Source organism: Pleurodeles waltl, chromosome 9 (genome assembly GCF_031143425.1).
Source record: "Pleurodeles waltl isolate 20211129_DDA chromosome 9, aPleWal1.hap1.20221129, whole genome shotgun sequence".
NCBI classification, from domain to species: Eukaryota; Metazoa; Chordata; class Amphibia; order Caudata; family Salamandridae; genus Pleurodeles; species Pleurodeles waltl.
In genome coordinates this window covers 219,687,160-219,759,248 of record NC_090448.1, presented here as the reverse complement: position 1 = coordinate 219,759,248, position 72,089 = coordinate 219,687,160, and positions in this window count along the sequence as shown.

Sequence of the window (72,089 nt, the reverse complement as noted above, 5' to 3'; positions counted from 1 at the left end):
CCCCAGGGTTGAACAGTGGGCAAACCACCCACTGTAGAGACTTGAGAGACTGTGGCTTTGCACTCCCCAGGATTGAACAGTGGGCAAACCACCCACTGTAGAGACTTGTGAGACTGTGACTTTGCACTCTCCAAGATTGAACAGTGGGCAAACCACCCACTATAGAGACTTGTGAGACTGTGGCTTTGCACTCCCCAGGATTGAACAGTGGGCAACCCACCCACTGTAGAGACTTGAGAGACTGTGGCTTTGCACTCCCCAGGACCCACTGTAGAGACTTGTGAGACTGTGGCTTTGCACTCCCCAGGATTGAACAGTGGGCAACCCACCCACTGTAGAGACTTGAGAGACTGTTGCTTTCCACTCCCCAGGATGGAACAGTGGGCATGTGGCCCCCTTGTGGATTTGGCGTCGTGCACTCAACCAGCTGAGGTGCCCCCCCTTTCCCTCCCCCTGAAGAGCCTGTTTTATTGGTATCTGATGCCCCTGCAGTGTTCTATCCGTCATGGTCGGGGATCTTGTGTGGGCCTCGCCCATACCGTGTGGGCCCAGTGTTCCACGGACTTCAATGGAGCACTACCTGGACTACTATTCTTTGTGTATATTTTGTTGATAGTGTATATATGTATATTTTTGCGTACTGGATTTTAATATATTACAATGGTTACACTCATTTCCTTTGGTCTTTGCATTCTTCCGGGGGGGGTTGGGGGGTGTAACTGTAATGTATCATGCTGTATTAGTGTGTGTGTTGTGGTGGGTGAGGATGGGGGTGGGGGTGTTGCGTATTGCGTGTGTGTGTCACTGTTTTTTCCCTCTCCCCTCCCATATGTCGTAGGTGCAGTGCTCACTGTGGTCTTCGCCGCCGGCATTCGTGCTCCTGGTAGAGGAGCAAGAAGATAAGGGCTGGCAGGATCTGCAGCTCTGGTTCCATGGCGTCCGGATTCCTTGTGGGGTGTGTAGAGGTGAGCGTTTTCCCTTCAAAATCCTGTTTCCGCCGTGTTTTTGTCCACGGTGAATCCGCCCCGGAAAAGGTGGCGGATTGGTAGGTTGTGATACTGTGGGCGGTACATTGTCCTCCGCCTGTCTGTTGGTGGTGACCGCCATGCTGTTTGATTATACCGCCGTGGCGGTCGGAGTGCTAAAGTGGCTGTCTTTGTTGGCAGTGTCTGCCATGGTCGTAATTCTATTTTTTTTATCGCCGGCCTGTTGGCGGTATTACCGCCGCTTTAACACCGTCCGCCAGGGTTGTAATGACCACCTATGTCTTTTTCCCTGCACAGTCAGTTGTGCCAGAATTCGAGAATGTTTGACATAACGATTTGTGCAAGAACACACTGAAGGGATTGTCAATTTGCCCAAGAGGTCCCCTTTGTTCGTTTTTTCTTGGGCACTTTAGTTTTCCTGTGAATTTTCCAAAGCAATCGCTATCTTTTTCTTTGTCACAGATGTTGGATCAATTTTACCCTTGGTTTTCTTTTGACATTCCTTTACGAAATTACCCTTTTTTCCACAATACAGACACTGTCCATTTCTTCACCGCATGTCTTTCTCCTCTTTGGTCAATGATGGGCGAACATTTCCGATATCCATCGGTTCTATAACAGGATCTGAGGACAACTGAAGGTGTATGGACCTTTCCATTCGCCAGTTGTTTTTTTCCCATTTTTTCCTTACTCCTTTTCTTTCTGAGAGTCTATGATCTAGCCGCAGGGTTAGATTAATTAAATCAGTACAAGTTTCTGGTTGCGGTTCAACTTGGGCCAATACGTCTTTCAGTTTGTCTTTTAGCCCTTGATAAAATACTGCTGACCTTTTTTCCTATGGCCAAGCGGTTTCTACTACTAACCGATTGAAGTGTGACAAATACGCTATCAAGTCTTTGTTTCCTTGGCGTAATTCTAGTAACTCTTTGTCTGCAGACATAGTTATTGCGCGCCTGTCAAATACCTTTTCAAATTCTTCTACAAAACTACGCCAATTATACAAAAGGGGACTGTCTGATCGAACTAAAGGCACTGCCCTAGTAGCTGCATCACCATTCAGCTAGGACACAAGGAATGCAATTCTAGATTGTGCGTCTGGAAAGGCACTGGGACGACACGTAAAATGTAGTTCCACCTATGTGAGAAAAACCTTATTGGGGTCCCCAGAAAACCTTTCTGGTGCAGCTAGTGGAATCTGTGTCGGCATGTTCACAGCTATGTTAGCAGGTGTGGAAAGCATAGCACGAGACTCAGATTCAGAACCATCCACCTTATTCTGTAATTGGGTTGCTTTGTTAACTAAATCGGATGTCACATTTTTTGAGTCTGTCAAATCTCTTTGCATTTGAGTGACTACTTGCATAGGGGTGTCTAAGGTGGCCATTTTGCGCAGCTCGCGTACAGACCAAGAGGAAAGTATAAACTTGTGGGCTCACTATTCTGTCACAGTGCCCTTTCCTTGGGATCTGCACGCTGCTGAACAAAAGGCCCACCTCCTGGCGTCACCGACTCAGAAAGCTATCTGAGCACAGAGTTATGATGAAGCCAGGCGGGGAGAAGGGAATTGGGTAGTGAACTGCAGGGAGAGAGATCTGAAAAGAAACGGTTAGAACAAATATGCGTATACTCATTCATAACAGTATAAACTCACCAGTAGACTCTTGAATAAAAGCATCTTCGTGATATCAGATTGAGACCCTTTGTGAATTGTGCGTAGCCCCTTCTTTAAATCATGGAACAAGAACAAACTGCAACCTCTAAACCTAGAGATGGCAAGAGCTTTGGACTATGGTCATACTCTGAATATCAATCATGTAACAATTATGCATTCATAACATAAACGTTTGATCTCAGCCTAGAAAATTCTCAAAGACTTAAATATGTATCTCACATATTATGCTCCCCAAAAAATAATGAAACTGTAATTTGCTCATCTCCAAAACGTTTTCACATTTACTACCAAGGCCTGAAAGTTTAACTCATTGAACTTGTAGCGCTTTGTTCGTTGGGCAGAAGCACCTTGTTTGTTGTTCATGAAGCGCTTTGATCATCATACATGAAGCGCTTTGTTCATTATGCCAGAGAGCGATTTTGCTTGCTTTGTCTGAAGCACTGCGCTTATTGTGCTAAGAGGCGCTTTACTCATGTGGCCTGAAGCGTTTTGATCCTCGTGCCAAGACTGCTTTACTTCTGTGGCCTGAAACGCTTTGATTGTTGTGCCAAGGGCGCTTTACTCTTGTGACCTAAAGCGCTTTGCTCGTTGTGTTAAGGGGGCGCTTTACTCATGTGGCATGAAGCGCTTTGATCGTCGTGCCAAGGTCGCTTTACTCGTGTGACCTGAAACGCTTTTGATTGTTGTGCCAAGGGTGCTTTACTCATGTGGCCTAAAGTGCCTTTTGATTGTCTTGCCAAGGGTGCTTTACTCGTGTGGACTGAAGCGCTTTGATTATCGTGCCAAGGGCACTTTACAAGTGTGGCCTGAAGCGCTTTGCTTGTTGTGCTAAGGGGTGCTTTACTCACGTGGTCCAAAGCGCTTTGATCGTCGCGCCAAGGCCGCTTTACTCTTTTGGCCTGAAGCGCTTTTATCATCGTGCCAGGAGCGCTTTACTCTTTGAACTGAAAATGCTTTGCACGTTCTGCTAAGGGGCGCTTTACTTTTGGAAGCAACCACTCCCTTCAGGATTGGGCTAATCAAGACCTTACCGCTACGAGTACGACTATTCGTATCTGAATTCACCATGGAAACAAGGATACTCCGATTTGCTGTCAATCTGCCATGCAGGAAATCTGCTGTCAATCTGCCACACCCCACGATGGCCTCTGCCTCTAGAAACCTGGGAATTGTAGTCCTTTCATAGAATAGCACTGATAAGTGCATCTTGTCCACCAATGTCCTGACCCTGCAGCTACATGAGCTTTACCACAGGGCAGGCGACGCGGATAACCACTTCTAGAACAAGAGGGGATAACAAGTGGTGCGCATGAAGCGCCACAAATATGCGCAGCGGAGTTTCGGACGGGACCTGGACCACGCACAGCCTGATTCCTGACAAACAGTCAGAGCGATCCCATCCAGATGCCATCGCTGCTTCGATGTTGACCCAGTCTTTGTGTCCCTACAGAGTCTGAGCTAGAGACCCCATTCCAAGGTAATGAGAGTTGGGGGCTCTTCTCATGGACATGGCTTTGGCAGATTAAGTTTATCACACCTAGCTCTCTTTTAGGTTAGAGGTTATGCTCACTATGCTAGGGTTTTAGGACATATCCATACTTTATGTTATTATATGCTGTTGCAAGATGATGGGGGTCTTTGTATTAGTAACTCTTGTCTTTACCATTCTGTTTCTTGCACTGTTCATTATCCTAATCATTGCAGCCCAGGCAACTTATCGCTGATTGCAGTTCTGCTAACTAAAACCTATTGAAACTTTACTGCATCTTCTTCATTGCCTGTGTTTGATTGAGACATGGTGTTTATGTGAGAAAGGGGCAATCTCCGTTTAACCACAAAACTTCCTGAGATGTGACACTCTTGAGTTCATGCGTAAAGGCTGCCACAAATCAGATTTTACTCTTTGGGTTTTTAGTGAGGTGCTGTTTGTGAGTCAGAAGGGTTAGGACGACAGTTGCAACTTGTTGTAGGACTGGCATAGTCACCTACAAACATAAGTACTGGCATCCTTAAACCAGCAGTCTTGCCTAGAAGAAGAGTCAAACTGCGACATGGTGCAAACAACGAGTGTTTAGACACTAATTTACGGATACCCTGACTATCACTGTCTCACATACAACAGGTACCCTAAGTACCATTATACGGAGATGTCCGTGGTCTTGGGGAAGATCCTCTTCAGCTGAACAGAGAACACCTAATTAGGCTGTAGGTTGTTCGAACTCATGAAAGGACTTTGCTCCCCATTTAGTGTTCCTTCTCCTATACCCCTTACACAACATGGCTAACGCCATAGACATTCCAGACAAGGTTAGACAAGTATTAAGATTACATCTAATAGGGCATGGCTTATCAGATGAGGGTGGGATGTTACATTAATAGTAGAAGCTAGTCAAACTTACCAAACAGAAACATTCTACTCTTGGGTCACCTTTCCTGAGGAAGACCAAAGATCATTTACATTCCATACAGAATTACAAACGTACCTCAACGGTACTAAGCATACCAGTATCTTGAGATTCTGATTACTTGTATACACCCATGAGATTAGGTCCCTTAGGTAATGATGGACCAAAATGGCCTATGTTTGCCACATACACACCTCACCCAGGTATACAAAATATACCGGCAGCTGAACAGCAAAACTTATACCTTGAACTGGTAACACTTCACAGATGACTTGTTCAGTTTGTAATGCGAATGCTGAACACTACACCAGCACGTCCAGCACCACCAGCACCTGCTGGATATCAACTGGCAACTGGGATTAACCCACAAACAGTACATACCATCATGGGTAAGGTACCCAAAGAGCAAGAGAAAATACTGTTCTGGATATCCCAGAAAACAAATCAGCTGGAAGCTGTTTCCCCATACGTGACCACAGGAGAAACAGAATTCTCACAATCTGCTTGCCCTTCGGGATGGTTCCCTCAGTGGATGACTGTGCCACGTGGGGTACAGTCTTCACTGCAATTTATACTACAGCACATGGTAGATTTGGGGATGAAATGAATGTGTAACTTAGACGCAGTCTCCTCAATAATACTCAGAATATCAAAGGGGAACTGGTAGCACTGCCTCCAAAAGATTCCACATTTGGACCGGGAGAAAGAGGTACCGGAAATTATTTCTGACACCTATATCAGTATAGGATGGGATAGTTTGGGAGCCAAGCCGAAGAATCTCGAATTACAGAGTACCACCCCTAAGAAAAGTAATAAACAAACACAGTAGGGTTCAAAGAAGCGCTCAGATAAGCACAAACAATTTAAGAATAGAGGAAATCAGAGAGAAGATTTTCCACACCCGGAGACACTCTCAGAAATATAGAAAATATAAAAGTCCTGACAGATCTACTGATGTAGCGAGAGAAGTGCCCGTCTTGATCGATGTCGTGAATACGTGAAACAGAAGAAAGACTCACCACAGTCTTCAGACAAAAAAGGAGAAAAGTCCCCACAACAAAAGCCACTGTTTAAAAAGAAAAATGTGGCAGCACTGTCAATTAAAAATGCCAGTACACTTAAACATTGCTGAAGAGCAAGACATGGGCAGTGACACTGTTAGACAGCACAGCAGAGGTCACAATATGTCGCCAGAGCTTGAAAGATCATCTGGATGCGACAACAACTAGCGATTTCATTGCAGTTGAGACTGAGGATGGGCGCGTTCTCCCACCCAACAGGTTTTATGATTTAAATATCCCATTTGAGGGAGAAGTAGAGCGCACCATTGGGGTGATATTTTGGGATGAACTTAGTTGTGATATCCTGCTGGCTGAAAGGGACTGGCCACCTGAGCATGTCTGTAAGCTCCCACATGAGGAAGAAGTCATTTTGCCTTCTTTCTCTGATCTTGTTCCAGAAGCGGTAAAAGAAGCCTATGCTGTCAATTGGGCTTTAGCGCAGGAACCTGCGTTGTACCTCAGTCATGTAGGTTGCAACAAGGATTCTCCATGTCATGTAATACCTATCAGGTCTACACCCCAACCTCAGCCACAATATCCTGTTAAACACAAAGCAAAAGCTCCAGTTAGGGAGATCCTCGCTCAGCTCGAATACCAGGGAGTAATTGAGCCCTGCGTCTCTGCAATGAATAACCCATTATTCCGCATTGCAATACCGGACTATTCCTACAGAATAGTCTTAGAATTTAAATACTTAAACAGTCATACACTTATATACGCTATACAAAATTCACATAGCACTGCACTGATTAACAACATAGTGCACAAAATTTACAAAACAACATTGGACATTTCCAATGGGTTCTTCTGCCAAAACTTAAGACAATAAAGTCAGAACCTGAATGCATGCATTTTCGGCTCACAGAAACGCTTTTGCCGTTTGCCCCAAGGCTTCAAGAACAGCCCCGGGCCGTTCTCAGCCTGTGTAACAACAATATTACATGATATTGATCCCGAGGCATTGTCCTACGTGGATGACATCTATCTTACAGATGACGACCTCAGAATTCATCTTTTCAGGGTCGATAGGATCGTTCTAGGATTAGCAGTCCTTGGCTATAAATTTAATTTAAAGAAAACTAAAATAGCTTTTCTCAGCGTATTGTTCCTGGGATACGAGCTTTCAAACGAGGGGAAGAGGCTGGTCCAGAACTTTCTAGAGAAATGTGCACAACTTCACCCACCTAACACTCTCAATAAAGTACAGTCTTTACTTGGTTTCTTTAATTTTGGCAGAACTTACATTCCTGACTATGCACAACATATCAAGCCACTCTATGACTTAATACGCCGTGATTTTTCTAGCAGACACCGGACAATTGAACACACATGCATCATTAGGGAATTGCAACAGGACATGCTAAAAGCAAAACACTTGCACACACGTGACAACAAAACAAATGTCATCAGAATAATTGCTGGTGCCAATAGGTTTACTTATGTCACCTTCAACGAGGGCGAAACAGTGCCCATAGCATACAAATCTCATTTATATTCTAATGTAGAACAACGTTTTGCACCCACAGAAAAGATTCTAACTGCAGTTCAGATGACTGTCATTAAAGAGAGGCCCTTTGCACAAAGGAATCGCATCATTGTTGTTACCCCGGTGCCAGCCTTGGAGGCTGTCACCAAAGCAAGCGTTCCTAAAGCTAAAGCATTACATCCACGCTGGATTCAATGTTCTGCTATAATAACCAAGGACATTTCTACCTGCACCGTGCCACGAGATACAGACAAGTACTTAACTACACACGGTGGGAACACTGTTCAACACCACCTGTGGGGAGCCCAAAACGTTATACAGATAAATTTACTTATTTTTCTGGTCATATCACAAAACATCCAGAATCATATTATTTCAAATTACCTCCTTCAAAATTAGGAACATTTTGCTAACTGATACAAATCTGATTTATTCAAATTCCTTGGTTTTCCGTCTTGCAGTTGAAGGTTACAAATACTGGAGGAACACTGTTGATTTAAAGAGTGTATTGGGAATACAAAATTGGCAAATACAGGGTAAGGAAGCTTTATTTAGAGCATGCCTGAGGTCTGTGCAAATGATCTTTTTATATGACACCATTCAACAGACATCTTGTCTCGGGTTAGCAAAATTAAAAAAATTAACATGCCCAGTATCCCCACACCGGCAAAGTTTAATGATTGGCAAATTCTTCCTGAATGTCACTGAGGAAGAGCTAGATGCAAAGGTTCAGGCTGATACCTATAACTCTTCACTTTCCAGTCCCGGCAGGTGGTTTATTTGGCCAATAGATACAATTGGATGTCAGGCACATTTTGTAAATTCCTCAGTGGGTTTCAAGATTATCCAGCCAGACCCTCACTTTGTCTCGGGTCAACACATGGGTATAGTAACAACAAACAGTGTGGGTAAACTGTGCCAACAATGGGTACACTTTAACATGTTAGCCGCAGTTAAAGAGCATCTTAACACTCTTTCTGAGGATATAGACTTGCAAGACATTTTGCTAGGTCCTAGACAGCCACGCTCTAAAAAATTATCTATGCTCTGTATAATGAGATCTGGAGGCTTTCTCAGATAGAAGCTGCTGCGCGTTTAAGGCAGATAGACAAGGAAAACTTGGAAAAGGCTTTAGCTGTTGTCAATAATGGCATGAACACTCTGTCTAACAGGATTTGTTCCCTAACAAACATAGGTGGTCATTTCGACATTGGCGGTAGAAACCGCTTACCGCCACATTGACGGCCACCAACATACCACCGTGGTGGCGATTATCCATTCGGAATATTTTGACACACACACACCGAACTGACAGAAAACAGCCACATACACAAATCCACCAGCCCAAAGGTCAGTGGTAAACTGTCAGTCCCAAAACCCATACATTTATGCCACAGAACAAAGCCCACCACATCATGACTCACTAATCGCCATGGCGAACATTCAACGGCGGTAAACCATTGGCGGTACACACTGCAGAGCTCAGAATGGACACTCAAATACTAAACTACACAATATTGACCAATTCAAAAACACACACCTGACACCCATACAAACACCACACCCACCCACTCACACCACTATAAAACATACACCCACATTACCCACAACCCCTTACGAATACAAATCATTGCCAACAGGCATTAAGGCCACTGCAACAACTATATGCACACCCATACATCACTCACACACTCCACTACGCACACCCAATCACACCACCCAACACCCACACACTTACACCCACCACACAACACCCATGGCCACACAAAGGCACCCCCATTTCACAGATGAGGAGTTGCGAGTCACGGTGGAGGAAATAGTCAGAGTACAGGCACAGCTGTTTGGAGCACAGGTACAGCAGATATCCATTGCAAGGTAGATGGAGATATGGCAGATGATGGTGGACAGGGTGAACGCTCTGGGACAGCATCCAAGAACAAGGGACGACATCAGAAAGAGGTGGAACGACCTACGGGGGAATGTGCATTCTGTGGCAGCAAGACACCAGCTTGCCATACGCGGGACTGGTAGTGGACCCCCACCTCCTCCCCCACAGCATGGGAGGAGCAAGTCTTGGCGTTACTGCCTCCGAGGAACTCACAGGAGTAGCAGGGGGACTGGACACTGGTAAGTCAACATTTCACACTTATCATGCCATGCCGGCATGCCATGTCACACCCTCACCCTCACTCCCATCACTCCACTCTGTCCCACACACTGCACCTACATATATGACTAACCACAATGCCAAGCCCTGAATGCCATACCAATGCATAGACAGCCCTCCCAGCCCTGCATGGACACCCATCACCAAAGCATGCACAGCATGGAGAACAAACAAGCACACAATACACCACCATACACAAACAAAAGTGGCAGGGCAACAGCAACGATAGAGGGGAAGATAGGGATGTACAACATGTCACAGGCATGAAGCATAAAACATCACTTACATCCCCACAGGTGCCTCAGCCAATCTCAGTGAAGAGGAGGTGCCACGACTATCCAGTCCACCAACAGAATACGCCCCCAGTGATGACAGTAACTCTGGACTTCAGGATCTGGATCAACAACTTGGCCCATCAGGGACCACTGGTCAGTCGGACCCCCCAGTCCACTCACAGTCCACTACAGAGCCTCCCCTGTCAGTTACCAACACCACAGCACCCACTCAGCGTCCCCACACCTCTGTCCCCAGGACACCTCAATCAGCAATGTGCCCACCTGTACAGGGACCCCAGTCCACACCTCATACCCAAGTCAAACAAGGACATGGGTCAGTGGCAGTGGGTATACTGTTCAGGGGACAAAGGCACAGGACAACAGGGACACTGGGAGGACCGCTGTGCGCCAGCGGGGAGGACAGGCCCAGGGAACCGACTCTCCAGGAGGCACTCACCAATGTCCTAGGTGCCTGCCAACAATCCCAGGACACGATGGGCCAGATCCTGAACAACATGCAGAAGAACAAGTGGCTGCAGGAGGAACACCATCAGGAGATCAACAGAGGACTCTCAGGCCCTCAACACCACCATGATCTCCATAGCAGGGGTGCTGGCAGACATGGCCAACATCATGAAGGAATGGACTGCACAGCGGCAGGCCCCTACCACTAGACAGTCCACTCACCAGTCCACCATATCCACTGCAGCTAGTGGACAGGAGGTCCTGCCATAGGACCCACAGACCACCAGCACCCCTCCCCCTGCAGAAGTTGAACCACCCCGCAAACATTCCCTAGAAACCAGACAGAAGTCAGAGACACTTGCCAAGACCAAGACCACCACCAGGAAGTGAGACTCTCCTGATTGTCCCCCTTGTGTCCCACCCTGTCACCTTGTCCACTTTGAACTCCCTTTGCTCCCCTTCCTATGGCCCCTTGGACACTAGACCTGTGCTACAAACAGACTGGAACAATACCCTGGACTTTTCTCCACCATCACCCCATTCCATTGCACTTTACCCTCAATTTTATAGCACTATAATAAACATCCTTGAACACAATTTGAGTAACACTGTTTTTTGTGTCTTAAAAGTGCACTTGTGGGAACAGTCACATCAAGTGCTTATGATCTGAACATTGTGATAGCTAACAAATAATGACCTGGAACTGTCTGTAGTGATCACATCAGGACAATGTTGCCATATCACCAACATCTGGAAAATGAGAAGCCATAGGTGACAGTAAGTTGAGATGCGAAGAAAGTGAATGCCGTCATGCCACAGGCACACAGATAAATCAATAGTCAGAGTAATGGCCAGTTCCACTGTCTCACCTGTGTGTCATTGGAAGTATTGTAGTATAACTGATGTTCTGTTGTCCTCATCCTCATCCTCTGCCTCCTCATACTCACTGTTCTCAGGGTCCACTGCTGCCACATGTCATCTCCAGACCCATCCTGAAGAAAAGGCACATGTCTTCTGAGGGCAAGGCTGTGCAATATGCAGCATGCCACTTCTATCTGGCAGACATTTCCGGGTGAGTAGCAAGGGATCCACCTGTCAGATGGAGGTACCTGAACCTGACCTTTAGGAGGCCGAAGTTACGCTCGATTATTCTTCTGGTTCACCCATGTGCCTCATTATAATGGTCCTCAGCCACTGTCCTGGCATTCCTCACAGAGGTCAGCAGCCACAATAGATTTAGGTAGCCAGAGTCACCTGAAAGATTTTAGGGATAACATTTAGCATTACCCAATCCTATGGGGAGAACACCTGAAGGCATACACTGACATTCAGTGGGTGGGAGATCTGGCTCACCTATTAGCCATACCCTGTGCCGCTGTAGTTGGGCCTTCACATTTGGGATGCTGTTATTCCTCAGGACAAAGGCGTAATGCACCGACCCAGGATACTAGGCAGTGACGTGGGAAATGTACTCATCCACCAGGCACACCATTTGCACATTCAGTAAGTGGAAACTCTTATGATTCCTGAACACCTGTTCATTCTGGAAGGGGGGCTGAAGCAATATGTGTACCGTCAATCACCCTAATTATATTGGAGATATGGCCCATTGCATAGAATCCTGCCTTTACAGTGGCCAAATCTTCCACCTGGGGGAAAGCAATGTAGCTGCACATGTGTTTCACCAGGGCAGTTAATACCCTTGCCAACATGATAGAAAACATTGGCTGTGACATTCCTGCTGCCAGGCCCACTGTCACTTGGAAAGAACCAATTGCCAGGAAATGGAGGACTGATAGCACTTGCACAAGAGGGGGGGGGTCCCAGTGGGGTGACGGATAGCTGATATCAGGTCAGGCTCCAATTGGGCACACAGCTCTGTGATGGTGGCCTTGTCCAGTCTATAAGTCTGTATAATGTGCCTGTCCTCCAATGTAGCCAAGTCCACAAGGGGTTGGTACACAGTAGTTCATCTTCTCCTCCCATTCATCCGCAGCGGTAGGTATCTAAGGGACACAAGAGTGAGTATGCTGTCACAATTTGAACAAATGAACCACAACCTCAGTGTACACGTTGCATTTATGTGATGGGACAGTGGGAATGGCAAAGTATGTGCAAACCTAGGCAGTGACGCATTAAAGGTTAATATGATGGTTGTCCATCACCATGACATGGCGACTGCCTGTCCTGTATGTAGGGAGAGGTGAAAGTGAGGAAACTCCGCCAACGTTGTACGTCGTGGTGGCACTGCTGTGCAATTTCCTCATTGGATAATATGGGGCTCTATGGAGTACAGTGGCCAATGGGGATCTGAGCTGGCAGTGATGGTTAAAACCACTGCAGACCTGACTGTCATTTCCTATCTGATTCCTCACTTGTTTCCTGACCTTCAACAGGAGAACACCTACACTGGGTGTGATGGTGTGACCTGTGTCTGGAACCAACCATGGCCTGTGTGACCGGGGAAAGGGCCCCTGCCTTCACTTCGGAGGAGCTGGAGTGATTGGTGAATGGGGTCCTACCCCAATACGGACTACTGAATGGGCCTCCAGACCAACAGGTGAGTACACCTTGGGCACGATTCATGTGGGAAGGATGCATGGAGATGTGTCTGCAAGCATCTAGTCATGGGGGGGGTAATGTCATGTGGTGGTGTGCATGGTATGCGCCGGCCGATGTGTGTGCCAATGGTGAAGGAAATAGGATTGGTGGGCTGTATCTGTGACAGGCTGGATTGTATGTGTAATGGTGTCCTCCCATCTATATCACCTCTGCAGGTCAGCACCCATCAAAAGAAAGGATTATGGCACGACTTTGCCAAGGGTGTGCGGACCCTGGGGGTCTATGGCAGGCAGAGCACCCACTGTTGGAAACGGTGGGAGGACATGAGACACTGGGCATGGAAGACAGCAGAGGCCCAGCTGGGGATGGCCTCCTATACAAGGAAGGGGTGCCCGTTGGACCCTGACCCCCTCTGATGGACCGCATACAGGCGGTGGCCTATCCAGAGCTGGATGGGCGCTTGAGGGCACACAGCAGCCACATGGGGGTGAGTACAGTGGCCATTCCAACAACATTTTGTGGGTGAGATGGGATCCGGTGGTGTGTGTCAGTTAGGGGGTGCCCCTTAATGCCAGGCCAGACATTGCAGCATGGTCCAGTTACAGGGTAATTTTCAGAGTCACAACATCCTAGGGGGCTGCGCACGTTACCAACACATCCACCACTGAACAGCTCCAAGACTCTGATAGATAAACCAAAGAGGCTAAGAGAGTTCAAGAGGGGAAGAGGGGATTAGGAAGGGAACAGCTGGGAAGGAGACCTGTAGTAAGAAAAAGGTTAAAACACACAATGTGAAAATGACATCTCATGAAATCAATACTAGACTATGACTCTAAGGCTAGTCATTCTGAAAACATGAACAACCTAAGAATTAGGCTTAAAATGACTAAGTTTCAAGATGGCCGGATACCTGTAAGGGAATCAAGATGGATTAAATGAAACTTTCAAATTCAATTACTTTCCTTTACATGTGAATCAGGAAAACATTCTGAATAAGTTCTAAACCAATCATATGAATCCTTTTTTTAGAATGCATACTAGGACCATGCAATATTGCATCTAGAAACTCTGGTCTTCTGTGTTCTCTTGAAATGTTTCAACACGAATTGCGCACATTGCAGATTTTCATATATATAGTAAACACCATAAAAGGATTGTGCATTATGAATAACACAATATGGATTCAGGAAACAAATCACACAACTTGTCAACTCGAATATTACCTAATAAATGTCTTAGAATAAATGGCATACAATGAACAACATGAATTAAGCTCGAAGAGAGAATTGTGCGTCTTGCTGATTCGAGTGCCACCATGTAAAATGTAAAGAAATGGTAGCACGCAATGAATATCAAGATTAAATCACCATTAAATGAATTGCGCGTCTTGCCGATTCGTAAGCCATGATGTAAATGCCAAAAAATAGCAGCACGCAATGAATAACAAGAATAAAGCACCATGAAACGAATTGCGCGTCTTTTGCCGATTCTTAAGCCACCATGTAAATGTCAAGCAATGGTAGCGCGCAATGAATAACAAAGTCAAATCATCATGAAACGAATCGCGCATCTTTTGCCGATTCTTAAGCCACCATGTAAATGTCAAGAAATGGTAGCGCGCAATGAATAACAAAGTCAAATCATCATGAAACGAATCGTGCGTCTTGCCGATTCGCAAGCCACCATACAAATGTCAAGAAATGGTAGCGCGCAATGAATAACAAGATCAAATCAGCATGAAACGAATTGCGCGTCTTGCCGATTCACAAGCCACCATGCAAATGTCAAGAAATGGTAGCGCGCAATGTAATCTGTTAATCATGACAGAATTAGGCCAAGAATATGAAAGTTCTCGATAACGGCATCGGGAGGTCAGCCCAACCACGTCTTACCGCCCAGAACAAGGATCACCAATGAAGAATGAAGGGCAGAGGCCTGGAAGATCAAATAGGCCACCGGGATAGGAGCTCAGGAAGTAGCTGCTGCTCTGTACCGGGACCTCTGAATAGTGAGCACTTGGAGCTGGGCTGGCTCCCTTTTATAGAGTCTTGGCCCAGCCAACAACCACACCCAGGCATGCTGCAGGGAAAGTCTCTGGAAGGCCCTGGAAAGGGAGCACACCCTAACACACTCTGAAAGCCTGCAGCAATACATTGCAAATGAACAGTATTTGTAAACACATTAAAAATAAGTCTTCAGGATTGAACTCTGCAATGGAAAAGGTTAAACAACAACATATCAGCACAATGCATAAATTACATTGTTTTGAAAGTGCTGGGTTTTTGCATTCTAGTCGCCAATAGAGCGCGCACTGCCCTGGTGTTGACAGTACTCCCCTCTCCCAGACGCGCTCTAGGGCCTGGTTTGCCTGGATTAAGATGATGAAAGCGTCTCACAGATACTGGAGCATGAACATCAGATGCGTAAACCCATGAGTTACTTTCAGGACCATAACCTTTCCATGAGATTAAGTACCATAGATTACGCCCTCTCAGTTTAGAATCCAACACTTTCTTAACTTCGTATTCTTCTTCCCCTTGTACTAGAACAGGAGCTGGATGAGGGTGGACCTTTTGGACTACCTTCTTCAAGAGGGAAGTGTGGAACACTGGATGAATCCGTAAGGATCTGGGCAATTGTAGTTTATAGGTCACCTGATTGATTTGCTGGAGGACAGTGTAAGGACCTATGAATTTTGGGTTAAACATGTGCTTCTTCTTGAAATCTATATGTTTTGTGGAAAGCCACACTTTGTCACCTGGTTGATATTGCGGTCCCTCACCATGTTTCTTGTCATAATGCCTTTTGTATTTTTGTTTGGCTTTTTCTAAATGCTGTTGAATCAGTTTCTGGATTTGATGCAAATGCTGAATGGTTTCTGACACAGCTGGAGTAAGAGAACTTTCTTAAGGAATTGTGATGGGCAAGGTGTCAGGATGATAGCCAAATAAACCTAAAAAGGGTGTAACGCCAATAGAAGTGTGGACTGAGTTATTGTAGGCTAACTCAGCTAACCAGAGCATAGATGTCCAAGAAAGAAGTGCCTTTTCAGGGTAGGCACGTAGGTGTTGTTTCAAAGTCTGATTTAGTCTCTCTGTTTGACCATCTGTTTGAGGATGGTGACTAGTAGATATTGTAGATGTCACTTGGAGTGTTTTACACCATGTCTTCCAGAAATTGGAGGCAAATTGCGACCTCTGATCGAGAGAGGATAACTTTTCGCAGTCCATGATAACGAACCACTCTGTTCAGTAAAATAGTTGCCAATTCACTAGAAGTGAGCAATTTCTTACAGGCAATGAAATGTCCATGTTTCGTGAGACTATCTACTACCACCAGAATTACTGAATGCTGTTGAAACACTGGCAGACCGGAAATAAAGTCTAAAGAAATGTGTTCCCATGGACGACTTGGGGTTGGAAGTGGATGTAACAACCCTTTTGGTTTTGAATGACTTCTTTTAGTGCGAGCACAGACTTCGCAGTTGTTTACCATTGCTGTTACATCTTTTGTTAGGGTATGCCACCAAAAATAGCGTTGGATCAGTTCAAGAGTTTTAGGAGTACCTGGGTGACCTGCCGTAGGTATAACATGCAACCAATGAAACACTATCTTGCGAAGTTTGGTAGTGGGTACGAACAAACGAGCACTGTGAAAGGGTAGTCCTTGCTTGATTGACCTTTTGGGGTCTGCTTGGGCCCATGTTTGCCATTTCTCAACAGTGAAAGAGTTGCAAATTTCTTCAAAGAAATCTTCAGTTTTTATGATATAGAACCTTGTCAGGAGCAATGATAGCTCTGGAGGCTTGAAATGCAGGCAACGTGGTAGACTCTTGGCGGGACAAGGCGTCAGCTTTGTGATTATCTTTACCAGGCCAGAAGGTTACTACAAAATCAAATTCGTCAAAAAACAGCATCCAGCGTAATTGCCGAGGACTCAAAAGTCTGGCGGAACTCATGAATTTAAGATTATGATGATCAGTATATACTGTGACAGTGTATTTGGCACCCAACAAATGATGTCTCCATTCTTTAAAGGCGTCACGAATTGCCAGAAGCTCTATTTCAGCAATGACACAATTCTGTATGGCTTCGTTCAACTTCCGAGACATATAAGCTACAGGATGGAGTTGACCAGTGTCTTTATTTCGTTGCGGTAAGACGGCTCCTATTGTTACATCTGAAGCATCAGCTTCCACTATGAAAGGTCGATTCGCATCAGGATGAGTCAAGACTGGGGCAGTGTTGAAAGCTTCCTTCAAAGTAGAGAAGGCTTGGTCAGCTTCTGGGGACCATACAACTTTTCTTTCTTTCTTAATAGCTTAGTGATTGGAGCCACTATCTGGGAGAAATGATTTATGAACCTCCGGTAAAAATTTGCAAACCCCAGGAAACATTGTACATCACGAACAGTCTTTGGGGTGGGTCAATCAGATACGGCTTTTACTTTCTTTTCTGCCATCACCATACCTTGAGGGGTAAGAATAACCCCGAAAAACTCAACTGTGGTAACATGAAACTCACACTTGGTTAGTTTGCAATATAAATGGTGTTTTCGAAGGGCTGCAAGAATTTTCTTGACATGTTGGGCATGTTCGTTTTCATTGTCTGAGTAGATATGTCATCGATGTATACTATGGCAAATATGTTGAGGTACTCTCCAAAAGGCATGACGGTGTTTTCAAAAAGGCCATATCTTGTCTTGAACGCTGTTTTCTATTCGTCACCCTCTCTCAATCTGACCAAATGATAAGCACCTCGAAGGTCAAGCTTCGTGTAGATTTTTGCTCTCTTTACTTGTTCCAATAAGACCGGAATTAGGGGTAAAGGATATTTATTCTTGATGGTGACTTTGTTCACTCCCCTATAGTCGATGCAAGTTCGAAGTTCTCCATTAGCTTTTGAAACAAAAAACAAAGCCGAAGTTGCAGGAGACTTAGCGGGGCTAATGAAACCATTCTCGAAAAATTGATCTAGGTATTTTCATAAATGTTGGTTTTCATGTTCTGACAGGGCATATACAGGACAGTTGGGAAGTATCGCACCTGGGGCTAGATCAATTTGACAGTCATAAGATCTATGAGGAGGTAGGGTCTCTGCTCCTTTCTCATCAAATACATCTTTGTAAGATGAATACTGTTTGGGCAGCTGAATTTCTTTCTCCGCAGCAGTAGCTATGTAAGAGTTGCTGACTTTTGGTGCTTGAATCTTTTGGAGACATTGGGCCTGATTACAACTTTGGAGGAGGTGTTAATCCGTCCCAAATGTGACGGAAATACCACCAGCCGTATTATGAGTTCCATAGGATATAATGGACTCGTAATACGGCTGGTGGTATATCCGTCACTTTACCGTCACTTTTGGGACGGATTAACACCTCCTCCAAAGTTGTAATCAGGCCCTTTGTTCTTTACATAGCACAGATGAGAACATGATTTTTCGTTCTGCCCAATTGATCTCTGAATTGTGATGAGTTAACCATGGCAAGCCAAGGATAATCCCATATTGGGGAGCATGGATCACATCAAGGATGATTTTCTCTTTATGTTTCTTTCTTTGATTCTTATCTTCACAAATCAACGATAATGGAATAGTCTGAAGAGTTATTGGACCTCCACTCAAGAGTTTTCCATTGACTGCCTGGATGATTTCTGGGTCTTCTTTTCAATACATGGGATCCCCCATGCACGAACCAATTGGGCATCAACAAAGTTCCCAGTAGCCCCAGAATCGACTAGAACTTTTTCGAAATAGATCTTTTTCTTCACCTGAACTCTTATTTCCGGTTTAAGATGTCTAGATTGTGAAGGGTCCACGGTGACACCCAAGAGCAACCCTTCTCTGCATCTCAGGTGTTTTAGTTTTCCAACTCGACTGGTGCATTGGCTGTGACCTTCTGAACTGGACCTTGCTTGCTCTTTGGTTTGATTGGGCAATCTTTGGCAAAATGACCCTTCCGCCCACAATAAAGTCCTTGTTCATTTTTTCCACGTAGGTCCTTTTCATCTTTGGTCAAAGGTCTTCTGATGGTTCCAATTTCCATCGGTTCCGGCGTTCTTTCTTTCAGAGTTCTTGAGTCTCTGTTATCATGAACACGGTATGAATATTTTTCAGTCTTTTTGCGCATTCCTTTACGTTCTGATAAACAATGATCAGGCTTCAAGACAAGGTTTATTAATTCTTGACAGTCTGTAGGTTGTGGGTGATTTGCGCTAAGATATCTTTTAGTTCCTCTTTGAGTCCCTGGTAAAACAAGGCCACTTTTTTTCATCAGGCCCGGATGTCTCGGCAACCAGCCGGTTAAAGTTGGCTAGATACGACACTAGGTCCTGATTCCGTTGGCGTAAATCTAATAATTCATGATCTGCTGACTGTGTTACAGTTCTACGATCAAAAACTCTCTCAAACTCACGAACAAAATTTCTCCAGTTGTACAACAAGGGACTATCTTTACGCACAAGAGGAAATGCCCAGGTAGCTGAATCCCCAGACAGATATGATAACAAGAAAGCTACTTTGGACTGGGCATCTGGGAAAGTATGTGGTGTACAGGTGAAGTGTAGTTCCACCTGAACCAGGAAAGATTGAGCTTTCAATGGGTCACCTGAAAAACGTTCTGGGGGAGCTAAAGCAATTGTGGAAGGGACATTGAGGGAAATGCTTGTCGGATTACTTCCAGAAGTCTGAGAAGAAGTACCTGGCCAAGATACACGTGTGGGACTTTGTTCCTTCTTCTCTACCTTATCTTGTAACTGACTCACTCTCTCAGCTAGGCTAGTTGTCAATTCTTTGGATGATACCACCTCTGCCTGGAGCTGGGTGATGGCCTTGACTAACTCGTCCAGCGTGGCCAAGCTGAGAACATCCACAAACCAGGAGGATAATAATTTGTGGGCTCACTATTCTGTCAGAGTCACCAGATCCTCGGGGTCTGTGCACGTTCCCAACACGTCCACCACTGAAAAGCTCCAAGACTCTGATACATAAATCACAGAGGCTAAGAGAGTTCAAGAGGGGAAGAGGGAATTAGGAAGGGAGCAGCTGGGAAGGAGACCTGTAGTAAGAAAAAGGTTAAAACACACAATATGAAAATTACATCTCATGAAATCAATACTAGACTATGACTCTAAGCCTAGTCATTCTGAAAACATGAACAACCTAAGAATTAGGCTTAAAATGACTAAGTTTCAAGATGGCCGGATACCTGTAAGGGAATCAAGATGGATTAAATGAAACTTTCAAATTCAAGTACTTTCCTTTACATGAGAATCAGGAAAACATTCTGAATAAGTTCTAAACCAATCATATGAATCCTTATTTTAGAATGCATACTAGGACCATGCAATATTGCATCTAGAAACTCTGGTCTTCTGTGTTCTCTTGAAATGTTTCAACACAAATTGCGCACATTGCAGATTTTCATATATATAGTAAACACCATAAAAGGATTGTGCACCGTGAATAACACAATATGGATTCAGGAAACAAATCACACAACTTGTCAACTCGAATATTACCTAATAGATATCTTCGAATAAATGACATACAATGAACAACATGAATTAAGCTTGAAGAGAGAATCGTGTGTCTTGCCGATGCGAGTGCCACCATGTAAAATGTCAAGAAATGGTAGCACGCAATGAATATCAAGGTTAAATCACCATTAAACAAATCGCGCGTCTTGCCGATTCGTAAGCCACAATGTAAATGCCAAAAAATAACAGCGGCAATGAATAACAAGATTAAAGCACCATGAAACGGATCGCACGTCTTTGGCCGATTCTTAAGCCACCATGTAAATGTCAAGAAATGGTAGAGCGCAATGAATAACAAAGTCAAATCATCATGAAACGAATCACGCGTCTTTTGACGATTCTTAAGCCACCATGTAAATGTCAAGAAATGGTAGCGCGCAATGAATAACAAAGTCAAATCATCATGAAACGAATCGCGCGTCTTTTGCCGATTCTTAAGCCACCATGTAAATGTCAAGAAATGGTAGCGCACAATGAATAACAAGATCAAATCAGCATGAAACGAATCGCGCGTCTTGCCAATTCGCAAACCACCATGCAAATGTCAAGAAATGGTAGCGCGCAATGAATGACAAGATCAAATCAGCATGAAACTAATCGTGCGTTTCGTTGATTCGCAAGCCACCATGCAAATGTCAAAAAATTGTAGCGCGCAATGTAATCTGTTAATCATTAAAGAATTATGCCAAGTATATGAAATTTCTCGATAACAGCGTCGGAAGGTCAGCCCAACCACCGTCTTACCGCCCAGAACAAGGATCACCAATGAAGAATGAAGGGCAGAGGCCTGGAAGATCAAATAGGCCACCGGGACAGGAGCTCAGGAAGTAGCTCCTGTTCTTCACTGGGACCTCTGAATAGTGAGCACTTGGAGCTGGGCTGGCTCCCTTTTATAGAGTCTTGGCCCAGCCCACAACCACACCCAGGCATGCTGCAGGGAAAGTCTCTGGAAGGCCCTGGAAAGGGACCACACCCTAACACACTCTGAAAGCCTGCAGCAATACATCAGGATTAAACTCTGCAATGCAAAAGGTTAAACAACAACATATCAGCACAATGCATAAATTACGTTGTTTTGAGAGTGGTGGGTTTTTGCATTCTAGTCGCCAATAGAGCGTGCACTGCCCTGGTGTTGACAGTAATGTTTGAAAAGGAAAACAAGGTAACCTAGCGAGGTTGCGTTCCATGTCAGACAGGGCTTAGTGGGTCAGAGGAGGTGTGCAGTTGGCGGTGTTTGGCCCTCATCTTGCTGTGGCATCTTGCCAAATCAATGGGAGTGCAATGCATAGTGCTCAATCCAGATCCCTGTGTGTGACGGTGCTGTGTATGCCAACTGTGGTGTTGGTGCAGTAATTGACCCAGTGTTCTCTTTCTCTCTCTCTCCTTTATCTTCTGTCAACCTGTCCATTTGTGCATTAGCATCATCTGGAGGAGGAGCAGGGGCACCGGCGACAGAGGGAGCTGCATCCCTCAGGACCCAGGAAGCAGAGTCCACCAACGCTGAGGGAACCAGTGGGACGGAGGGCAAGGGGAGCACCACGACGGACAAAGGAGATGACAACACAGACTCTAATACCTCCTCCGATGGAAGATCCTTGGTGTTGGTGGACACCTCTGTGACCACCCCAGCTGCAGGTACAGCCGCCGCCCCCCCATACCAGCACCACCCTCCCAGTAGCCCCTCAGCGAGTTGCCCAGGCCCGCTCACCCTGGAGGGTGGGCATTTCTTTCGCTCCAGGCACCTCAGACCCTGCCCCAGTGAGCGCTGTTGCCCTGAGTGAGGAGACTATTGACCTCCTGAGATCCATCTCTGTAGGGCAGTCAACCATGGTGAATGCAATCCAGGGGCTGGCATCCCAGATGCAGCATTACTGGAGGGCGTCCACAATAGATTGGCAGCCCAACAGAGATCGATTCAGGCTCTGTCCTCCGTGATGGCAGCCATTGTCCCTGTTCCTACCATCCCCCCTCCAACTATCACTTCCTAGTCCCAGTCTCCTCAACCCCAACCCATCTCATGCACACATACAGCCGAGCATGCACACAAGACAACACACAAGAGTGGCACAGTCAAACACAGGAACCACACTTTAACACACAAGCACTCACGCAAACATCAGACAGTTGCAGACACAACCATATCCACTGCCTCCACTGTCTCCCCTCCTCCTCCTCTACCTCCCACACAGTCATGTCCACATTCATGCCTGCATGCACTGTTTCAACATCCACCACCAGGATCACCACACCAAGCTGCACACACACCTCACTAGCAGACACCTCCACAACTTCCATGAATGTTTACTCTGTGTCCTCTCCAACCCTGTCTGTCCTCGCCCTAAAGGTCACAATCACAAGCACTCATACACCCAACAGCCATTGACCTCACATCAGCACACTCCCCATGCACCTGCATCCAAGTCCAGCAGACGTACTCCTTAAACAACCACTCCCTCAACCTCCACTCCCATCCGTCCTCCCTCTTCCTGCCCCACCATACCTAAAAAGCTTTTCCTTGCCCAACTTGACCTCCTTACCCTCCCCGTCCTGCCCATAAGAGCAGGGTCCCAATGACCCAGCCCAGCACCGCAGCCAAACAGTCCATGCAGGCAGTGCAGGTACCTCCTAGTCGTGGAGGCAAGACAGTGATGGTTCACACTCCACCAGCCAGGAAGGGTAAGGATCCCACAGCCACTGCCATAAAGCGGCAGAAGCCCTCGACTCCTGCTATGAAGGGGAAGGAGGCTGCACCTCATGCCATGAAGGGGAAGAAGCCCTCGACTTCTACCATGAAGGGGAAGAAGCCCCTGACTCCAGCAGAGGCTGGCAGGATGACACCACCACCAACACCAGTGGTCCCGGAGCCCCACCTCCAGCAGAGCACATATAGGCTACCCCCCTGGGACAGCTGCACAAGGAACCCCCTCCAGAATCAGTGGGTAAGTCACCCACCTGAGAGACTGTGGCCTTACACTCCCCCGGCACAGAGAAATGGGCATGGAGCCGTCTCCAGAACCAGTGGGAAAGTTCCTGAATGCAGTTGAGGTGCCCTCCAGCCCCCATCCCCCTGTGGTGCCTACCCACCTGCAAAATGATGCCCCTGCAGAGTTCTGTGCAATTGCTGTCAGGAGACAAGTCGGGCCATGGACTGTGCCATGTGGGCCCTTTGTACTTTGGACTGGGTATTGGCCCTTTGTGGACAATTGTACATATCTGGTTCATGTGGTGGCTTTTCCCTTGTTAATACATTTTCAGTACTTCCGAAATCTGGTCCATGTTTTATTGTGCTGTGTGTCGCGTGCCATTAGTTTACGTCTGCAGCTGGTTGTGTGTATGGTGTGTGTGTGTGTCTGGTGTGTGTTGTGCATGTGTGTCACTCTCCTTTTCCTCTCTGCCTCCCTTGTGTGATAGGCGGATGTACTCACTGTTGTCGTCTTCGTCAGCGATGGTGTTCCAGGTGGAGCATGGCATAGAAGAGTATCAGGAAGACTTGAAGTTCTGATTCCATGCAGCGTTGTTCTTCCCAGTGTCTCCGATGGTGAGTCCTTTCTCTTCTGTGATGCGTTTCTGCCAGGATTTTGATGGAGTTGGTAACCCCCACAAAAGGTGGCGGATTGCAGGGTCAAAATATGGTGGGCGGTACTTTGTCTTCCGCCTGGCTGATGCTGGCTACCGCCGTGGTGAGTGTTGTTTCCGCCCTGGCGGGTGGTGTGGTACATTGGCTGACTATGGGAGCTATCATCGTCATAATTTGGCGGTAATTACCGCCAGCCTGTTGGCGGTATTAACGCCACTTTATCACTCACAACCAGGGTCACAATGAGGGCCATAATGTTGATCATGAAAAGCACAGCAGGGCCAAAGTAAGGGCAATAAATGTAAACTTTGAATTTGGTATAGCAAGCCAAACATCAAATCTTTCCAACAAAAGTCATGAACTTGAAGAGTATCTTCGAAGCCATTGAATGGAAAGGACCTCAGAAAAGAGGCAACATCGTCAGATGTTAGATCGATCATAGGATTTTCAGACAGATCCACGGAGCAGTAGTGCGTAGTAGTCTCTTCAGATCATTCACCAAGTGGGGCTCATAAGTGGTCTTGTGAATCAGCCTTAGTCTCAAGGGGCATGACCGTGAATGAACCCTCATCGGGGACATCAGCAGTGCTTGGTCCACAGGAGGCACTGGTGTAATAGCAAGACACACTGTGGGCAAGTGTTCGAAGAGGCACCATAAGCAGTGAAAGACTGTTTGCACACACCGTAGGAGTGGTCAGAATGATGATGACCAATCACGCTCCAATTCCTCCAGCAACTAAGCATTAAAGTCCTGAACCATACGTTCATGGCACATTTGAGCTGATGGCGGGTGGCCCCATTGCTTCGCATAGCTGTAAAGACACAACCACTGCGAATCAGAAGAAATAGCAGCAGTATTCCGCCAATCTATACCAAAATTATAGGAAAGCCACCAAACACACTGGAAAAGAGTGAATGGATGGCCGATGGAATGACTCCAAAGACAGTCTGGAAGATAGACACAAATTCAGACCCTAAATCAACCTCTGTTGGCCCGCCAACCCACGTGAATGCCCTCCAGAAATGCATCACGTTGCTGCATCTGGGATGCCAGCCTCTTGATGATATTCACAATGGTTGACTGCCCTACAGAGGTGGCCCTCAGGAGATCAATAGCCTACTCACTGGGCAGCAGGGCTCACTTGGACAGGGCCTGAGGTACCTGGGGCAAAGGAGATGCCCACCATCCTGGGTGAGTTGCACAGGCAACTCGCAGAGGGGCTGCTGAGAGGGCGGTCCTCATACAGGGGTTGGTGGCTGTACCTGCAGCTGGGGTGGTCACAGAGGTGTCCGCCACCACCAGGTAGCCCCCATCGGAGGAGGTATCTGAGTCAGTGTTGTCTCCTCCAGTCTCCACTGTGGTGCTCCCCTCGCCCTCTGTCCCACTGGTTCCCTTGGCATCGGTGGACTCTGCCTCCTGGGTCCCGTGGGATTCAGCTCCCTTTGTTGCCGGTGCCCCTGCCCCTCTGCCAGATGATGCTAATGCACACAAGGACAGGATAACAAAACAAGAAAAGGGGGGAGAGAGACAAAGGATACACTGGGTCAATGAGTGCACCAACACCACTATTGGCATACACTTCACGGTCACACACAGGGATCAGGCTTAAGCGCTATGCACAGCACTACCAGTGATATGGGTAGTCACTAAGGCAAGATGAGGAGCACACACTGCCAACTGCAACAATCTTGGGAACCACGATGCCCTGCCTGAAAAGGACTAACAAGCTAGGTTACCTGTATTTGCCATACACCCATTACCCTTTAGCTGACCTACGCTGCAATGTCTGGCCTGGCCTTAGGGGCACCCACTAACACACATCCACCACCCGAGTACCACCCCACCAGCCAAAATATGTATTGATTCCCGCTGTACTCACCCTCCTGCGGCTGCTGTGAAGCACCCATCCAGCTCAGGGTAGGCCACCACCAGTATGCAGGCCATCAGGGGGGTCAGGGTCCGAAGGGCACCCCTTCCTCATTGGGAGGCTATCCCAGCTGGGCCTCCGCGGTCTTCCATAACCAGCGGCTCAGGTCCTCCCAACGTTTCCAACAGTGGGTGCTGCGCTGCCATAGACCCCCAGGGTCCGCGCATCCTTGGCGATGGCACACCATATTCCCTTCTTTTGATGGGTGCTGACCTTCAGAGGCAATACAGACAGAACATCATTAAACAAACAATCCAGCCTGTCACACAAATGGCCCACCATACCCGTTTCCATCACCATTGGCACACACATAGCCCAGCGCACACCATGTACACCACCACAAGACATTTCCCCACCCCTATCCCCGATGACATGTGCCCAAAGTGTACTCTCACCTGTTGGTCTGGAGGCCCATACAGCTGTCCGTACTGGGGTAGGACCCCATCCACCAGTCGCTCCAACTCCTCCTAAGTGAAGGCTGAGGTCCTTTCCTGATCACAAGGGCCATGGTAGGTTCCTGACACAAGTCACAGCAGCACACACAATGTAGGTGTTCTCCTGTTGGAGGTCAGGAAAAAAGTGAGGAATCAGATAGAAACTGGCGGTCACGTCCGTGGCGGTGTACACCCTCAGCGCCGAAGTAGATCTCCATTGGCCACTGTACTCCATAGAGCCCCATATTATCCATTGAGGAATTGCACGATGGTGCAAGACCACCTTCCGCCACAACGGCCAACGTTGGCGGAATTACCTCACTTCCACCTGTCCTTACATACAGGACAGGCAGTCGCCATTTCAGGGGGGGAACAGGCATATCGACAATTACTGCGTCACAGATTAGATTGTCACATACTTCACCATTAACACTGTCCCAATACATAAGTGCACCATGTGGACTGCACTTGTGGTTTTGTTGTTCCAATTGTGCCTACTCACTCTTGTGACCCTTAGATACATGCTGTTGCGGATGTATAGGAGGTGGAGACATAAACCCGTGTACAGACCCCGGGTGGATCTAGCTACACTGGAGGACAGGCACATTATACTCACCTATAGACTAGACAGGGCCACAATCACAGAACTGTGTGCCCAGTTGGAGCCTGACCTGATCTCATCTATCCGTCATCCGACTGGGATCCCCCCTCTTGTGCAAGTGCTATCAGTTCTCCATTTCCTGGCAACATGTTCTTCCAAGTGACAGTGGGCTTTACAGCAGGAATGCCAATGTTCTCAATCGTGTTGGCAAGAGTGTTGTCTGCCCTGATAAAACACATGCGCAACTATATTGCTTTCTCCCAGGTGGAAGATTTGGCTACTGTGAAGGCCGGATTCTATGCAATTTGTCATATCCCCAATATTATTGGGACGATTGATGAGGAACATATTGCGTTTGTTCCTCCCCCTGCCAGAATGGACAGGTATACAGGAATCGTTAGAGTTTCGGCTCACTGAATGTGCAGATGGTCTGCCTAGCGGACCAGTATATCTCCCACGTCAATGCTAAGTATCTTGGGTTGGTGCATGATGCCTTTGTCCTGAGGAATAGCAGCATCCCAAATGCGATGGTCCAACTACAGAGTCACAGTATGTGGCTAATAGGTGAGCCTTTTTCCCCACCCACTGTATGTTAGTGTATGCCTCTGGTATTGACCCCGTAGGAGTGTGAGTGGCTAAATGTTGTCCCTCAATACCAGCAGGTGACTCTGGCTATCCAAATCATGGCTGCTGGCCCCTGTGAGGAATGCCAGGACAAGGGCCGAAGAACGGCGTAATGAGGCACATGGGCGAACCAGACGGATCATCGAGAGGACCTTCGGCCTCCTGAAGGCTAGGTTCTGGTGCCTCCATCTGACAGGTGGATCCCTGTGCTACTCAACCGAGAAGGTCTGCCAGATAGTAGTGGCATGCTGCTTGTTGCACAACCTGGCCCTCAAATGCCATGTACCCTTTCTGCAGGAGGAGGAGACAGAAGATGCCCCTGTGGCAGCAGTAGACCCTGATGACAGTGAGGATGAAGAGTCTGAGAAGTTATCCGTCAGTACTTCCAATGACACACAGGTGAGACACAGCAACTTCACATTTCTATGACTATTGATGTATTCTGTGTGGCTGTGGCATGATGGCGTTAACTTCCTTTTACCTCTACTTACTGTCACCTATGATATGTCATTTTACAGATGTTGGTGATATAACAAATGTGTACTGATGTGCTGACTGCAGCCACCTACAGGTCATAATTTCTATGTTCTCACAATGTACAGTTCATTTGCAATGGATGTAACTGTTTCCATAAATACACATTTTCAACACATGACAAACAAGTAGTTGAGTTGTGTTCAAGGGTGTTTATTGTAGTGCTAAAACAATTAGAGGAAGGTGCAATGGAATGGGGTGATGATGGAGGAAAGTCCAGGGTATTGTGCCAATCTGTTTGTAGCACAGCTCCAGTGTCCAAGGGGCCATAGGAAGGGGAGCAATGGCAGTTCATGGTGGACAAGGTGACTGAGTGGGACACAAGGGGGACAATCAGAAGAGTCTTATTTCCTGGCTGTGGTCTTGGCAAGTGTCTCTTGCCTCTGTCTGGGTTGCAGGGAATGTGTATGGGGTGGTTCACTTTCTGCAGGGGAGGGGTGCTGGTGGCCTGTGGGTCCTGTGGGGGGCCTCCTGCCCACTAGCAGCAGCGGAAGGGGAGGGCTGGTCCATGGACTGGCTAGTGGTAGGGGCCCGCTGGTGTGCTGTTGCCTCCCTCATGATGTTGGTCATGTCTGCCAGCACCCCTGCTATGGAGATCAAGGTGGTGTTGATGGCCTGCAAGTCCTCTCTGATCCCCTGATACTGTCCCTCCTGCAGGCACCTCTTCTCCTGCACATTGTCAAGGATCTGGCCCACTGTGTCCTGGGAATGTTGGTAGGCTCCCAGGATCTCGGAGAGTGCCTCCTGGAGAGTCAGTTCTTTGGTCCTGTCTTCCCCCTGGTGCACAGCAGTACTCCCAGTGTCCCTTATGGCCTGTGCCTCTGTCCCCTGAACAGTGTGCCCACTGACCACAGGTCCTTGATTGTCTTGGGGGCAAGGTGTGTCCTGGGGTCCCTGTAGAGGTGGGCACACTGCTGATTGACGTGTCCTGGGGTAGGAGGTGTGGGTACGCTGGGTGTGTGCTGTGTTTTTGGATCCTGATGGGGGAGGCTCTGTGATGGTCTGTGAGTGGGTTGGGGTGACGGCGTGTCCAGTGTGGGCCAGGTTGTTGGTCCAGATCCTGAAGTCAAGAGTTACTGTTATCACTGGGGGCATCTTCTGTTGGGGGACTGGATAGTCGTGGGACCTCTTCTCCACTGAGAATGGCTGGGGCACCTCTGAGTATGTAAGAGATGTATTATGCTTCATGCCTGTGACATATTGTACATCCCTATCCTCCCCTCTATGGTAACTGTTGCCCTGCCACCTTTGCTTGTGCATGGTGATGTGTTGTGGGATTGTTAGTTTTCCTATGCTGTGTGTGCTTTGGCGATGGGTGTCCATGCAGGGCAGGGAGGGCTGCCCATGCATTGGTATGGCACGCAGGGCTTGGCATTGGGGTTAGTCATCTGCATTGGTGCAGTGTGTGGGATGGAGTGAAGTGATGGGAGTGAGGGTGTGAGATGGCATGCAGGTATGGGGTGATAGGTAGTAATTATTGACTTACCAGTATCCGGACCTCCGGCTACCCCAGCGAGTCCCTCAGGATGCGGTATTGCCAAGACTTGCTCCTCCCATGCTATGAGCTCTGGGTTAGGAGGTGGGGGTCCACCGCCAGTCCTCTGTATGGCGAGCTGGTGCCTTGCTGCTATGGAACATACCTTTCCCCGTATGTTTGTCCACCTCTATCTGATGTCATCCCTTGTTCTTGGGTGCTGTCCCACGGTGTTCACCCTGTCCTTGATTCTCCGCCAGAGCTCCATCTTCCTTGCAATGGATATTTGCTGTACCTGTGCTTCAAACAGCTGTGGCTCTACCCTGACTAATTCCTCCACCAAGACCCTTAACTCCTCCGCAGTTAACGGGGGTGCCTTTGTGGGGACATGGGTGTAATTATGTTTCTTGCATTATTCATTATCCTAATCATTGCAATTGATGCAATTTATCGTAGATTGCAGTTTTGCTGCATCTTCTTCATTGCCTGTGTTTGATTGAGACATGGTGTTTATGTGAGAAAGGGGTAATCTCCATTTAACCACAACACTCCCTGAAATGTCACACTCTTGCGTCCATGTGTAAAGGCTGCCACAAATCACCTTTTACTGTTTGGGTTTTTGGTGAGGTGCTGCTTGTGAGCCGGGAGGGTTGGGACGACAGTTGCAACTTGTTGTAGGATTGGTATAGTCACCTACAAACATAAGTACTGTCATCCTTAAAACAGCAGTCTTGCCTAGAGCAAGAGACAAACTACAACACATGGTAGCAAACAGGATTTTGTGTTGGGCCGCCATTAAAAAAGTAACACAAACTCAACGCAAAGCCCTTGTAAATCGGAGTCCAGATTTGTACCTAATTTTAATATGTTCCAGTTAACAGAAAAATCACAACATCTGCAAAAAATTAGGTTACAAGATTCGGGGCTTCATTAGGAGTTTGGCGGTCAGACCGCTGGACTGCCAGACCGCCATAATGGAGGCCGCCATGTTGGCAGTCTTACGAGCTGCCATATTCCGAGTTACACAAGCAGGCCACCAAAAGTCAGCCACAAATCTGACTCCACCAGGACTCTGGATAGTGGTAAATAGGCGGTCTGACCACAGGCACCGCCAGCCCACCAACCAACCACCGAACCTATTACAGGTTGAAAATTGCAATGGCGGTCTTGCCATGGCGACCTTCCAATGGCTGTTCGAACTGCGGCATTCGGCGGTCACCACAGTAATACACAACACCACATTGGATGCATTTGAAAACATACATCCCACACTCAACACACCTCCGAAGCACACTATAAAACACCCCTTCACACACTACAATCCTTTGCATCTACAACGCAAAATACACCCTCCAGAGCGCTCATCAATACAAACTTTCCAATTAAATAGGCACCCCTCCATCTCTCCCTCAGCACCCATCCCTCACCCTCAACACACCCACATCCCAACCATTTATACATCTCCACTGTACATTCTCCACATCACCTGTTTAGCACCCAGCATCCACCCGTTTTTTTTTCTGTCACCACCATGTCACCCCAGAAAAATCCCAATTGCACAGATGATGAATAAGAGTCATGGTGGATGAAATTATCAGAGTAGATTCACAAATATTTGGAGCCCAAGTCCAGCAAACTACTATCGCTAGGAAAATGGAAAATGACATAGGGCAGTTGTTGGAAAATGGGTGATTGGTAAGGGCAGGTAAGTACCTACACTTAGCAATAAGCCACTAACCTTCATTTAGGTCCAGTTAGGTCTTGATAAATTAAACCCAGCTCAACCCTTGGTAGCTTGGCAACGAGCGACAAGGCTTAACTTAGGAGACAATTGTGTAAAGCATTTAAAAATCACAAAAGAGTAAATAAGTAAAACACAAAACACAATAAAAATCCAACACCAATTTATAAAAATGTATTATATTTATTTCTTCCAAATGACACCAAAATGATTAAAATCAGATAAGGGGAACCGGAGATATGAATTTCTAAAGAATTAATGCTTTTTAGCGCCTAGAAACGAATAACGCCAATCTGGTCATCTGACCGCACCTCAACTGGGGCAAAGTCAAAGTTTAAGGCCGACTGCATTGGTGCCCTGCTCGGCTACAGCCAGCTGGAGGCGTTGGTCAAAAGTTTACCTTCGGACTTAGTCGTTTCTTTGAAGATTTTCTTCAGCGGGACCAAGTCGCCAGTCCAGTCCGACCCCCTGGAACTCTTCCTAGGATATGCATTGTGGGAGCTCTCGGTGGACATTTTTACCTTCTGACTTAGTTGTTTTTTCAAGATGAAAATCCTTTGACCGGGGCAAACCTGAATCCTGATCTGACATCCCTGGAGCCCTCTTCGGATACACTGCCTGGGAGGTCCCGGTCAACTTTGTATATTCGGACTTAGGGCCAGATGTAGGTAGGAAAAATTTCACGAGTCGGAAATTGCGAGTCGTTGCGACTCGCAATTTCCGACTCGCTAAATGGTATCCAAGAAGAAAACGCTACTTCAATTTGCGACTCACATATGAAGTCGCACCGCAGATTGCGAGTCCACTGTTTGCGAGGTCGCTTTTTGCGACCGCGCTAAAAACGAACACGCAATTTGCGAGTGGGTGTCGCAAATTGCGACTGTGCCGCAAATTGAATGCAGGTGCTGCAGAACACTCTGGAAAACACATCCTGGCTCATGATGATGACATCACAGCCAGGAAGTTTACAAATACACCTGGGAGGAGAGAGGACCACACCCATTTTAACAGCAGAACTGCAAACAGAGAGAACAGCAGCTACCATGGCTGAGACACCAAGGAAGCGCAAACCTAAATTTGCAGAGAAAGAGCTGGAGGTGCTGACAGAGGAGTGCTGCCAGCACCATGACCAACTTTTTGGGAAGGCAGCCCTCACCGTGCCAGAGGTGGAGAAGAGAAGAATCTGGACGGACATCCAAGACAAAGTGAACTCCCTGGGTGTCAGCCACCGGAACATCGAAGAATTTAAAAAAAGGTGGTATGACCTGCGCTCCCGGACCAAGGAGAGGGTGGCAGAGCGGCTCCGGGAGATGAGGGGCACTGGAGGGGGACCGTCCACAATACCACCACCCACACCCGTGGAGGAAAGAGTTGAGGAGACCCTGGAGCCAGATGCAGTGTGCGGGATAGGAGATCTGGATACATCAGAGCCAGGACCATCAACCGGTGAGTACCATGAGACATGCATGTACCCTCAATAGTGCCATACCCCCACCCACCTTGTACACAGTAGCATGCACAACCAAAATAGATCCATTTCAGAGTAGCAACCACCAGAATGGTGCATTATGGGCAATTGCAGTCAAGTAGGCAGTTGATAGGCAACAGTTTATTAGGAAGCATATAACAGATAGTAGATACTGACTGTGTGTTCCCTATGTCCCACAGGTCTCCCACAAGACACCCCCACCTGCCAAAGCATCCAGGGGCCACTGGTCAGCCAGCAGCCAACAGATGAATCAGGACCAGCCACCACTGAGACCTGCACCACAAACACTCAGTCCCCTCATGATACACCAGTTGCCATACTGGTGTGTGATCCAGCACCTGGTCCCAGCCACAGTGCCACTGTAGAAGACACGGAGCCTCCACTGCGTTGCAGGTGACGTGTAAATGTACCATCAGAGCGGCAGGCAGAGTCAGGGGACGCCTCCATGTCACGTGCTGAGGCCGCACTCCTACGGGGTCAGCGCCTGCAAACACAGGAGATTAGGAGAATTACAGGGGCATTGCGGCGCATGGAGCGAAACCAAGGCAGACGCATGCAGCTTGTACACACGGAGTTGCAACAAATGAACACACATGTGGGTGACCTTGCACTCTCCATGAGACAACTTGTGGCCGGACTCTTAACTGAGACAGAGGGTGCAAGGCGTCGTGACAGGCAGCTACTAAACCGGCTGGACCGCATGTCTGCCTCCATAGTCAGGCTGGCTGTGAACACTACTGGCCTTTCTAGGCGCACGGTCAGCCTCCAAGTTGACATGGGCCACTTTGCCAGTGATGTGGCATGTGGACTGGGCCGTCTCAGCCACGCTGTTGATATTATGGAGACACGGCAGGTGGCCAGGGGCGTGGCTGACACGCCGCAAGACAGCGAGGAGGGCTCCACCATCAGCAGTGTCTCTGCCAGTGGCACCAGGGTGTTGCGCAGTGGAAGCGCAAGGCAGGGCACTGCTGACACCCCTGGTACCAGCCATGCTGGCCGAGGCCGGCATAGGATATGAGCTCCACACTGTCCTGGGGTTGGGGCACATGAGGTCAATGTGTCTTCATGCCAGGAGGACTGTTACAGCCCCTGAACTGTTGTCAATGTATATAGTTTTTTTTTGGTTGCACAAATTAAAACACTTGTTAGTTCCACTTCAAACCTGGACTCTTTGTGTGTGACATTAGTGAGTGTGGTGACAGTTAGCACGTACCTTCCAAAGTATTGGTTTACAATGTGTTCCCGTCTCAGTCTGCCTTGATTTGCGATGCTTCTATCCCCATGATGGCGATGTGGTAGCTCTTGCTCTTCATCCTCCGAATCTGGGTCTTCTGGGGTGAGAGGTAGCCCACGTCTGGTGGCAATGTTGTGCAGGATAGCGCATGCGACAACAATCTTGAAAGCTGTTATTGGGGTATATTGGAGGGCACCTCCACTTCTGTGGAGGCATCTGAATCTTGCTTTCAGCAGTCCAAAGGTCCGTTCTATGATATTTCTGGTCCTCTTATGTGCACTGTTGTATCGCCTCTCTGTCTCATTGCTGGGTGTTAAGTACGGGGTAAGTATCCATGGTCGAAGTGCATATGCACTGTCACCTGTGTGGCACAAAATGTACAATGTTAGCTGGGCATAGATGGGTTCCACATTGACCTGTGTGTATGTCTGCAATGTGTATTCAGCTATACCTAGGAGATATCCGTCTCCAAACTCCCCACGTTCTAGGCATTGGTGTATCCCACTGTGCCTGAAAATGTAAGAGTCATGTGTACTCCCTGGAAATTTGGCAACCATGTCAGTGATAACATAATGGGCGTCACATACCACCTGGATGTTGAGTGAGTGGGTACACTTCCTATTGCGGAACAGGTATTCCAGATTTGCAAGAGGGCATATTTGTATATGTGTCCCGTCTACACACCCTATGACATGGGGGAAGTTGGCAATCCTGTAGAATTCCAACTTGGTGCTGTTGATTTCTGCCTCATTCCTGGGTAGGTATATGTATCTGGACATGTGTGTGAGTAAGGCATCTAGGAATGCCCTGAAGAACCATGAGAGTGAACTTTGGGATGCCCCACCTGCCACGGCAATGACCCCCTGATAGCTACCCGAGGCCAAGAGGTGCAGTGAGCAAAGCACTTGCACATGCGTAGGGATGGCTTAGCCGCGCACAGTCTGGCGTTGTAGCTGTGGTTTGAGTAATTCTATTAAATCTAGTATAGCTGCACTGCTGAGTCTATATTTATCATAAATCTCCTCCTCAGTTTGTTGGAAAAGTGTCTGTCTGGTTCTGTATATCTTCTCCTGTCTCTGGCTCCTCCTCCTCCTCTGCTGTGCGGCGTGGGCTCTCCTCCTCATTCCTATCACATATATCTCCGCCATCTTGAGTAACCCAGATGCCTTCTGGGTCTCCTTTTATACTTTGGTAATGGTTACCACCTGCTCTGAGTTAGTGGTAAATTGGAAGTGCAAAATGGGCTTTTTGCGACTAGTCGCAATTTGCGAGTGGCTATTGCATTTGGGTTGCGACTTCCTATTATCGGGTCGCAAAATGGGGTCGCTATTTTTGCGAGTCGGTAATGGCTTGCGTCGCATTTTGCGAGTCAGAAATGGGATTTTTGCATCCCATTTCCGATTTTGCGGGGTCGCAAATTGCGAATCGGGCCATTTGTGACTCGCAAAAGTGTCCTACATCTGGCTCTTAGTCTCTTGTTCAGAGAAGGACTAACCTGCAAGTCAGGCCAGGTCGCGGTTGAGGCAAGCCAGCTAGAGTTGCCGTGAAGAGTCGGTCCCTTTATGGAGCTTTTTTCCAAAAGTTCTCCAAACTTCTCCAAACTTTTAGATCTTCTCCCAGATGTTCTTTTAAGGTTCTTTTGAAGTCCACAGCTCACCTCAAGGTTCCAGAAGCTCTGAGATGCTCTTTGAGGGTGCAGACTACAACTCCCAGAATGCACCTGTGCAAAACTCCAATTTGCTCACTGGACAGTGGTCAGCTGGTCAGTTTCTTTAGGAGTTGGTGCAGGGGAGTCTGATTAGCAATTTTTTTCACCAGTAGCAAACAGGGAGACCCTCCTTGAGCCAGTTGAAGCCAGGCAAAGTCTTTCTTGTGATGAAGCCCAAGTGTGCAGCTAGTGCAGTCCTCCAGAGTGCAATGTCCAGGTGCAGGTCAGGGGTCCAGTAGGGCAGTCCTACTTCTTCTGTAGTTCTTCCTTGTTGGAATCTGGTCAAGATCTGGGTGGGAACTGAGGTGAAGTTGCAGGTCCGCCAGTTTTATCTTTGCTCCTGGGTGAAAAACAGGGGTGCACTGGTTCTCCAATCAGGTGCAGGGTCCTTCCTCCTGTGATGACCACTTCCTGGTAAGTGTGGTAAAAATCAATCCCAGGGAGCAACATTCCTCAAAAATCCATCATGGCTGAAAGTGATTATTGGAGGTTACATCTGGCTGAGCCAACCCACTGGTGTGGCTAAAATTCTTAAACACACTCTTCCCCTGCTCTTTCCTAATCTAATCAGGGGGCACCTAATTGTCTGGGTTTGCAGGATGTGATGGAGGTGCTGGGTTGCTCCAAATGTCCTTTCCTGGCTTTGAAGACCAGTTTGGCAGCCCTCCCCCTTCCTGCTTCTCCATCTCCTGAGGGTGTTGTGTAGGCTCTCATTATTCTAATGAGACTACTGGATTTTCAGCAGCAAAATCGTCCACGGTGTCAGAGACTGAGTCTGACCCACTGTGGGTGACACCTATCACCCTAAATTCGGGTTTTGCTCCAGCAAACTAGCAGTGCCTCATCTCTACCAGAAGATAGGGATGATTGGGCAGCCGAGCGCATGACATTTTAGGCTTCTCAGGGAAGTCGTGGTCACTCAGGTCGCATTCGGTTCTCTCATTCACAATTCAGTCTCATATATAAATGACAATAAGAAGCAATATAAGTTTCAATGACTGGTTTAATAAAACAACTGCATTTTAGATAGCAAAGCGTTTGCTGCAATAACCAGGAAGACACAACATGACAATGTTAAAATGGTGACGAGAAGAGTGAAGCATAAGAATAACACTATCATATTCTCACTATAACCGATGGGCTATTTTCCATCTAGGTCATACTCTGAGCACAAGCGTGTTAAGATCTTATTCTGCCTTTCAGGTTCCCCCAGGGGACATCAACCCTCATACCTGAGCAAAGGCCTGTGGTCTGAGTTAGCATCTGTAGTGAAGCATTCAGCAATCAGCATACAGTCGTGGAATTTCCCTCTTAACGTGTAATGAGACTAGGAAGTGTTTTTATAATAACACAGCTGATGTTCTGAGAAAATGTCCCTATGTAAGGATGTGTACTTTCTACGAATGTTGGAGACTAAACTTCTACCACGTTCACCGGCAATGTACCAAACTGTAGCCTTGACTGAAGCACAAAGTGATCAAGAATGTCTTGTTTGGGAACACAATGCTGGGCTAAGCAAAAGCAGTTACATAGATGAAAATAAAACAAAACCGTGCACAGCGGCCTAGTGTGTTAAACTAACATGCATGGAGCTATAACTAAAATGGCTACACAACAAGGGAAGATCTTCTTCCCCGGGCACATCTCTTTGTGTTCAGCCCAGGCTACTTCACAACTCATCAAGGCAGCCTGGCCAATCAGAGCAGAGGACTACATGGCTGAAGTTGGCCACGTTTTAAGAACAGTTTAAAACTCTTTCCCTGAACAAGTTATATTAAATCCAACAATTGTAAGTTGTGGGATTTATTATAATAATTAATTTGATACCAAACTTAAAGTATCTGACACTTAAGGTGTCTTTATAATTAAAATAAAGTCTCCATATTCTAGCCTATGGAGACCATTCACCACAATGAGTGAAAAACGAATTTGGCTGTTTTACCTCACCAGGGCTTATAAACTATTTTATAAGGTCCCTGCTTGTAGTTACATGGGACCCATCCCTAGGGGCACATAGGGCACACCTTAGGGGTGACCTGTATGTAAAAATAAGGTAGTTTAAGACTTTGAAATGACTTTTAATTCCAAAGTCGAATTTTCATGTAACTTTAATTTAAAAGCAGCAAGCAAGGTAGGCCTGCCTTTAAAATGAAACTGGGCACCTCAGCAGTGCACCTATGGCTGCACCACCTATGCTGGTGTCCCTAAACCTACATGCCCTACCATATACTAGGGACTTATAGGTAGGTTGACTTAGCCAATTATAATTAGCCTAATTTGCATACTCATTTTAAACAGAACACAGGCCTTGGGACTGGTTAGCCTTACCCAGGGCACCATCGGAGTCAGGATAATTCCAGCAAAAAGTGAAAAATGGGGGCAAAAAGTTAGGGGGGCTCTGCAATCAGCCCTGTTTTCTCACAGTAGTCCACAGAGTGTAGGCATCTCCCTGCACACAAAGGATGACATTAAGAAGAGGTGGAACGACCTCAGGGGAAAGGTCTGTTCCATGGCATCCAGAAACCAGCTTGCGGTGGTGAAGACTGGTGGTCGTCCCCTACAGCTCACATCATGGGAGGAGAAGGTCTTGGCCATCCTGCATCCTGAGGGCTTGACAGGAATACCTGGGGGAGTGGCGTTGGGAAAGTCACACCCACAAAAAGGCTCACTGACCACCTTTGGCCACCTTCATTGTTAACCCACCCACCAGCCCAATCACCACCTGTCCAAAGACCACTTGCTGCCATCTCACATGGCAATAGACCCACCTGGTGGGACCATGTGTCCTTATACTGGGTGTAGCACAGGGAAATTACTACACCACAATTCCAAGCAGGCACTGTACTACCATTAGTAAAACCAGAACTGTGTACCACACTTTCCATGTCCTGCATTTCTCTACTGAATGCTACTCACCTGAGAGGAGGACAACTCTACAGTGTGTGGGAGTAGGGCAGGCACTGATAGGAATTCCAAGGCCAGGGGGCAAATTTAGTTTTTCACACCCCTAGGCAATACAGAGCACCCCCCATACAAAACACTCACCCCACTACCCACCCATTTAACTGTACTCACCTGACAGGAGGACAACTCTATGTTGTGTGGGAGACAGAGAGTGAAATGCTTAGTACTTATAGGAGGATCCCTCACTCACACTCCAAGCAACAGTACACCGTACACCTGCCAAAATACCTTTACCTGGGAACACACACATGAGGTGTACACATCAGGGAGAGTCAAATTGAAAAACTGCATTTAGTACAGAGAATCATATGTCTGTTGGGGCCAAGAGGCTCTGTCTACCCAATCCAATTACCCAGCCCACTCTGCATATGGTCAAATATCCCTGTTGGTATACTTGCTATGAAAGTCCACCCACCTCAGAGGATGGAGGAGTTGTGATAAGAGTGACGTCTGAATAAATTTGAATGAGGACCAGGCCAGCTGACCCCAAACACCAGTCCACTGTCCAAATGACATTGTGCCACAGTCCCTGAACCCACTAATGAACGTGACACAACTGGGAGGGACAAAGAGGCAGGTCATGGTACACCCTGTGATGTGGCAACACACCCAGATCCATCTAGAACTGCCATGCCAAAATGAAAATAGTATAGACAGGAAGGACAGTTCAAAGTGTCTGGAAGAAACTTCCTACACGGATCAAAGGCCCAAAACCATGTCTGCAGTATGTCATTGGTAGCAGACACATCTACAATGCACTGACCACAGGATGGCAACTATCACATATCATTCAAAGTTTTGACAGTGCCTGCATGACAAACAAATAGCTTTCAAGATGACTTCAACAACATACTACCCAGTCAATGCCCTCCCTGCACTCCTGGCAAGATATAAGTCCATTACCATCCCTCCAACAGCTAATGATTCCAGACAGTCAGAGGCTACGTCACTGAACAGGACTTGGTATGTGCAATAATGTCAGCTCACTACAAATGACAATAGGTGTACCTATCAAAAAGTGAAATCAGCAAATACAATGTGAACATGGCCCTAGCCCAATGTCACAGTCACTTATTAGAGATAGATTTCACAATACAACCACTAGCATTGTCTCTCCACATCAACAGGTTGTGCTGCAACTGCTACTGCTACGACTGCCACCACAGAAGAGACTGCCACTACCCCATGGACGAAACCCTCAGTGAGGAGAACATTCCTGGACTGCTGGATGTAGAGGACAGTTCTGGGCCATCGGGCAACCGGGCCAGATCACACAGGTCAGCCTCCACCTGACCCGACTCCTCCCAGCCCTGTGGCTTCTACATCACAGGCAGCCAGTTGGCCCCAGACCTGCTTCCCTACAACAGTCACCAACATCTTGTGCCCCCCAGGCCACATTCCTGAGTCACAACCTGGCAACCCTTACAATGATGGACCAGGAACCAGTGGAAGAGGACAGGCTGCACCAAAGGTGGATGCACGTGGCAGTAGGGTACATGGGAGGGATGGTGTGGTACAGTGACAAGAGACTGCTGGTTATGCCCTGACCAGGATACCATCAGCCAGGTCTTAGGTGCCTACCAACAGTCCCAAGGCGTGATGACCCAGGTACTGACCAATTTCAGAGAAATCAATGATCTACATGGGGATTTCCACTGTGAGATGCAGGAACAGTGGGAGACCCACAATTCCAACATGTCCTCCACAACTGGGGTTCTGAGGGACATTAACAGTGCCCTGAGGATGGATGGGTAACAACATCCCACCCCTTCCTTTGCTCATCCACACCAGGCCCTTCATGGGTACCAGCCATTGGAAGGGAGGTCCTGCTAGGGGAAGAATCCACCTCAGGCACCCCTGCCTCTGTAGTTTCTTACCACCAATAAGTGGGGCAGTGCAGCCAAGCATCCGTGAGGTGCGGATGGCAAGACACCAACCACTGCCAGCAAGTGACCACTTCCTGATGTCACTCTTTTGTGTGCCACGGACTCACTCTGTCAACTGTTCCTTAACTACTTTCCATTTTCCATGTTAGTAAGACACTGGACTCTGGCCCTCCAATGTTGTGGCTTCTACTCTATTGATTGCATTCACCATGACTGATCCCTTCACCTTATCAGTATTTTTTTCCACTATCGCTATTGAGTTCTGCAGTAAAGTAAATAAACACACCAATCACTAAAAGCCTGCCTACAACATCTCTTTTTAACTGTCTGGAATGTTGAATGCTAATCACATGTAACTTACAAGATCAAGACAAAAGAACACAATGGATGGAGAAAGATGTCTCAGGTAGTGTCATGCTGAGGATGACTAGCAACACAATGTCACAAGTGTCTGGTCACAGCAAACGTTTTATTGTACTGCATTGCACATGAGGTGCTAAGAATGTCTGCACAGTCATAGGCAGGAACGTCCTAGCCATATGGAGTCAGGCCAGATATCCTATTACTACTGTGCCCCAGACCACACCAGAAATGGCGTGAAAGACCGTGTCCCTTAAATTAGGCTAACAACGTATGGGATGTTGTTTCCAGTTTGACCATGATCATATACCAAATCCTGGCCTGCCAACTTAACATTGGCCATGGCACAGACATATGACAGTACAACAGAGCCTGAGCCCAGGCCCTTCCCTTAATAATGAGCAAGCATCTGGTGGCAGGACACAAACCTGTTTCAGTGTTGTGGCACAGTGAGCTCACTGGTCTGCCATGAGGAAACACACTATCAGACACTAACAGGTCATACAGGATCAATGTCAACACAATGAGAAGGTAGAAGGAATGGAGTGCACAGGATGGCATGTTACAAGGCTACATGATCACACACCTGAGACCATTGGACCTACACACCACAGCAAACAGGTCTACTGTGCAGCTCAGATTTCTGCCCTCCCACTGTCCAGGCAGCCTGGGCATAGCACTAATACACCCCAAATCCGCAAACAACATTGCCTGGATCAATCCATATCCACTTCACCTCAGACCAGCAACAGCCACCTGCCACAACTCTGAAATACCCACAAAAGGATGGCATGGTGAAGGCACCTGAAAGGAAGAAGTGACATACACGGAGTTTAGGCAAGTAAAGGCATACATAACACAGAAATCTCCTTTCAAACATAAGTTGTTTCACTGACAGTGCAATGTGACTGCCCCAAACAAAGGAGATCATCAAGAGAGTCACATCTTGAAGTCAGTTGTAGCCAGCAAACCTTAGCTGGCTGATGCATAGCATGAGATGCCCTGTCTCATGGTGACAGAGATTCTCTTCTCAACAAATCCTGATCCCTACAGTACCCCATGCAGTCACAGTAATCACAGAACATCACGTACTTACACTCAAGTGAAGTAGTGATTGATGAGATTTGTCCGCATGTCTCCACCTTCATCCTCATCACTGTCATCCTCACTTGGCATTTCCAGAGACTCACCCCCTGGCACTGCCAGCTCTCCCTCATCAAGGATGCATGGGATGTTCCACCTCAGGGCAAGGTTGTGGAGCATGCAGCAGGCCACAATGAACTTACACACTTTTCCATGTGAATGGAGGAGGGCTACCCCAGTCTTGGCAATGCACTGGAATCTTGCTCTCTAGAGCCTAAACAACATGTTGTGTCCTTCCATGTGCATTGTGGAAGCGAACTTCCCCTGGCGTGGTTGGGTTCCTCGCCGGTTTCAACAACTATGGACAGTTTGGGTATGCAGAGTCCCCTGAAAGGGAAAGCAGCATGTGGGCAACCATGAGTCCCAAGCATTGTCTCACTAGCAGCAGACATAGCATACAAACACACATGACATATGTTACTTACAAACCAGCCAGGCCATCTCTGGGTAGAGTCATGTTATCAGCTGTGGAATAGCGCTGTTCCGCATGATGAAGGCGTCATGGACTGAACCCGGGTAACTGTAACATACTTGAGAAATGTAGAGGTCCGCCAAACAAATTACTTGTACATTGATGGAATGGAAGTTCTTCCTGTTCCGATAGCCCTGATCATTACCATGCGGTGAAACCAAGGCTATATGGGTACTATCAATGGCTTCCACCACATATGGAACATGTGTCAAGCCACAGAACCCAGCCTTCACATGGACAAAATCCTCACGTTGAGGAAACCGGATGTAGCTGTCCAGGTGTTTCAACATTGCTGAGAGGACATTCTTCAATACCAGATTGAACATAGGCTGGGACATACCAGCAGTTAGGGCCACAGTATTTTGGAAGGACCTGCAGCCAGGAAGTGCAACACTGACATGACTTGTGCAATGGGTGGTATGCTATTTGGATGAATGATTGCTGGCATCATATGTGGCTCCAAGTGATGACAAAGATCCACGGTTGCCTGCCTATTCAGGCAGTATATCTGGGTTACATGTCTGTTGTCCATGGTTTGCAGATCTGCCAGTGGACGGTACACAGCAGGTTGTCTGATCCTTCTCCTCCCAGGGTAAAAATGTGGGACAAATGGAGAATATGGTCATCATTCATTGTGTCCCTTGCAAATTACATAATACATGTCATCTACAAACTGTGATATGTCATGTGATTCACTGAGGACAAGACACACAGCACACATCACCACCAACAATTACACATTAGTAAGACGTTACCCCCTTGCTTTTCCACATATGTGTACACACCATCAATCTCACCAGCAACAATATGTGCCTGTAACTTGCCACTTGGACTGTAATTCAATGCCCCAAATCCTGGAATGCCCATTGGGGAGGGGGAGGTGATGGTGGCTATGCCCCCAATTATGTTGTCATATTTGCTGAACCACATACCAATATGATTACTAAAATGATTGACCTACATGACAGGACAAGGCCAGCACTCAAGAATCTTGAAGACAACATTTTCCAAATTCTGATGCATTTAAAAATAGCATTTAATTGCATTATATATCTCTAAAATGATGGCTCCCTGACCTACTCGACTGGACATTAGAAACCGCCCGTGACTGGCAGCAGAAGTCATCATGGCGGTATGTGGATGCTACTGCTACACTGCCATAGGATAACATTTCTGTCTGTAGCAGCCTTGGGCACATGCCAGTGTCCGCCGGTGGTGACAGTCATATACATGGCAGACATGACTGCCATCTTCTGCTGAATCCCTCACTTGACACCTGACACTGCTGCCAAAAAGACCTCTACTACCTGAGCTGCTGTGTTCCACCTCTGGGAGCAATCATGCCACATCCTACAGGTGATAGGGCCCCTGCCTTCTCACCGGAAGAGCTGAAAAAGCAGATGGAGAAGGTTCTACCCCTGTATGGCCAGCTCTATGGTGTACCAGAGGAGCAGGTAAGTGCCCCATGTGCACACTTATCTCAGTACTTCTACTTATCTTAGCTTAAGTTACCCGAGGCTTATGCTCAGTTTGTCAGATTGTGGAGTCAAAGCACTGGTGCTCCAGTGTGGATTAATGGGTGAGTCACTGGGCATGTTTCTATGTCAAGTGACAGGTTTGGAGTCCTTAGTCAATGTGAAGAGTGTGTATTGAGAGTTGTCTTACCCATCTTGTGTTGGATGCACATGACTAGGTGAGATGTCAGGACAGCTATCCCCGGGCAACTCTTGTCAAAAAATGTTTTTCATGTGTGGTCCACAGGGTTATCCAGACATAAAGTGATGGAGACAGGGAGAAGAAATCGAGATTACTAGAATCAGAAGATATTACCCTGCTTAACAGCAAATCCCCTGGTGACTTGAATTTGGACAATTTGTATGCTGAGGGTTGATGGGAAAAGATACGAAGGAGCTATGATATCTGTTATGCCCACTTGGGCACTGTATTACGAGGTTTAGGGAAGCGCTAAACTCTGCTACAAGGGAGTAACTATTCTAGACTGATTTGGGGCCCCAGGAGGCGGCCATTGTCGACATCACCTGCTCCTACTTGCCATTTCCAAGGCTTGCTATAATGCGCAAGGGGGCACAACGCTGCGAAGGAAGCACTAAACTCTGCTTCAAGGGACTACATACCCCAGACTGCTTTGTGACCCCAGAAGGGGCCACTTGAGGGTCTTTCTACAGCCCCACGTTCCATCCACTACTCCATAGGGTCCTTGAATATTTCGCCCTAGGGGCCCCCAATGACTCCCACCCAAGAGAGGTAGTAGCTGGGAATGAGTACTTGGTGGACTCTTTAGTACAGACCCCACCAATAACCAAAAAGAGTGCTCCGCCAGTTAAAAGGAAGCAACAGGCCAAGCAGCCAGAGCAAAGTGCTTTTATGAGCAGCAAGGTGGGGGTCCTGGATGGTAGCCAGGAGTGGGATCTTGTACTGGATAAATTTAAAAGCATTATCGATCAGTGCCTGTCTCCAGTCCTAGAAAGGTTATCCAAATTAGAGACATTGATCTCCACTGTGAATAGGCCAGATCCAATGCTGACCACTCATGAGTTCCTGGTGCCGGAGGAAAGAAGATGTGAGGATAGTTGCCTGTACGGAGAAGCCATTAGTAATCTAGAGTTTAGGAAGGGGGGCTGTCCTCTCTCAGGAGTTCTGCCTTCAACTCCTTCTAATGTTCAACCCTCATAATCTCGTGCTGCGGGCTCCTCATTAGGTATTATAAGGGCCCCCTTGATTTGTGAAGTTGGGAGGGAAATGGTGGCAATCCATAGAGGGGGTCACTTGAAATAACGGGGTAAGGTTCCTCGATTTCCACCACCCAGAAGACTGCCCATCTGAATCTGCCTCCTGATTGCCTCTCATACGTGGCAGTATTAGCTGGTGTCCCCACCCCCCTTGAGTTTCCCCACGGTGAGTCAACTGAAAACCTGCAGAACAAGGTCTGTCACTAGCTGAGCCAAAACACTACTTTTCACCCCATGGAATCTAGGAACATACTATTTGTGTGAAGAGTTGAGAGGGTTGGTCCTACAAATAAGTCCATTGAGAGTGACTGTGTGGTGATTAATTGTATAACCCCGGATATGGCGGGAAGGTTGTTTTTCAATGCCAGGCAACCTTCTATGATGGGACTCTGCATTAGTATTCTTCCCTTTAGATTTTTCTATTAGCCCACCTCCCCGTCGGTAGCTAGGGGTTTTAAATTATCCTGAGTAGATATTAGGGCTGTGCTCTGCTCCCACGATATCCACCAGAAATAGGTTCACCCCGTGACTAATCTTGGTGAAGTAGATCAACAAACTATCACTGTGCCCAATGGGGTTCCGGCTGGGGTTAATCCAGATGGTTGTGCTCCTCAGGAGGGTATTCCTGCATGCACATCCAGGGAACTAAGTTTCCTTTCATTGAACTGTGCGGGTATGGGGAATAAACTCTCCGACCCTCAGTGGATTACATTCATCTCCCAGTATGACATCATTTTTTTTCAAGAAACATGGGCACTGGAGCTGTTTTCTGTCGAGGGTTTTGAGACCCAGTTGTATTAGCAACTCCTTCACAAGTGGTGGTTTGGCTCTATTATTTTGAGTAACTGTACAGCTGCGAGTTTTGTTCCAATCCCTCTTAGGCACAGTGGTATACAGATATCTTGGGTTGTGGTTTCAGAAACGGTCCATTTCTTTGTTGTAAATTTTTATAGCTCAGTTTGTTACTCGGTTGTCAGATCAGGTCTCTAGTCCAAGCACTTCTGATCTTGGAAAAGAGGGTGGCCCCTAAGTTTGGGTGTTTTAATGTCCCTTTAGCAGGAGATTTTAATGCCAAGATAGGAATGACCACTTTGGGTGTAGATCCCCTCCTTATGGATGATTGGGTATAGCCCGCAGAACCCCCTGACCCTTGAGGTAAATTGCTGGTGATTGAAGTGAGACGTGCCGGTCTCTGTAATATGCTGGAGAGAGTGGCAAGCGGTGACTTACTCAAACCCACTTTTGTTGGGTGGGGAAAAGGGACTATAATTGAATACATTTTTGTTTCTAATAGTTTTGCTGAGTGTTTTTCCAAAGGGCTGATCCACAACCAACTGTTTAGTGACGATAATGCCATAGAAGCTAGAAAGGTTACTCCCGCTAATGGGACTGTGAACTTGACTCCAGGTGGGTTTGGGCTGATTCCAAAAGACCAAGATAGGAGGCTCAGCTGGCGGAATGATTTGATCCCAATCCTATTGGTGGAGGTTGTTAAGAGATGCAAGAATGTGTTTTTAAGCTCCCTCTTACTATTTAAGGCCCCACCAACTGCCATTCTGGGTGAATTTCGGTCTCTGAATAGCAGTCTAAGATCCATTATGTTGGATCTTCAAGGACGGTTAAAAGACCATAAAGATGGATGGTTTGATAAGAATTGCTGTATTGCCAGTAAACGCCTCAACAAAGTTCTTAAGGACCACCCAAGAAACCCCCAATCAGTGAAGCTAGGGCTGCTTACACGGAGGCAATAAAACTTGGGAAACAATGTCTCAAAGAAGAGAGGTGGGAGCAGTCCTCGGGTGCCTGCAAGCTCGGGATGTGAGATCCTTCTGGCGTATAGTGACCGGGAAGCCTCCTTATCAAGCTTCCCCTGACATTGTAGGGACCACTATACCCGCCCAAAAATGGGTTGCCCACTTCGAGAGGGTTTACTCACTGGACAGTGTAGAACAATTGGGGGAGGTGGACGTGGCTGCTCCCTCTCCATTGTGCTTGGATTTTAAATTGGAGGAAGTTCAGATTGCCATCATGGGAAGCCCTTCCAACAAAGCCCCCCACCCGGATGGCGTCCCTATGGCCTTATATAGGGAAAACATTGCCCTGTGGCTATTGACGAATGTTCTTAAAGCTGCATCACAAACTGGAATCCCTACCTCCTGGAAGTCAGCAGTAATAGTGCCGGCTTTTAAAAAAGGGTGTAGACAGGACCCAGCATGTTACCGCCCCATCTCATTGCTGGACTCCACAGTTAAGATAGTGGGACACATTGTCCTCCTTCGTATCGAAGAATGGATTCAAGCAAATAATGTTATCTGCCCTCTCTGGTTTTAGAGAGGGCATAGGAACAATGGAACAGTGCCTTAATCTTAATCTATTGGTGGGGAAATATGTGGTAGCCAAGGAGGGCGCTGTCTACCTGGCCTTTATGGACCTGAGCTGTGCCTTTGATAGGGTTGATCAATCAAAGCTATGGTCAATCCTGGAAGGTCTTGGGCTGCACCAACCTTTGGTAAATTTCCTTTGGGCGCTCCACCAAGATAATAATGCCTCAGTTAGATTTGGAAAGACAGGGGAGTGCTCTGATGTCTTTAAACTAGCTAGGGGAGTCAGGCAGGGATGTGTTATGGCACCAATCCTATTAATATTATATATCAATGGACTGAATTCACATCTAGTTAACCATGGCAAAGATTTTTTTTAAGTAAAACATAATCCCGTCCCCTCTTTACTGTATGCAGATGACGCTGTGATCCTCTCTCGCACACTGAATGGTCTTAAAGTTTTGATGGATCTGTTTGTTGATTTTATGGGTGACCTGCAACTGAATGTTAACACTTCTAAGACACATTTTATAGTTTGTGGGAAGCGGAACCCGAAACTTAGACCGATCTTAATTAAGGATCAGGTGGGAACAAGGGTAACCTCCTTCTCATATCTGGGTGTCAACTTTGATGAGCGCTGTAAGTGGACCAAATGTCTTTCAAACCACTGTCTGCACTTTGACCAGTCATGTGGGGTGCTCTTTACATTAGCTTGTTTAGTTGGAAGCAAGCCTGTCTTACCATTGCTGCAGACCTACAAGATGAAATGTTTACCTGTACTACTATATGGCGCTGAAATCTGGGGGTACTCCAACTGTATATCTATTCAGTGCGAAGAAAATTGTTCTTGAAGGAAGCTATTAGGGGTGGAACTGGCTAGCTCAAGCTGGTTTATGCATGAGAAGTCGGTTCGGGTCTTTGTGGCAGATCATGGCAAAATTGCATCTATGTTGTTGTGGATAGCTGTCTGTCTAGAGGGGGAAATTGAAACTTTAAACAGGGAAGCCATTGAGGACTGCCTCAGCTGTGACTAAGGTCTTAAAATTCCATGGCTTAGCTCTATTAGATCTTTAGCCTTATCAGTGGGGCACCCAGAATTATTTTTTGAACTTAAAGCGTTGAAACGGGCAGACAAAAAGACTGTGAAGGAAGTGCTATTAACGCAGCTCAGTGAAAGTACAGAAAACGCAGGTAAGAAGCCAGCCAGGGCCCTGATGATTTTAAACACTACTCTTGGCCCAGAACTCTATCTTTCCTGTGTTAGAAACCTATAAGAAAGAGTCCTTTTCACCAGGTTCAGACTAGGTTCCATCCGTTGCAACTTATGCTTCCCACCTGGCCAATATGAGACATCTGCGATAAAAAATTGCCCATGTGACAACGCTTCGCTCCAGACCTTAGAACACTTGATCTTGTTCTGTAATTTTTATGATTCTCTTAGAAGAAGATTTCTTCTGCCCATTTTTAAAACCAAGGGTTTTTATCAATATCACCCTGGTTTCTTATATTAACAACTGCTGAATGACTCCATGGTTGCAAGGGCAGTTTCTAGGGGCCAGGTGTATCAAGAAAGGTCTTTGCGAATCGCAAATAGCGATTTTTAAGAAATCGCTATTTCCGAGTTACAATATGCAATGTAACATATTTGCAATTCGGAATTAGCGATTTCTTAAAAATCGCTATTTGTGGTTTGCGAGGCCCGAATACCAAATCGCAATTTGCGAGAACGCAATTTGCGATTCGGTAATCGAAAATCGCAAATTGCGAGAAAGCACACCTGGCAGAGCCAGATGAAATCATATGCAGGAAGTGAGTCATCCCAGGCAGTTTGCAGGTGCCACACCCAAAGGAGCACTGAGGGAGACACAGCCCAGCCACAGTGAGCAAGTCTGTGAACAAGGCAGGACTGCACAACCACCATGGACACCTCTGCACAGGGAAAGGAGAAGGGAGAAAGGAAAAGGAAACTCAAGTTTAGTGAGCAGGAACTGAAGGTGCTCACTGAGGAGGTGGTGAGGAGCCATGACCGTTTGTTTGGGAAAAGCTCACTCCAGGTCCCTGAGAGTGAAAAGCGCAGACTCTGGGCAGACATTTAGAAAAAAATCTGCGCTGTGGGAGTTGCGCAGCACTCTGTTGAGGAGATAAAGAAGTGGTGGTATGACCTGTGTTCCCATGCCACGGAGAGGGTGGCAAGATGACTGCAGGAGGCAAGGAGCACAGGAGGCGGCCCACCCACAGAGACACCCTCCACCCCCATGGAAGACCTGGTGGAGTCAACACTCCTCCCAGAAGCTGTCAGTGGGGTTACTGAAATTTACACATCCGGCACACCAAGCACCAGTAAAGGTAAGTGCAATATTGAAATGTAACCCCATATGTGTATGTACAAATGCCCCTTAGGAATTAGCAAGTAGTGCAAAGCATTGTGAGAAGTAGTCCATTCCACATCGTAGAAGCAGCACAACAATGCCTTATAGGAGTGGTAGTCCACAACCCAGAGCTGAAAGTAGCACATAGAACGTAAATATGCCACGCGACACCCAGAAGAACACAACACCCACAACATAGTGATATGAAGTAACTGTACATTTATTACCATTGTGTGACCTTTGGTGATACATACATAACTGACATGCTGCACATTGTCTTTGCAGGTGGCCCAGGCCCAGCAGCATCTGCAAGTGCCGTTGCGGGGGATACTGAAACCCACCCTGCATCTGACTCAAACACCAGTGAGTGACAGAATATAGCGCCCATCAGATGCAGGGCTAGGGCTGCACCGCTACCCGGATTGAGCCAGGACTCTGACGACATGCGGGATGATGGCCACACACCTTCCCCTGATGGCAGATGCACTGTTATGCAGGAGTCCCAGCCCCAGCGTAGCACAACACCCCACAGGAGGTCTGCGTATGCAGGTGCATAGCATATTGAAGCAGGAGAGGGACCATCAGTCTTCGGTAGCCTGAAATCTGCTATGTTGAAGCAGTAGCGCCTGCAAAACAGGAAAATCTCAGCTTTACAAAGGCAGATGCAGGCACACAATTCCAACATGGGGGGCTGCATCGGCATTTGGAGTGCCTCAATTCCAACCTCACTAAACTGCATGAGGGACAGATCCAAGCTTCTGAGAACACCAGGGAGCTGACAAGTGCAGTGAGGGAACTGTGTACTGAGCTGCGGCACGACAGAGTCAGCCACCGCAGGCAGGAGAGGCATTTTATGGGGATGTTTAATGGTTTCTGTCGCTCAGTCAATCGCCTTGCAAATTCAACAACCCTCATATCGCGGCGTGCTGTGGCCGCACAGGTGGAGGCAGCGCACAGCAGTAGGGATGTGGCACAGGGACTGGTGCAGATCACAAATGTGCTTGACAATATGCTGGGTAACCGCTCCGCCACACCCAGTGAACCGGGACTGGGGGACACTGAGGACACATCTAGCCTCAGGAGCGTAGCAGTGCCCACAACTGATGCTAGGCGTCGCAGTACCAGGCACAGCACTGCCACTGAGGCAGAAAACAGAGGTGCCAGTGAGGCCACTGTGCACTCGAGTGGCTTGCGTGGCCGTAGAAAGTGACAGTAATGGCCACAGGGGACTGTTTATCATTGTGTCATACAGTAAACTATGATTGAATAGTGAGATACTGTTATCTGCTTTTATTTTAAGTTACATAATCTTATTTGTGCTGCTAGTGAAAATTATGTTACCTGACGTCAAGGTAATAAATTTACTAACTACAAGTACACATGTCAGTGGAGTTGTGTTGTTATTACTTACATCTGAAATGGTTGTGGGTGATGTCAGCACGCCTTTGCCTGCCCTCTGCTGGCTGTAGGGGAGTATGGGATCATCATCCTCATCAGAGTCAGAATCAGATATTTCCACAGGTATGCCCCTGGTGGTAGCTATATTGTGCAAGATCGCACAAGTAGCCACTATTCTACATGTCGTCTCCGGGCTATATTGTAGTGCCCCTCCACTTTTGTGGAGGAACCGGAAGCGACTCTTCAGCAGCCCAAAGTCCGCTCCACCACATTGCGGGTTGCCCTGTGTGCTGCATTGTATCTCCGTTCAGCAGGTGTTGTAGGATTGAGGTAGGGCATCATCATGTAGGTGCGCACTGCGTAGGCACTGTCTCCTGGAAGGAGCAGAGGGTATGATGAGTAAGTGAGCCATCTGACTTCACAACGCCATCAGTGCACCACTGTACAGAGGGTCAATACCTAATAGATATCCTTCTCCAAACTCCCCAGCTAGCAGTCTTGTGTGAATCCCACTGTGGCGAAAGATGTACGAATCATGTGTGCTCCCTGGGTACCTGGCCACGAGATCAGTTATGATATAAGAGGCATTGCATATCACCTGTATATTCATGGAATGTCGGTTGCGGTACACAGACTCTGTGGCCGATGGTGGACAGATTGCAACATGTGTCCCATCTATGGCACCTAGGACGTGGGGGAACTGTGCTATCTGGTAGAAATCAATTTTTGTATGCTGTATTTCCTGTGGGGTGTGGGGGAATCTGATGTACTGGTGTATTCTGCTCAGCATGGCGTTGATAAATGCATTGAAAAATCTAGAGGGGGCACTCTGTGATACCCCTCCAGCTGCTGCTATGACCCCTTGATAGCTCCCTGAGGCAGGTAGGTGCAGGGAGCATAATACCTGCGCATGGGTGGGTATGCTATTAGTCCTGTGTGTTGTGCACTGCAGTATGGGTTGTAGCTCAGCTATCAGGCCAAGTATCATGGCTGAGTTCAACCTGTACTTATAAAAAATGTCCTCTTCAGGCTGGTCAAAAAGGGTAATGCGCACTCTGGAAATGCGTTCCTGTCTCCTCCTCCCTCTCCTCAAATCGGCCAAGATCCTCATTCTCCTCGCCATGACGTAGAGTGCAGCCATTGTGGAAAAGAGTATGAGGCATTCTGGGCCTCTTTATATAGGTTGCACCTGGTTACCACCTGGTTTCACTTAGTGGTATTTTGCATGTGCAAAGGGCCATTCTGTGAAAAATCGAATTGCGACTTGTCGCATTTTGCGTCTCGCAATTTCCGACTTGAAATACCGAATCGCTAATTGCGATTCGGTATTTCATGTCGCAAATTGCGAGACGCAAAATGCGACACGCAAAACCAGGTCGCAACGCAAAAAATCGCTATTTTTGCGATTTCTTATTTTTGGTCTGCAAATGCCTTTCATGCATCGCAGACCACGTTTTTGCATTCGCAAACGGCCAAATTTAGCGATTCACACCGTTTGCGAATGCAATTTTGTTTGATACATTTGGCCCTAACTTCTAAAAAAATTGCCTTGAGTTGGAACAAGATTATGAACTTTGGGTCTTAGATTTTTATGGCTTCTGTAGATAGAATATATGAATTTTTTTTTTATTTAAGAACCTATGGTTTTAAGGTTTTTAACATGTCTGGTTGTTCATCATATGAATTATGTAAATTGTAATGTTTTTTCACTTTTATGATTATTTTTTTATGATCCAAATAAGGGAATTTCAATCAATCAATATGAGTCAGTTGATCACTATTTGAGCTCTTTCAGTGTTTGTACAGTGATCTCTGGCCACATCTGGCCTTGTTGGACTGCAGCCAGATAATGACCCACTTTGCTCCTCAACTTTGCACATAGACACTCAATGGCAATTGGCTGTAGGCTACATGATGTACTCTGATGCATGTGATTTGTCTGATATGGTGTTTTGTGTAGGTCTGTCTGCTCAGCCTCAAAGCCCGGGGCCTGTCTATTGTTACAGCAAAAGGCAAAAACTTTGCTGGTATTGATTCTCTTTTGCAATGCAAGTGTGGCACTTTGCCCACACCCTCTATCTCTGCACAGCATGTGATTGTGCCACATCATGCTGCAGTGCCAATATGTAGCTTCTTGAGCCTCTGTCTACTGTTTAGTATGAGATTCCATTGGGGGCAGGGTGGTGAACTGTGACTGATGTGCTCTTATTATCTTTGACAATCTGTGTTATGTAGCCTTGACAGTTCCCATGATCCCACAACTCTGCTGTCTCTTTCATCAAGCTCTAATATGTCCTGTGCAGGGTCCTTGAATTTTGGTCATTGCACATCTGCAAACAGTGTGTTGTTAACGGATGTGCCAGGATATCAGACTCTGTTGTTTGGGCATATAGAAGGACATGTACAATGCATGGCCAGGTTTCTCTTAAAGTACTCTAGGTTTGGTGAAAACACACGTAGAAGTGTGTATTGTAATGTTCATGTGACACACAGACCCCCACCCCCTGAAGTTGCAGGTGCCTGCATCTATATCTGAACAGGCCACACATGGACAGGCCTGAGCTGGGGGCTGTAGGAAACCCTATTGGGGAGTGTTTGTAGTCATGTCCCTGTGTCCAATGACCGCTATGTGCCTCAGGTGGACAGGATGATCAAGAAAGGATGCTATTAGCTTGGTGCACTGACATGTGTGTGACTCAGACATTTTCTATGGGATTTGTGGACATGATATCCTGTCTTGTCTTTTGCTTTCATGCAGGTCAACGCCCACAGAAGAAAGGGATCTGGAGAACCATCGCCAAGACAGTGCAGACCCTGGGGGTCCATAGCTGGCAGAGGGCCCACTGTTGGAAGAGGTGGGAGGACCTGAGATGCTGGGACCAGAAGATTGCTGAGGTCCAGCTCGGGATGTCCTCCCAACATGGGAGGGGTGCCCGTCGGCCCATGACCCTCCTAATGGCTCATGTTCCTCCTTTGGCCTACACATAGCTTGATGGGAATTTGATAGGCAGCATAAAAGCCATAAGGGGGTGAGTGCAGGACATATTCCTGCCTGTCACATTTCTTAGTGAATGACAGCTCCCTCTGACAATTAGGGATGGGCCATGTGTCACACAGTAGATGAGTGATTGTTTGTGTATACATGTCATGTGGTGGATACTGATGTGCCTTGCGTATTGGCCCAGGGACCTAGAACACAACTGAATAGTAGTATAGATTTTTTATTAGCATATTTGATTAAAACCAACACCAATTCAATGCATCATATTTGTGGCAATGAATACACATAAACACGTGTGCATTAATACGGTTAGAATAGGCCAGGTGGGTTTGCCCCACCTGGTTTTCATAAAACTTAAAACAAACAAAGAGTTGGGGACGGATCCTCCTTAAACCTTAAAATAGGAGAAAGTTGAGGGTGAATCCTCTATTCAGATCTTAATTTTGCAATGTCAAAACAGCATTGACTATCAGCCCGAAATCTGGTGTTGATTGGTTTCACCTCATACTGGATGTTGGACAATGACGCCACTATCAATCCTGGCTTCGCGCAGAGCTTTCAAATACCGGTTCGGCCGTATTTGACAGAGATTTACACCCCTGCACTATGAACTGCTTCCCCCGGCAGGCAAAAGTAATCGAAGAGCCGTTTAGCCAGCTGATAACAGCTGGTCTGCAAGAGCGCATGCCAAGGGCCATGAAGGTGTGTTTCAAAAGTATTTTCCTTTGCTCAAACAGTTCTGGACATACACAGAAAAGATGCACAAGTGACTCTTCTTTGTACCAACAAAGTCGACACTCTTCTGACTTAAATTGCTGTTTCCAGGAGGGAACCATATCTTTGGTGGCAATCGACCCAAAGCGCAAAAGCATAAATTGTCATTTCAGCGTTTGCCTAAAAAAAGCTGATAGATATTCCTGTGGCCTGAGAACTTTGTATGAAGGTAGTACCACCCAGGCATGTCTTCTTTTGGCAAGTATGTTCTTATCAGTAATAAGTGACAATGACCGGGTTGCAGCTTTGACCAGCTGGTAAAACTCCCAATTACTCAAGCTCATGCCCCAGACAGTGTCCATGCCCGGGTCCTTTACTGAATTATTTAGACGTTTTCCCCATGAGCCGATGATATCACGGCGCTGTTGTTCCTTGATTTCAAGCTAGCATGGATTGCTTATTGATCCTATATCTGCGGCTCGCAGTCGCCAGCAGGTTTTACATACGCATTCTTGCTCTGGAATATATAGGGGCATATTTATACTCCGTTTGCGCCGAATTAGCATCGTTTTTTTCGACGCAAATTCGGCGCAAAACTAACGCCATATTTATACTTTGGCGTTAGACGCGTCTAGCGCCAAAGTATGGGCAAATAGCGTCATTTTTTTGCGTGAACGCCTTCCTTGCGTTAATGAGATGCAAGGAAGGCGTTCCCGTCTAAAAAAATGACGGCGACGCAAATGCGTCGTATTTATACTCCCGGGCAAAAATCACGCCCGGGAGTGGTCGGGTCAAAAAAACCCGCATTTGCGCCACTTTTTAACGCCTGGGTCAGGGTAGGCGTTAAGGGGCCTGTGGGCTCAAAATGAGCCCACAGGAGCCCTCCCCTGCCCCCAGGGACCCCCCCTGCCACCCTTGCCCACCCCAAGAGGACACCCAAGGATGGAGGGACCCACCCCAGGGACATTCAGGTAAGTTCAGGTAAGTATAAAAAAAAGATTTTTATATATTTTTTTTGGCATAGGGGGGCCTGATTTGTGCCCCCCTACATGCCACAATGCCCAATGACCATGCCCAGGGGACATAAATCCCCTGGGCATGGCCATTGGGCAAGGGGGCATGACTCCTGTCTTTACTAAGACAGGAGTCATGTAAATGGCGTCTGGGCGTCGTTTAAAATGGCGCAAATCGGGTTAAGACGATTTTTTAGCGTCAACCTGACTTGCGCCATTTTTAAGACGCCCTAATGCCATTTTTCCCTACGCCGGCGCTGCCTGGTGTACGTGGTTTCTTTCCACGCACACCAGGCAGCGCCGGTCTGCTTGCGCCGGCTAACGCCATTCAATAAATACGGCGCCCGCATGGCGCTTCAGAATGGCGTTAGCCGGTGCAAAATTTTTTGACGCTAAACTGCGTTAGCGCAGTTTAGCATCAAAAAGTATAAATACGGGCCATAGTTTTTTAACCCAAATTCTATGCGAACCAGAGCTGGTGAAGCTGAATTAGGAATCTGGAACACGGTATTGTAGGTCTTTGTTTGAATTTGATTAAAGACTGCTGTTTCTTTACCCAGCATTGTCTTGGCCCCATAAGCGACTGTTGGCATTAACCGTGCTGTCATAACGGAGAGCAGATGATTGTATGTAGTACAGCTCAGTTTTTGTTTTAGTGTCGTGAATACATACGTCTGGGTTTGTGCTTTTGCTTGTGAAGCAACAAGCTGGGGTTTGAAGAACAGATGTTTATCTACTATGAAGCCTAGATATTTGTAAGCAGCAACGACCTCCACCTGGGTTCCTTCAATGAGCCAGATTTACGTTTCGAATCCACCAGTCTGACCACTTTGGTTTTGTTCAGGTTCAATTCTAAACCTTGTTTGGTGATGTAACCTGTGCATTAATACTACGCTGCAGCCTGATTGGAGTTTGACTAAGAAGCACAATGTCATCTGCACACTGCAACCATGCAACTGTATCCTGAGCCAAGACCTGCGGATGGTTTGATTTCGAGGAGAGAGCCTCTGCAAGATTGGCTAAGTATAAATTAAAGAGCATCGGGGATAAAACACATCCTTGCTTTAGACCATTTAAAGTCTAAACCTTGTTGGTGACGTGGCTGGCTGCTCCGATCTTAACTTGCGCCCAGGTGCCTGTGTATAGTTCCATCATCACAGTCAACAGGCAGCTGGGTACACCCCCAGCCTTTCAGTTTTTCCCACAGACGGACTCTCTGAACCCGAATGAACGCTGATTTAAGGTCAATGAAACAGGCAAATAACCAACTTTTTTTGTATCTTGACTCAAAGCCAAGCACGGCCAAGACAGTCAGGTTGGTTGAGGTTTTCATGCCAGCTCTGAAGTCAGTCTGGCTTCATGGTAGGAGTTGTCTCTCTTGGATCCAACCCGATAGTTGTAACAGCAAACATGATGCATAAAGCTTAGCTTCAATGTCAATCAAGGCTATTAGTCTATAGTTATTTGGAGAGGCAGGATTGCCCATCTTGTGGATAGGGTGGAAGATGCTGCCTTTCCAGGCGTCTGGAAGCATCTTGGAGCCATGGAGGTCGTTAAAAAGGAGTGCCAGATAGTAGGCTCAGTATGTTGCATCACTTTTAAATAGGGTGTTGGGAACACTGTTCAGTCCTGCGGCTCCTGCCATTTTTAGCTTCTTTATAATGCAACTTAGGTGTTCGATATCAAATGTCCTTGATGACATCCACTTGGTCAGGGTCTGCCTTTGTCGTGACTCCAAAGCCGAAATCAGATGGCCTTGAAGTGCTTCAGATTGATGGCGGGAGGTCCCTTAGTATCTCTATTTGTGCTGGGGACGAATATAGTGCCAAAACATGGGTTTCCCAAGAGTAAGCATCTATGCCTGCATTGGAATGCCGTTGTTTCCCATGTACCAGCCCCTTCACCAATTGCCAGAATTTACTATTGTTCTTTGTTTTCTTGGACATCAAGAGCTTGTTGCACAGGTCTTCGCAGTACTGCTTTTTTTCCTTTCACCAGGCCTTGTATTGTGATCTCAATTTCAAGAGCATTGAGTTACCGGGGGTCTTATTCCTACGTGTTTCCTTAGCCACTTTTTCAGATCTGCGTGAAAGTTGGTTATTTAAATTGCGCAGAGCTCTATTGTTCCATGGCTGCTCTTTGGTAACAGCTTTTGCTTTTCCTTTACAACAACTGCAGAGCTTAAATTAGATGATTTGTTAGGAAATGTATATAGTAGTGAGTCACATAAATGTTTCTCTGCCTTTACCCGGGCTCCTGGACACAAAACTGTACATTCCTGATTTTCCAACACATTCTTAAGCGCTTCAAATGACCCTGCACCACAATGTACTGGTTCCATCACTTTCTCAGTGCCTTGTCCTTGCCATTTTAACTCCTTTGCATTATCGGTCCTCGTAGCAGCGATGAAGATGTTTGCGGTTGGTAATCGCTTGGATGTCTGTCTTAGCTGTATGGCTTGAGGAAAGTGGTTGCTTTCTGGGCATGCAAATATATTGTAGGTAGCAATGAGTGGAGGTGCTACATCATTTATTAGCGTAAAGTCAATTGTTGATTTCATAGCTCCATTTGAATAGGTTACCAGTGGAGAAAAATATCCCACTGAGTTTGTCTTCAAGTGACTTTGTCCCAGTTTTTTAAGCCAATTGTTTAAAATGGGCCATAAGGTTTTTTCCCTTGTTTTGGGTGTCTTTTGGTCAGGTCCACATTGAAGTCACCAGACACAATATGAGTGGCCTCCTTGTACTGCCTCATCAATATATTAAGGATGTTGAACAGAGTTTCCAAATTTTGGCTGTTTAACTCTTTGTTTGGGTGAATGTAAACATTGGTTAACAGTAGTGAGTTCACAGTCCCGTAAGGCTCTTGGGGGTCCAACTTAATTGGCAGCAGCCAGTCGATTCCAAGAGCGATTGGTTTGATGGCCCAGTTGATCTTGGAGGAGAATAGTGTTTGAGACCGCCTTTCGAGTACCCAAAATTTTAGTAGCTTAACTGCTGGGACATGCCGGCCAACATAGCCATTGATTTGAATGGGCTCTATGCACCATGTTTCCTGGAGCTTGATTATATCAAAAGTCTGTAAGAACTTCAGTGCCACTTCATCCGCGACCAATTGTTTCAGACCATGGCAATTCCAAGTGCATATGTGTAAGTGATCCTCAGTGATAGTTTCCCAAATTCTAGCATCAGGACCAATTGCTGTGTTGGGCCTTGGTGGGCTATCGCTCTACCTGGTTCCTGATTGTAGGCCTGTGAATGAGAACTAGATGGCTGCACCCCTGATCAAGCGAGCTTAGGTTTCCTACTATGGTTACATTTTCACTTCTGCTTTGGAACTTCTCTACTCCAACTGCTCCTTTCAACACTGATGCCTTTTTCACGATTCCCGGAAGCAAGGGGCTAGGATATTGGCAGGTTTCTTGTTTTAATAGTGTGATGCCCCGTGAGCAAAAGGTGTCTTGATGAGACAGAATTTGAGTGGTTATCTCTGGAAAAACCCAGGATGTAGGAGTTGCCTTTTTGTCCCGGTTGTACGGATGTGGGACAAAGTCCACTGACTACAGCTCGGCCATAGTGATATGGCAAAGGGGCTGAATTTCATTAATGATCCTGATGATCGATTCTCTGTTTAAGAAGTCAAAGATTCCTATTGAATTATACCAGGGAAAAAAAGAAGTTTATGATTGCTCAAAGCATTGGAATGCAAAATATAGTGACCTCCTGGCCGGCATTTTGATGTCTGCGATTTCAGATTGGGGCCGTGTTTTGAATGTTGCACCCTGTCGGGGGTCGGCTGGATACTAGCCAGTACAACATGGTGCGGGACACGACAGAGCTCAATTGCTGTAGAAGATTGGTTAAATACTCTATGATCAAGGTCTGCTTGCCTGATGTTGTCACCACAGCACCCTTGCACAATGTTCTGATTGGTATTGGAGTCTACTTCTGGGAGGTTGAAATTAATGATCTCCCCCTATGCTACTTTTCCATCCCAGTTGCTGTGCGGTGGCCTAGGTGTCCAAGAAGCCTTGAATGGCTGATTTTGGTGACTTGATGGACTACTGCATGCCCTGCCAGTTTGTATAGGGTTTTCCTGATTGTCCTTTTGCATAATTGCCTGCCGCGGGGAAGGAGTGTTGTGCAGTGCTCCCGAACTCCCTCATCTTTCCCCACAGGGTCATTGCCCAGCGTTCCGGTGAACTTTACAAATGACTTCCAAATGCTGTTTTGTTGAGCTACATTGACCTTCCTACGGGCTTTCCCTAACCATTTCTTTTGGTGGGTGAGACCTTGGTTTCTACTGTGGCTGTTAGGGCTTCTCCGTCACTCCCTTCCTCAGTGGGACTTGCTGGCAGAGTGTTTGAAACCCTGATGAAGTTCTGGATTACCTCTTGCTTGGAGGGGCCAGTTGCCTGTGGATTGCTGGATGCTGGTTCCTGATTTTCGATTTCACTATTGGCTGTGGTCCTTTCTTGGGAATTCTCGTGAAATCTCGGGGCTTGAGCCCTGACTTCCGTTAAGATTTTGTTTAGAAGTTCTGTAGTTTTGGGGGTGTTGTCTCCAGTGGAGGTGCATTGACATTGTACTTGCTGAGTGTAGGAATGGGTCTGAGCCCTTCTAATGAGATCATTCAATCTTTGAAGTTTCTTGTCAATGCTCACAATGTGTACTGCCAAGACGTTAAGTAGGTCCACCTGGATTTCCTGCTTGTCTGCTTGATAGTAGATTGCCGTGGGCATGGTATCCATGGTTGTGAGCAGGGCTTGCCAGGAGGCCCCAGCCTCCCCAAAAGCCGGACAAGCCTCTTCAGATGGAACATTCAACGAGAAGCCGCTAAAGCTTTGGTCTTCACTGACCTACCCAGCACCATACTAGTTGCCAGCTCCTGCTTCACTGGAAGACTAGGAACACTGGAACACCTGGGGTTGGAGGAGGAATGGGCCACTATCTCCACCAGTGAGCTACAGCTGATAGTACCCAGATTCAGGGTGGCCTTTGGGCTAGCTGGACACTCCCCCCTTGCATGGTATTTGAGAAGAACAAGGAGGCCCCCTTCTCGGTTGAGGACACTGAGACATGGGAGTCGTAAAGTTTGGAAAGATAGATTTAGTGGTGGTTTATGTATTGTTGTGCTGTAAGTGACATCCCGATCCAGCGGGTTAACTGATGATTTCGATGGTTGTGACACTAATGGTACCTGCAGTAGCACCTGTGGGGATGGTAAAGGGGACTTCTGGCTCCAATTGTTCCAGTTACTGAGATGCAGGGCAGAGAAAGAGTCCTGTTGATTATCACTGTGTACTTTCAACCTTATTCTATTGTTGGGGGCGCTCATGGCGCTTGGGGTGCTACAGAGGAGGCTTACCCTGTCGGGGGGACCTCTCTGTCACTGCGACGGCTGCCTCTGAGACATTCGGGTGCTGGGGGGCTGTTTGACAGGTAATAAAAGCTGAGGTAGATTTATTCACCAGCTTAGATAACAAAAAGTCAGTAATTTTGTACCCCTATTTCTTATATTGACCAGCCAGTTTGCTTGAGTTGGATTTGCACGAGTTGTTGGCACTTGTCTCAGCCACAATTAGACTGGTGATAGAGTCATTAGGATGGCCCGTAGGATCCGATTGTCCAGCAAGGCTGGGGGAGCTTTGCCTTAGCCTTTTTGCTGCCTTTCTCTTCCCCCAACTTAGTGGCATTGTTACTCCATGGCTCTTAACCTGCTAAAGCAGTTGATGGTTACTGGTTGTTGGTTAATGGATGACCAAGCAGCTGAACTGGCTAGGCTGCTCTAAAGTTGAAGGACTTGTAATGGCCTAGTGATGGTCTTGTAATGGCGCCTGTACCCCGAAGGAGAGATAAGTTAAGTTGAGAGGGAGCTTAGCAGACTTCCCTTAGGCACAAACCGCACCGACCTAATGCCGGCCGCTTCCGTGCAGAAGGTGGCTGCCACCTAAGCCCTTAAGTTGCACTCTCGCTGCACCCTTGCTGCTGTACTTAACTGCATGGCACTCAAAAATTAAACCTGGGTCCTGGGTCGCTTTCCTGGGTCTTTAAATTTAGGCCCGGATGGCTCTGAGTCCTGGAAAGAAAAAGGGCTTTGGCTGTAACTATCAATCAATCAATCAATCAATTTGTAAAGCGCGCTACATGCCCGTGAGAGTTTCAAGGCGCTGGGGTGTGGGTGGGGGGGGGGAGGCGCTGCTACTGCTCGAAGGGCCAAATCTTGAGGAGTTTTTTGAAGGAAAGAAGGTCCTGGGTCTGTCGTAGATCCAGCGGGAGGGTGTTCCAGGTCTTGGCGGCGAGGTACGAGAATGATCTGCCACCGGAAGATTTGCGTCGGATGCGGGGGATGGAGGCGAGGTTAGCGGAGCAGAGATGCCGGGTGGGGGTGTAGAAACTGAGCCTGTTGTTCAGGTATGATGGTCCGGTGTTGTGGAGTGCCTTGTGTGCATGGGTGAGGAGCTTGAAGGTGATCCTCTTGTTGACGGGGAGCCAGTGAAGGTCTCTTAGGTGGGGGGTGATGTGCCAGTGGCGAGGGATGTTGAGGATGAGTCAGGCGGAGGCGTTTTGGATGTGTTGGAGGCGTTGGAGGAGTTTGGATGAGATACCGGTGTAGAGGGTGTTGCCGTAGTCGAGTATGCTGCTGACGAGGGCCTGGGTTACTGTTACTGTATGGCAGCAACAACTGCCAGTGAGAAGTAGCGGAAGGGTCTTGAGCACCACAGGCCTTAACCCCCACTTCTGATCTCATGGGGGGCTCTACTGGAGGACACAGCAGCCACCCTTTGTGCCACTGGAGACTGCTAGGAACCACTTGGGTCCGGAGCCTGGATCCTAAGCCTGGAGCCTGAGCCCAAGACTGGTGAGAGGACTGGGCTGGGTCGGGCAAGGCAAATGCTGAAGTGCTAGTCGGCAGTCGGCGGTCGGCGGTCGGCGGGGTCAGCGCAGCAAACCCCCGCACCTCACTTTGACTCATGACCTACCAACATCCTGGCAACCGCTACCGCCTGCTGCCTCGCTCCTGCTCCTGAACCAAGCTCCGTGTGCTCCATGTGCTGTGCTGTGCGGTGAGACACCTGGCACTGATGTAACCAGCCGATGTGGGGTAGAGCCTCTCTGTGCTTCAGGGAATGGGAGGTTCACCAGTCCCTAGAGCAACTGGGTAGAATCCACAATCCTCTTGCTTTCTAGGGATGTCATATGCTGGGTACATTGATCAATCAACTACTGTTTGTTGTTGTAGTGTGTGTAATTTCTATGCAACTGACCACTACTCCTCAGTATTACACGCCAAAGGTAAGTAAGTGATGGATCACTGTCCTCCGCCATGTGTCTGGGTAAAGGAGTATATAGGCATCTGCCATCCAGAGACCACTTGTTTTCAGCGATTATATGACGGAACACTGAATTAAAAACAACTACTAACCTTAACAACGAGGTCGGAACACCGACCTCGTCCTTACTACTAATGATTTTACCACGAATGCCTTAACAACGATATTTCGTTGTAAAGGCATTCCTGATAAAATCATTAGCAATAGGCACCATTCACCCTACATCCCTCACCCCACCCCCCCAACCCCACCCCAAAACCTAAAACCCCCGACCCCCCACCCACTCCCCAAAACCAAAAACGCCCCACCCCCCCAACCCCACCCCAAAACCTAAAACCCCCTGACCCCCCACCCACTCCCCAAAACCAAAAACGCCCCACCCCCCAACCCCACCCTAAAACCTAAAACCCTCTGACCCCCACCCACTCCCCAAAACCAAAAACGCCCCACCCCAAAACCTAAAACCCCCTGTCCCCCCACCCACTCCCCAAAACCAAAAACGCCCCACCCCCCCAACCCCACCCCAAAACCAAAAACGCCCCTCCCCCCCAACCCCACCCCAAAACCTAAAAACCCCTAACCCCCCACCCCCTCCCCAAAACCAAAAAAGCCCCAAACCCTGTAGTGCTTCACTACTTATCTCGTTTTTAGCACTTACATAACATATCAAGAATGCACTTCTGAGTTCAAAGAAGACTTTTATTGTTGTTAATTCTTCCCCAACCGCAATTTTCATGAATGACGAATTAGTAGATTTCAAGCACACGTTAATGAAAACAAAATATATCAGTTTGCAATATACACAGCAGGTTATATTTATAAGATATTGAATGCAAAGCAAAACAAATACTTCACCGTGTGGGAAACTATTTACAGCTTCATCTTTCTAGGGTCTGCAAGCTGATGACTCCCTGTCAGCTGCGAGAAAGAGATTTATCTACCCACACAGGATGCTGGCAACTGGCGCCAAGCTCCAGCACGAAGTCAGGCAGATTCGAATCTCATTCTCTGAAGCCTGTGACATCCGTTACAAAGGTGTGCCCCCTCCTCTCAGACTCGGGAAAACTACGCAAGCCTTTGGAGACTGGCCAGATCTCCGAGACTGCTCCTCTTCCCAAGATCAAGCAGAGAGAAAAACAACCAATGTACCCTCTCTTATCAGGTCTAGTCTACTGTGAGAAGAAAACAGCTTGGTTCATCTTGTGCAAAAACACAGCTTGGAAAAATACAGCTTGGATTCTCAACTACAATGTCTAACTCCACGTTAAAGGCAATAGGCAGCTAACCTAAATATCAAATGCAATATCTAATGTTATGTCAAAGCCAATAGGCAGCTGAGCTGAATACAAAATGCAATGTATAATATCATGTCAAAGCCAATAGGCAGCTGAGCTGAATACAAAATGCAATGTCTAATATCATGTCAAAGCCAATAGGCAGCTAAGCTGAATACAAAATGTAATGTCATGTCAAAGCCAATAGGCAGAATATCTAATAGCATGTCAAAGCCAATAGGCAGCTAAACTGAATACATCATGTCAAAGCCAATAGGCAGAATACAGAATGTAATGGCTAATGCAATGTCAAAGCCCATAGGCGGCTAAACTGAATACATCATGTCAAAGCCAATAGGCAGAATACAGAATGTAATGACTAATGCAATGTCAAAGCCAATAGGCGGCGAAACTGGATACAGAAAGTAATGGCTAATGCCATGTCAAAGCCAATAGGCGGCTCAACTGAACAAAACATACAATGTGCTACTGGTGAACATTGAGCAACTAATATGCGCAGTAGTGAAACACAAAGTCATTGGTCAAACTTAATCAATTGCAGGACACACCCCCAACCCCACCCCAAAACCTAAAACCCCCTAAACCCCCACCCCCTCCCCAAAACCAAAAACGCCCCACCCCCCCAACCCCACCCCAAAACCTAAAACCCCATAACCCCCCACCCCCTCCCCAAAACCAAAAACGCCCCATCCCCCCAACCCCACCCCAAAACCTAAACCCACCACTTACCTTCGCCAACTCCCTTCTTTGTACCTTAACCACGCATGTTCGCTGTTCAGAACATACGTAGTTAAGGCACAAAAATACGAAGTCGTGGTTAAAAAAAGCATTGTTACGCTTTCGTTAACCACGACTTTCGTAATAAAAAAGTCGTAAAAAAGGATGTTTACCGTTTTCAGCGTATGGGTGGTGCTGGTGCCTCACTGCAGTCTATAATCTGAAGATGGCCAACGTACATGAGACAGAGACCACATTGTTCTTTGGGTCCGCTATAGATTAATACTTCCTTTTTGCAAGTGGTAAATGTCCATTGACATGATTTATGTGCCATCACTGTTTCCAACATTCCTTGTACCTACATGTCAGCATGTGTCCCTTTCTCTTTTAGAAAAAACATTTGTAAGCTGCTGTTTCATGCATGGCCTACCTATGTTGGTGGGATGATGTCTGTATTCCATCATATATATGATTGGCAAACTGTGTGTGGGATAGGAGAATTACAATGGGGGTACATTTCATACTGTGCCACAGACAGAAGCGTGTCACCATTGTTTATTGGCTGACTCATTCCCTCATACATCATAGCCTGTCATTTGGCATGTACTACTGCAATAGCAATGAGAGACATAAAATGAAGGCCTAGAGTTCTGAGCCACAATGTGAAATTCTTTGCCCTTGATGTGGTATCATATGCAAAAGTGCATTTCAAATGTGTAATGGGTAAGGTCTGTGACCTGACTGTTGGCCAACATCATGGAATGACTTGCAGTTACTTTGGAATCACTTGTGTTTGGGTACAATCATTCATCCACAGACAGACATCTGGGTCTGCATGACCATAATCGAGACAATGATGTTGCTTGGGCAACATGTTGAGGGCCTTCAACAAGTCAAATCTCTGGGACTCTCCAACATCCATGGGACTTTGTAGCCAGTCTTCCCTCTTATGTCAGATACACCAAAGACTTTATAGACAAGATCATGTACATAGGATGGGAAGAGGATTACATTTGAATGATCCTGGACTTTAGCTCTTTAAGCACAATTATTGACCATAAAAAAGATATTGCCTTTTGCAAACACTTCCCACAGGCCAGACTGATTTTTGGACCACAAGAAGATGATACTAGAGATGATGAGATACTGCCTTCAGAATACTAATTTCACATTCAATGGTACATGGTACACGGTACAGGCAAATTCTTGGTACTGTGATGGGTATGTTCTTCACCACCAGCTTTGCAAACCTGTTCCTGAGCTGGAGGGAGGAGCAGTTACTCAATGACACCACCTTTACCTCAAATTTGGAGAAGTCTGTTCTGTGGCTGAGATACATTGATGACCTGTTCATCATTTGGAAGGTCATTAGGGTCTCGGCTGCAGAATTTGGCAAGAAACTGAACAATAATAACCTCAATTTGGTTTTTACTCAGACCATCAGTGAACAAGCAAATTAATACTTATATGTCAGGGTAGAGATACTCAATGAAGAAATTCAAACACAGTTTTTCAGAAAATCCACTGCAAAAGAGCCTTTTTCATGCCCTCAGAGGACACCCTGCCAATCTCAAATGGAGAATTCCCTACAGGGAACTGCTGAGGTTGAGGAGGAACAGTATTACTGATGAGGCATATTTGGATGAACAACAGGTTGTGGGCCAAAGATTTAGAGAATGGGGCTACACCAACTGGATTCTCCAGAAGACTGTTGACCACATTAAGGAGGCGGACAGAGATTACATCCTATTTGAAAATAAGGACAGGTTTAGGATACATTCAATCCTAGAGTAGCACTCACATAGAATAATAACTCCAAATAAGTGAGAATTATTTTGTCCAAAAACTGGAACACCCTTCAATTGTGAACCTATTAACGGTAAAGTTATTGGTGACAAACCCAGTATCACTTATCATAGAGCCAGACCGCTCAGAGATACCCTGGTCAATAGTGATATAACTCTTATCAAAGGGATTAAGGAACACAACCTCCAGGGCATTCTTCCATGCGGGCAAAGTAAGGCCTGCAAATATAGTCACATCAGGAAAGAGTGCCACACCAACAATGGCAACAATCTAACAATTAAACAGTTTTTAACCTGCATCTCACAGTACGTGATCTACTTTTTGGGATGTCCCTGTAAATTAAATTATGTAGGTAGCACCACTGGCACTGTGATGAAATGGGTCCTTGAAATCTTGAGAGCCATTCAACATTGTGATTGCAAGTACCAAGTAGCCAGGCACATTTTAGTGACCGTACTAAGTGCTTTTTCTATGACATTGACCAAATCAAACACAACCACTGGGGGTGGGACCGTACTCTGAGGTTGAGGAAAAGAGAGTCTCAAGCTATTATTGATTTGGACACCATGAGCCCTCGGGTATGAGCCTTGACTTTACATTTCTGACACTTCCTCATGTCCATGAGTTTATCTGGGCACGGTTTACCTATGGTCCTCTTACATGTTGCACTGCAAACAAGTTTCATTTCAATACTCAGCATGGCCAGCAACAGGAATTTCCCTAGTTTATTTTTTCTGTGAGAGATACTGATTGATGAGTTGTCTGTTCAACACATTTACTTCTTAATTCACTGAACTCACTAGTCTGGTTGTGAGTTTTTTTTCATCCTTACTACTCTTTTGTTCATTGATTTGTACATTGCGGGGGGATACATCGATCATGTACAACTGGCCAACAGATTTCTCCTCAATGCACTTATGCTTGGGTGGATGGGGATCCTGCCTGATTGTTTTTGTATATTTGGAATCAAGTACACGGGGCATCAACCCTGGTTGATGTGGCAGTGTGCGTTAGTGTTCTGATGACTGGTAAAATTTACTATGAGCATGTATACATTTTGAACATACTCTTAACTCTGATTTGCAGGAGATTCTGTTTTTGTTATCTTTTTTCTTACTTGATAAGCTTATATATTTTCTTCCAACGCAATGTGTGCATGTTATACATATGTATTTTCTCTCAACACACTCTAGACTTTTGATCATCACCGCAATGTAGTTCATTTAATTTTATTTGTGATATTTATTCATCATGTCTTTGGTGAAGCACAACCATGCGGATGTTAACCCGATTAACATTGTGCTTAAATGTTTTCTAAGTTGTAGTTTTCATCCTGCCAAAATGGCTACTTTGTTTACAGTTACTTATGTGGTACTTTTCGTTGTTCTCCATTTTCACTTTTCACTCACACATGTGTATATACACTGCTGCACTGAATGTGATTGCGTTTGTGAATAAGGCAGTGCAATAGCTGAAACGCATCATGTTAGAGTAAGTTAATCTTTCACTGTATCCTGATTGAGTTTTTTTCTTTGATATTGAACTGGGTTGAATTTTGGTGGGTGACTCAATCGGCATGCAGCTCCACCCCGCTGGTTCAACAAGCCTTTATAGCTAGCATTGCTATTTGGAGATAGATAGATAGATAGATAGATAGATAGATAGATAGATTTATAGTTTTTGACGCAAATCAGCACTTGGGCAGATTTGTGTCAAAAAGTTTACTGCTGGCTAACGCCATTCCAACGCGCCAGCTGGGTGCCTTATTTATGGAATGACATTAGCCGGCGCTGCGGCCTGGTTAGCATCAAAATAAATGATGGTAACTGGGCAGCGGAGGTGAAGGGAAGACTCGGGCTGTGAGCCAAAGAATGGTGCAAGTCAGGTTAGAGTAAAAAATATTGGCTCTACCCTGACTTGCTCCATTTTTTGACACACAACCCCCATGGAAATGACTCCGTCTTAGCAATGACAGGAGTCATGCCCCCCTGCCCAATGGCCATGCCCAGGGGATTTCTGTCCCCTGGGCATGGCCATTGGGCACAGTGGCATGTAATGGGGCCCAAGTTAGGCTCCCCTATGCCACTTAAAAAAAAAAATTATACTTACCTGCACTCACCATGGATGGGTCCCCCCATCCATGGGTATCCTCCAGGGGTGGGCGAGTGTGGCAGGGGGTGTCCCTGGGTGCAGGGAAGGGCACCTGTGGACTGCTTCCATGGTCTCCCACCATGGAAATGAGCCCACACGTCCCTTAACGCCTGCCCTGACCAGGTGTTAAAAAACAGCACAAATCCGTCTGTGCGCCATGTTTTAAGGCCCGCCTCCTCCTCATGTGCGTCATTTTGACGCCGGAGGATAAATAAGGCGCACATGCCTTAGAGTCATTTTTTGCACAGGAATGCCTACCTTTCATGTCATTAGGGCAAGGTAGGTTTTCACGTACAAAAAATGAGTCAAACTCCATAACTTTGGCGCTAGACAGGTCTAGCACCAAAGTATAAATATGGAGTTAAGTTTGCGCCAAATTTGCGTAAAAGTAAATGACACAAATCCAGCACAAACACAGTATAAATATCAGCCTTTGTTTTCAAAGAACCAACTCCCAACCTAGCTTTTTCTTAGAAACAATTTAACACTTTCCCTGTCACAGACGAGGTTTCCTACCTGGGGGGCACTGTTTGAGTTTCAAAGTATGACCATCCTGGGCAGGGAAATCTTGTAACAGTATGGAAAGGCCATCTGGTCAGAGGTATCCAACAGTTGAGCCAACTTTGATCAACCTATGGTTATGTGGTACAAGTAGAAGGCAAGTCCTCAGAGAAATGTACTTTAAGTTCAAACCAATTTTGAAAATAAAATCATATTTAAGGAGCACAAAGTTTTCAAGAAAATCAAAATTGAATAAGAGGAATCAGACATATGATTATTTAAATGGTTAAGATCAAAAGCACCTAAAAAATGTAAAGTTTCAGTTCATGATTAACCAAGAACTAGGCATAATTTCAAGTCAACCTTGATGAATAGGCATGCACATGGCTTAGGCAGAGAAAAGGGACTATATTGCATAGCAATTGAATGGCATTGATGAAGAACAAGAGCCCAAAACACAAAGATAGCGTGGAAATGAGCCATCAATAGATAGAGCAAGGCGAAGAGTTTCTTGATGGAATTAGCGTGGAACTGTAGAGGTACATGACGCGCTTTCATCTGGACCCTCATTTTGGCCACACTATCTTGGGTGGGACTATGGCCCTCATTCTGACCCTGGCGGTCTTTGACCGCCAGGGCGGAGGACCGCGGGAGCACCGCCGACAAGCCGGCGGTGCTTCAATGGGGATTCCGACCGCGGCGGTAAAGCTGCGGTCGGACCGGCACCACTGGCGGGGTCCCGCCAGTGTACCGCGGCCCCATTGAATCCTCCGCGGCGGCGCAGCTTGCTGCACCGCCGCGGGGATTCTGACCCCCCCTACCGCCATCCAGATCCCGGCGGTCGGACCGCCGAGATCCGGATGGCGGTAGGGGGGGTCGCGGGGCCCCTGGGGGCCCCTGCAGTGCCCATGCCACTGGCATGGGCATTGCAGGGGCCCCCGTAAGAGGGCCCCTAAATGTATTTCACTGTCTGCTGCGCAGACAGTGAAATACGCGACGGGTGCAACTGCACCCGTCGCACAGCTTCCACTCCGCCGGCTCGATTCCGAGCCGGCTTCATCGTGGAAGCCTCTTTCCCGCTGGGCTGGCTGGCGGTCTGAAGGAGACCGCCCGCCAGCCCAGCGGGAAAGTCAGAATTACCGCCGCGGTCTTTCGACCGCGGAACGGTAACCTGACGGCGGGACTTTGGCGGGCGGCCTCCGCCGCCCGCCAAGGTCAGAATGAGGGCCTATGTCCTCAGGCTCCTTTGCATCAGACTCGCGCTTTTAAGCTCTACCGGCCCCCGCAGCGCAGGAAACACGCAGCAGGTGCACGGGATGCGCCCGGGCGAAGACCGGGCCAAGACGAGCCCATCTTCACCCATCATCGTCTGACAGAGGCTGGGTTGGGTGCTTCCTTTTGATTCTTGTGAAGTTAGTGTACGCCCATGGACTTAGATTTAAGGTTTGATCAATCTGCTTTTGCTTATACTCCATTGCTGATTAGAGATGGGGAAACGTAAAGCTGTGGATGTCCCTACACATACTAGTGGCTCAAAAAAAAAAAAAAATGGTCACACATTAAAACGAGCTCCTTGTCTAACAAAGGAAGCAACTCTTTAGAAGGCATTGACACTTTAATTGAAGAAGTGGGGGCCATTCTGAGAAGTAATCCAAATTTACCACCCACAAAATGCGATACCCCTGTTAAGAAAATCGCTGATATATTTAAGAAAAGGACTCAGCTGCCCAATCCTTCAATGGAGATTGAACACATTGTGGTATTTCAAGCCTCTAGATATAATCCCTCTCCTGTGTTGACCATTACCTTGTGTAGCGGTTTGGACGCTGCGTCACGTGTCACAGGTGGCCCTTCTGTGGGAAAGAGGCTTCTCGTCTTCCGTTAAGTCCTGAGGTTTTGGTGATTCCTAATATCCTGTGTTCCAATCGGTATGTGCCT